This window comes from Dendrobates tinctorius, unplaced genomic scaffold (assembly GCF_039654945.1).
Source record: "Dendrobates tinctorius isolate UK_male_01 unplaced genomic scaffold, ASM3965494v1 ptg000003l, whole genome shotgun sequence".
Lineage (NCBI taxonomy): Eukaryota > Metazoa > Chordata > Amphibia > Anura > Dendrobatidae > Dendrobates > Dendrobates tinctorius.
The window spans coordinates 844,726-916,814 of record NW_027361671.1 but is presented as its reverse complement, the minus strand read 5'-3'; the positions used below and the strand labels follow the sequence as shown (position 1 = coordinate 916,814).

The window sequence follows — 72,089 nt, the reverse complement described above, 5'->3', positions numbered from 1 at the left end:
TCAGACTGGTCTCCAAGAATCCCTCAGAGAAATCACCCGCAAGGCAGAAGGGCGTCGGCTGCCTTAGATCCAGTCAGCAATCCCAGTCACCCAGTCATCATCATTCTGCTCAGGTGCTTTATAATCAGCCTCACTACCTTCCTTCACCAGAAGAGGGAGTTCATCAGACCTCAATGGTGAAGGGGAAAATGAACTCACAACACTGGACCAGAGGTGGCAGCAGCAACCAACCTGACGGCACTAGCTTGAGCAAGACGCCGGGAATGACACCTTTGCTGAGCAGCCTCCTCTGCGGTAGAGACTGAAAGGGAGATGACAGAAGGCAAGGCTGGGGATTCCTCCAGTGCAGAGGTCAGAATCTGATGCCTAACACAGACACTCTAGAAAAGGCTCAACCATAAGATCTACCAATTCTATCACCTAGCCACGCTCCTCCCACTTGTCCTGGTGGGGTGATAGTTGGGGGAGTTGATGCCTCCTTTGTATTGTCAGCTTAGAGGTTAGTAATGGAGTGACATCTATAAGACACCTCCCTTATTAACCCCACAGTGATAATTTAAAAAAACACACACCCAGAATAAAGTACTTTAATTGAAATAATCTAACTCAAATCAAACCAGCTATACTCAAGTAAACGCCCAGGCCACTGAAGCCAATGTCCCCTGTAACATAATTAAAATAATTAACAAACATATTTCTCACCTGTCCGCCGAGAAGATAATAATCCATTTGTCCCACGATGCATCTAGCTCTTTTATAGCTAGATGACATGCTGCATTGTTTCATGATGAGACTCTGCAGCCTGCCATCCAGCAGAGACTCTTAGCTGCATGTGCTTGCTCAACTCAATACCTCGCTGTGAACTATTTTCACCTCACTGACATCACTGCGAGCGTGAGAAGAGAATGTGCCATCAGAAGGGTCCAGCGATGTCATAGCCAATTAACTCAGTTCTTCTCACTGATGTCAGCGCAAGTGCCATGGGAAAGGTTATTATGGCGCTCACGCTGATGACAGTAAGTTGAACTGAGTTCAATATCTATGGCCCCTTATCAGCCTGGGAATACCAGCCCCCAGATATCTGCTTTAGCTTGGCTTGTTGTCAAAAATGAGAGGGACCCCACTACGTTTTTTTTAACTATTTGCTTAAATAGTTAAAAAATAAGGCGTGAAGACCCCTCTATTCTTGATAATTAGTCTTGCTGAAGCCAACAGCTGAGGGTTGAAACCCACAGCTGCCAGTTTTGCCTGTCTGGTTATCAAAAATATAGGGGAACCCCACATTATTCTTTAAAATGTATTTATAGCACTGCTGTCTGCTCTTGCTGTTAACAGTTGAATACAACTCCCAACATTGTCCCCTTCTAGCGCTGAACGCAGAGCGAGAAGGGACAGTGATGTGAGCTGTCTTCACTACAGCACCCGGCGCCGGGGAACAGCGCAAACAGTACCACTAAATCCCAGGCGCCAATACGTGTCACACTTATGACACAGGGATGTCATCCCTGTGTCATTAGTGTGCACGCGTGCGGGACGTTTTGCGGCCCGTGCTACCACTAGAAACACTGATGTCTGAAAGAGCCCTTAGTGAACTTGGCCAATTACCAAACTTTGCCCATTTTTAGGAAAATGCTCGGGAATCCAAACACGAATCCGAAAGAGCTATGTTTGTGCCAAATTTGAGATTGGTGAATGTTTTCCGAACAAGTTTGCTCATCGCTACTTGCCAGTGTGAACAAGCCCTTAGAATGGCAATCGTTTTTTGCTATATACAGTGGGTACGGAAAGTATTTAAGTAGACCCCTTACATTTTTCACTCTTTGTTTCATTGCAGCCATTTGGTAAATTCAAGACAGTTCTTTCTTTTTCTCATTAATCTACACTCTGCACCTCATCTTGACTGAAAAAAAAAGAAATGTCACATGATCATAATAAGTATTCAGACCCTTTGCTCAGTATTGAGTAGAAGCACCCTTTTGAGCTAGTACATCCATGAATCTTCTTGGAAATGATGCAACAAGTTTTTCACACCTGGATTTGGGGATCCACTGCCATTCTTCCATGCAGATCCTCTCCAGTTCTGTCAGGTTGGATGGTGAACGTTGGTGGAGAGCCATAGTTGTCGTCTACCTATGATGTCAATTACAGGTCTCTTTCATCTTTTTAAGTGGGAGAACTTGCACAATTGGTGGCTTATTAAATACTTTTTTCCCCACTCTATATATGGGAAAAACTGGGGTCATCATGCCATATATATATGGGGGGGACTTAAGCCATCATGATATATATATATAAAGGGTGGGCCATTTATATGGATACATCTGGGTGGGCCATTTATAAGGTTTAATCAAAAATGGCCAACTTAAAAATGGCTGCCATGGTCACCACCCATCTGGAAAAATTTTGCCCCTCACATATACTAATGTGCCACAAACAGGAAGTTGATATCACCAACCATTCCCATTTAATGTAGGTGTATCCATTTAAATGGCCCACCATATATATATATATATATATATATCATGATGGCTAAAGTCCCCTCCATATATACAGTATAGGGCATGATGTTGAAGGACACCAGAATCAGAATTGTAGCCCTGCACCATGGAAGACTGAATCTGCAATAGGCAAGCAGCTTGGTGTGATGAAATCAACTGTGGGAACAATAATAAGAAAATGGAAGACATACAAGACCACTGATAATCTCCTTCGATCAGGGGCTCCACGTAAGATCTCACCCTGTGGGATCAAAATGATCACAAGAACAGTGAGTAAAAATCCCTGAACCACACGGTGGGACCTAGTTAATGACCTGCATAGAGCTAGGACCACCGTAACAAAGGCTACCTGTTAGGCGTCGGATTTCTGACACTGCACAGCAGGAATCCAGAGCCATACATCCAGCGGTCTCCCATTCTCCGACCGCTCAGGGACCTGCACAGCAATCCCGGCGATACAGGCGTCCTGCTCAGACCCGCTCTCTAGGTCTGGATGTTGCTGCCACCTCTGGTCCAGCAATGGTAACGCAACCTGCTTTGCAGGGAACCGCTCCAGAGGCTAAGTCCTCTCGCCGTGCTACTGGGCATGCTCACAGGACGATCTCTCAGGGGAGATCAGGGGTCACGTGCCCAGGTCCTGCTTCGGATCTGATTGGTCCTTCCAAGAGGGCTGGAAGGTCCCGGAAGCGAATGGCTATAAAAAGCCCGCATGACGGCTCGGCCATGCGCTAGTGTAGACTAATTATGCTATGTGTGTATGGTGATGAATGCATGTGTCTGGTGACTGATACATTTGAAACCCCTACCCTCTGATATTACGAATGTGGACAGAGTGTGTGTCAGTGCCAGGTAGTGGCAAGCGATGCGCCACTGTGCTTACCGCACCCAGCACTAGCATCCGACGGTGTCCGGTCCCTCGGCCCGTCATTTGGCGGCTGTAGTTACCGCCGCACTACTCTGCAGCACTTTTTGGCATTTACAGCTGCGACGCCCCACTGGTCATCCCTGTGAGGTTAACGAGCCCATCCTTTATATCCTAGTTACTCAAGGGCTTCTCTGTGACTAAACAGAGTCTGCCCTAAGCTCCTCGGGTGACGTTAACCCGAGCACAGTACTTCGCCACCTAGTGAGTCTGCTATTGTCCAGCAGTGGTCTTTACACCTACCGCACAGTGGACCCCGGGTGGCGAATGCACTACCTATTATTTATATTTGGTGCGTTCTGCCGTCCCTAACACTACCATCAGAAACACACTATGCCGCCAGTGACTCAGATCCTGCACTGCCAGACATGTCCCCCTGCTTAAGCTAGTACATGTTCGGGCCCGTCTGAAGTTTGCTAGAGAGCATTTGGATTATCCACAGAGTATTGGGAGAATGTCATATGGTCTGATGAAACCAAAGTAGAACTGTTTGGCAGAAACAAAACTCGTCGTGTTTGGAGGAAACAGAATGCTGAGTTGCATCCAAAGAACAACATACCTACTGTGAAGCATGGGGGGTGGCAGTTCTCCCCATAAATATATAGCATGATGGTCCCATTTCCCCATACATAGTATCATGGCCCCTGTGTTTCCCATATATGTATAGCATGATGATCCCAGTTGTCCTCAATTTTGGTCCACTCCTTTTTGCAGATCATCTCTAAATCATTAAGATTTTGAAGCTGTCGCTTGGCAAATTGAAGCTTCAACTCCTCCCATAAGTTTTCTATGGGATTAAGGTCTGGAGACTGGCTAGGCCACTCCATGACCTTAATGTGCGTCTTTTTGAGCCACTCCTTTGATACCATGGCTGTATGTTTTGGGTCATTGTCTTGCTGGAGACCCAGTCACGACCCATTTTTAATGTCCTGGCGGAGGGACGGAGGTTGTCACTCAGGATTTTATGGTACATGGCTCCATCAATTCGCACATTGATGTGGTGAAGTAGTCCTGTGCCCTTAGCAGAGAAACACCCACAAAACATAATGTTTCCACCTCCATGTTTGACAGTGGGGACGGTGTTCTTTGGTCATAGGCAGCTTTTATCTTCCTCCAAACACGGCGAGTAAACTCCTTAATGACCAGAGGTATTTTTGGTTTGGCATTTTCATTTTTGCTACACTTCTTCCCTGAGCAATAACTTTTTTATTTTTTTGTCAAAATGGCCATGTGTGGGCTTGTTTTTTGCAGGACGAGATGTACTTTTGAACGAAACCATTGGTTATACCATGTCATGTATTAGAAAATGGGAAATAAATTCCAAGTGCTGTGAAATTGCAAAAAAAGTGCAATCTCACATTTGTTTTTTGTTTTGCTTTTTACTAGGTTCATTACATGCTAAAACTGACCTGCCACTATGATTCTCCAGGTCATTACAAGTTCAAAGATTCCAAACATGTCTAGGTTCTTTCTCATCTAAGCGTTGAAAAAAAATCCAAACTTTGTTAAAAAAAAACATTGCGCCATTTTCTGATACCCAAAGTATCTTCATTTTTCGTGATCTCTGGTTAGTTGAGGGCTTATTTTTTGCGCGCTGAGCTGACGTTTTTAATGATACCATTTTGGTGCAGATATGATCTTTTGATTGCCTATTATTCAATTTTAATGCAATGTCACGGCGACCAAAGAAACGTAATTCTGGCGTTTTGACTTTTTTTTCTCACTGCGTCGTTTAACGATCATGTTAATCCTTTCTTTATTAATGAATCGGGTGTTTCTAAATGCAGCAATACCAAATATGTGTAGATTTGATTTTTTTTTATTGCTTTACTTTGAATGGGGAGTGATTTGAACTTTTATGTTTTTTTTAATGTTTTATATTTTTAAAAACATTTTTTTCACTTTTGTCATGCTTCAATAGTCTCCATGGGAGACTAGACACTGCCATAAATTGATCGGCACTGCTACATACAGGCGATGATCAGATCACCTGTATGTAGCAGAATACTTCACTTGCCATGAGCCGGTGGTCAGCGCTCATAGTACTCCGGCAGTGACAACCATAGAGGTCTGCAGGAGACCTCTGGTTGTCATGCCAACCCATCGGTGACCTGCGATCACGTGACGAGGGTCACCGATAAGCAGATTTTCGGCACGATTGCAGGAAGCGCATGTTGCCGCTGTCAGAGTTTGTGGATCGCAATTCCACTCACAGCTGTTCTGGGCACATATCAACTGTTCAAAACAGCTGACATGTGCCGGGAAAGATGTGGGCTCACCTCCTCAGCCCACAACAAAGGAAGGGAGTCCGACATCGGCCTAAATTTACGCCCGTTGTCGGAAAGGGGTTAATGCCAAAGACCTCTATTTTTGTCTCTTCTGACCACAGCACCTTCTCCCAATCACTCACAGAATCATCCTGGTGTTCATTGGCAAACTTCAGATGGGCCTGCACATGTGCCTTCTTGAGCAGGGTTTGAAATCTTGCAGGATTTTAAATCTTTACGGTGTAATGTGTTAGCAATGGTTTTCTTGGTGACTGTGGTCCCAGCTGGCTTGAGATCATTAACAAGTCCCCCCCCCCGTGTAGTTTTAGGCTGATCTCTCACCTTCCTCATGATCAAGGATACCCTACGAGGTGTCCCAGATCAATGTCGATTGAGACAGTTGTCTCCTTCTCACCTGTCTTACTTTATGCTTTTACAGCCCATTCCAGCTTTGTGTAGGTCTATGATCTTGTCCCTTAGAAAGCTCTTTGGTCTTGCCCATGTTGTAGAAGTTAGAGTCTGACTGATTAATTGAGTCTGTGAACAGGAGTCTTTTATAAAGGTGACTATATAAAACAGCTGTCTTTAATACAGGTAATGAGTTGATTAGAAGTGTCTAACTGGTCCGTAGGAGCCAGAACTCTAAGGCTGTGTGCCCACGTTGCTTTTATTAAGCGTTTCCACCGCGTTTTTGCTGCTGCAGAAGCACTTAAAAAACGCATTCCCATGCAATCCTCGGGATTTCGCAGTTGCTGTGCCCATGCTGCGGATTTTTCCGCTGCAGAATCGCATAGCGGTAAAATCCGCAGCATGTCCATTAATTCTGTGGAATCACAGCGATTCCGCCGCCATAGGATTGCATTGAAATGCTCATTTTACGTATGTGGCTATGCCCACCATGCGTAAAGTGAGCGCTTCATGTGCGGATGGTTCCCAGTGTCTGGAGTAGAGGCGACTCTCCTCCATGCCCTGGGTACCTTATACCTGTAAAAAATAGAATTAAAATAAAAAGTAGGGATATACTCACCCTCTGTCGGCCCCCAGAGTCCTCAGCGGTCCTCAGCGACGCTGCCAGCAACTTCAGTTCCCAGGGATGCATTGCACGAATGACCTCTGATGACGTAGCGGTCTTGCTTGATGCTACGTCATCAGAATTCATTGTCGCAAGGCATCCCTGGGAGCGAAAGTTGCCGCCAGCACCGATGAGGACAGGGATCGCCGCTGAGGAGATAGGGGGCTGCCAGGAGGTGAGTATATCAATATTTTTTTTATTATTTTTAACATTCTATCTTTTACTATTGACGCTTGCAAAATGCTTATATTTTTCGGGAAAACGCTTGCAAATTCTGCATGTGTGGCGCCCTGCGTCTTTATCGCCACAAAAGGGTTAAATATGTACTGTTTTGTTTGTGTTTTGTGAGCAATGGGAGTTATGCTTTCTCTGCTAGGGACCACAACACACACATACCATTTGCCTCACTCCCTCACTTGTCTGAAGCTTAGAGCTTTGCAGACATGCCCTAATTGGGAAGGGGAGGGGCCGAGTTGTTGTTTCAGTGAAGAACAAGGAAGGACGCTCTGGGAAGCCATGTTAAGACGTGCTCGATCCAGGAGTACAGCTAAAGAAGCATCAGGGAACCAGCCACTAGAACATCCATGCTTTCAGAGCAGGGTGGTAAGCTGAGAGACTGTGTGGGATTATACAACCAGCAGAAGTGTTTTCCCTCGTTAATACTGCAACAACCTAGGATCAGTGAAGGATAGTGCAAGTGGGAACTTGAGCTGCTCACACACAGGATCCATGCCGCAAGTTGCCAAAGGAGAAATACACAGTAAGCAGAAGCTATATCAGAAGTTTTAGACTCTGGGAAGCCTTGGTCCCAGAAGGGATTAGAATAGCAGGAAGCTTACACTGAGTCACAAGCAGATTGAAGGATAACTCCCATTCTTCAGAACAGAGTGTAACCTGGTGAGAGTTGTAATATCTGCTCTGAACTGCACCTGAACTACAGTAAATGATAAAGTGACTTTACTTGTCTCCTGCCTTATTACTCCGTGCCTTCTACTTCCATCACAATCTCTGGGGGTCGGCCCTGGTTGGAGAGGGTTAAACATCTGCACTGCAATCACCATCTACTCCCCCAGGGATCATCTGCAGTGCTGGCTATACTACAGTCGAACACTCCAACTGGCGTCACGAATCAAAACATAAACTTTATCCCCATTCAATTGAACCCCTTTTACATGACCGCCTGAGGCCACGGACCAGGTCACTGCCATTGTGACATTTCCCATTGAAGTTAACGGGCCCGCTGCCGAGTATCCCACGGCCTCTGGGGCGCATCACATGCGTTTTACCTGCGGCGGGGAGTTGCGGAAATGCTGCGGACAACTCCGCAGCATTTCTGCAACATGGGCACATAGCCTTAATGGTTGAGAGGGGATCAAATCCTTATTAATTTTGTGCTATTCCTAGCACTTGTTTGACCATCCAAGTAGTCCTATTGCAAGAGGATTGTGTTCACCACAGCAGGGTTTTTTAAACTTTCCCTCATTAAATAAGATTTGGCTCAGGTGATCACCTAATCAGAAGCACATTAAGTAGAATGAGGTGTACTCTGGATGGAATGCAACTGACACTGGAATGGAATGGCTGTCAGACATGTAGAGATGGTGATTTTTAGAATGTAATATAGTAATATATTTATTGCATGATTACCCCAGTTCTCCATATATATATATATATATATATATATATATACTGTATATATATATATATATATATATATATATATATATATATAAAATATGAGAGAATTGGGATCCAGCAAAAACATGAAAGTTCACCAAAATTATAAAATCTTCTTCTTTATTTATCCATTGATTCATATAAAAAGTGTATGAGGAACTCCAAACAATTGGTAACATTCCAGCAAGGGACTACATGTTTCAGCACTAAGTGCCTTCTTCACGGCCCTTTTTGAACTGAGCTCCAACACTGACAATATATCCTCCTTTGTGGAACATATTCAAATGATCCTTAATTAAAAGCAGTGAAACAAACCAATTAAAAACACCTGAGTAGATGGTTGAAACTCAGTTCAAAAATATTGCTAGAAAAATACATATATTGAACATGTTTTATACATAGACCAATGAAATAAACATTTGGTAATAAATCAACAGTGATATGGAATAACTGCCACACAAAGAAATAATAATAAAAATTATTGGACATATATGAAAAAAAAATATATATACATCATGTGGTAGGCGCGATCTAAATATCAGAGACGATCACAAATATAACTCTCAAAAGGAAAAATATAATGGAGTAGGTATAAGGTAGAGATATAATCTTTTGAAAACTAATAAAGGTTCTTTAGGAAAAAAAAAAAAAAATTTCCTTTTTTCTCCTTATCCTTTCTTCTTTCCTTTCCCTCTCCTTCCTTCCCCTTATCTCTCTTTCTTACTTAATATTGTGTAATGAGATCCATTCTACTGTTCAATCCGTCAGGAACTCTAGTCTCTAATAAAAAGATCCACCTACTTTCTCTAGAGAGGATTTTACTTTTATGTATAAATCATGTTCAATATATGTATTTTTCTAGCAATATTTTTTAACTGAGTTTCAACCATCTACTCAGGTGTTTTTAATTGGTTTGTTTCACTGCTTTTAATTAAGGATCATTTGAATATGTTCCACAAAGGAGGATATATTGTCAGTGTTGGAGCTCAGTTCAAAAAGGACCGTGAAGAAGGCACTTAGTGCTGAAACATGTAGTCCCTTGCTGGAATGTTACCAATTGTTTGGAGTTCCTCATACACTTTTTATATGAATCAATGGATAAATAAAGAAGAAGATTTTATAATTCTGGTGAACTTTCATGTTTTTGCTGGATCCCAATTCTCTCATATTTTCTATTTGTTGGGGCACACTCCCTGCCTGGATCCATGCAGAATATAAGGTGAACACCGACGAGGAACTCCTTTATGGTGAGCTGGCTATATGTTCTTTACATTGTTTGAATATATATATATATATATACACAGTATATATATATATATACTGTATATATATATAACATGATGGCTCCAGTCCCCAATATATATATATTTGATTCATTCCTCACTTGGACCTGGAGGAAGACTCGTGTATAGTGTTGAGCGATACCATCCGATATCGTGAAATATCGGATCGGATTGGATCGGACCGATACCCAAAAAGTATCGGGTATCGCCGATTCCGATACCGGAAACTCCATTCAAGTCAATGGGACAGAAATATCGGAATTAAAAAAAACACCTTTCTTTCCTTGTAGGTTAATTCTACATGAAGAAAAACAACTAAGAATAATGTAGAATGTATTGGGGGAGGTGGAGGAGACATTAAAGGCATAGAGGTTTAGCCCAATCAAATGGAATAGCAGGAATAATTTTTTTTTTTAAGACGTTCGGAGTTACAAGGATATTGACTATGTTAACCTTTTTTATATTTTGTCAGATATGTATGTTTTACTACTTCCATGCTCTTCACCTTCTTTTTTACTTCTCCCACACTTTCTCCTTAATGATCCACAGCAGCAGCATCTTTTTCATCAACTTCTTCTTCACCTTATTCATCTTCTTCTTCACCTTCTTCCTATTATTCTTTTTTTGTACATTATTCATATTCTTCTTATTCAACTATTATTCTACTTCATATTCTACTTCTTCATCTGCTTCCTATTCTTCTTCATCATATTCTTATTTGTGACAGGCATTCCTGTAGTTGTTATCTATAAAAGTTTGAAGATTACACCTTCCGTTCTGCCTGTCACAAAAGATTTACAACAGGATTTGTCCGTGCTCAGTTTGGCCTGCAGCAGCAGGCATTTTCCAGGGGCACCATGAGGAGGAACGGACTCACCCCTATACACTGCTTAGTTTTCTTCTGCTTATAATTTGGATAATATCTTTTGCTCTGATTTTTAGTCTTATACTTAATGTTCTTCTGCTTTTTGTTCTTCTGCTTCTTGGTCTTCTGTCTCTTGTTGTTCTGTATCTTGGTGGTTGTCTTCATGTTCTTTGCCCTCTTGGTCATCTTCTTCAGGGACAACTTTTTGGTCTTCTTCGGGGTGGTCTTCAGGGTCGTCGTCTTCAGAGTAATCGTTTTCCTGGTCGTCGGCTTCTTTGGTGTGGTCTTCAGGGTCGTCGTCTTCAGGGTCGTCGTCAGGGAGATCCAGAATGATAGCCAAAAACCATTTCCAAAAGCTTGAACTTGGAAAAGTAGCAGAAGTTACAAGAAGGCTGAGGAACTGCCGAGAACCAGCTGACGGTACTGGAACCCGGATGGGTAGCAGAAGGAACAAGAGCCAATGGCACTACCGAGGACCAGCTGATGGTACTGGAACACGGTTACTAAGCAGGAGGTACCTGTGCTAGAAAGCACTGCCAAGGACCAGCAGACTTTGCTGGAACTCGGATACCGAGAAGGAGGCACCTCATCCAAAGGCACAGCCGAGAACCAGCTGATGGTGCTGGAACCCGGATGGGTAGCAGAAGCTGCAAGAGCAAATGGAACTAGCGAGGACCAGCTAATGGTGCTGGAACCCGGAGGGGCAGCAGAAGGAACAAGAGCCAATGGCACAACCGTGGACCAGCTGACGGTGCTGGAACCTGGTTACTAAGCAGGAGGTACCTGTGCTAGAAAGCACTACCAAGGAACAGCAGACATTGCTGGAACTCAGATACCGAGAAGGAGGGACCTCAGCCAAAGGCACTGCCGAGAACCAGCTGATGGTGCTGGAACCCGGATGGGTAGCAGAAGGTACCCATGAAAAACAAAGTTGCAAGGCCACGAGACGGCCGCAGTTACCGAAACCCACAGTCCTACAGGGGTGCTTGACCTATTGGCACTACGGAACCAGCCTTTATTCCCAGAACCCGCAGCCCACATAGGAAGCCCATAAACTGCAGGCACCATAGACTCGGCTAACCAGACCGCAACACGACAGGACAACGTATTGGTGGCAAAGTGACGTTGACACTACCCGGAAACAGCAGGCGTGCTGGAACCAGGCTGGGCAGGAGGGAGTACTCGTGCCAAAGACACTGCCGAGAACCAGCTGACGGTGCTGGAACCCGGATGGGTAGCAGAAGCTACAAGAGTCAATGGAACTACCGAGAACCAGCTGACAGTGCTGGAACCCAGATGGGTAGCAGAAGCTACAAGAGCCAATGGCACTACCGAGGACCAGCTGACGGTGCTGGAACCTGGTTGCTAAGCAGGAGGTACCTGTGCTAGAATTCACTACCAAGGACCAGCAGACGTTGCTGGAAATCGGATACCGAGAAGGAGGCACCTCAGCCAAAGGCACTGCTGAGAACCAGCTGACGGTGCTGGAACCCGGATGGGTAGCAGAGGGTACTCATGAAAAACAAAGTTGCAAGGCCGCGAGCCAGCCGCAGTTACCGAAACCCACAGTCCTTACAGGGGGTGCTTGTCCTATTGGCACTACAGAACCAGCCTTTATTACCAGAACCCGCAGCCCACATAGGAAGCCCATAAACTGCAGGCACCATAGACTCGGCTAACCAGACCGCAACACGACAGGACAACGTATTGGTGGCAAAGTGGGAATGTAGTGGGAATGTGGACAGAGCAGGAGACATTGCCAGACCCACATCAGGGGATCAGCTGACGTTACTGAACCCCAGTAACACAGGAAAAAGTGTTGATTGTGCAGACGGCACTTCTGAGCAGCAACTGGCGGTGTTGGAAGCCAAGGTAAATACTAGAGACAGAGTGGAGCCAGGGGCCTAATTGGAGAACATTTCAAATCAGTAGTAGTGTTAATGTGGAGGCAGCAGTAGACATTGCCGGACACACAGCAGGGGAGCAGCTGGCGTTACTGAACCCCACAAACACTGGAGCATGTGTTTCTCTCTGTGCAGACGGCACTTCTGAGCAACAACTGGCTGTGTTGAAGCCCAGGATCAATCATGGTGTAGGCTGAGGTCTACTTGGAGCAAGTTTAAATCTGATGTAGTGTGATTTTGGAGGGAGCAGGAGATATTGCCGGATGCACAGCAGGGGAGCAGCAGACGTTACTGAACCCCACTAACACAGGAGCTAGTGTTTTTTTCTGTGCAGATGGCACTTCTGAGCAACAACTGGCTGTGTTGAAGCCCAGGATCAATCATGGTGTATGCTGAGGCCTACTTAGAGCAAGTTTAAAATCTGATGCAGTGTGATTTTGGAGGGAGCAGGAGATATTGCCGGATACACAGCAGGGTAGCAGCTGACGTTACTGAACCCCGCTAACACAGAAGCTAGTGTTTTTTTCAGTGCAGACGGCACTTCTGAGCAACAACTGGCTATGTTGAAGCCCAGGATCAATCATGGTGTAGGCTGAGGCCTAATTTCATCAAGTTTAATATCGGTTGTAGACTACTACTGATTTTACCCGTGCTCCAATTAGGCCTCTGGCTCCACTGCCTCTAGTATTTACCCTGGCCTCCAACACCGCCAGTTGCTGCTCAGAAGTGCCCTCGGCACAATCAACACTTGTTCCTGTGTTACTGGGGTTCAGTCATGTCAGTTGATCTCCTGATGTGTGTCCGGCAATGTCTCCTGCTCTGTCCACATTCCCACTACTAGTCTCCACCAGCCTGAATGAGAGCATCTCAAGGGCCAGTAGTTTGGCAATGCCAGCATTCAGAGCCTGTGCTCGGGGAAGGTTTGCCGAGTATGGCCGCCTTTTCTCCCATGCCTGTGCTACCGATGGCTGTAGAGTGGCCTGGGAGTGCAAGGATGAACGGGAACGTGGTGCTGTGGGTGGAATGTCACTGGGTCTCTGGACAACAGTGCCAGAGGTTCTTTCATGGCGATCCCATGAGGAAGCCAAACCAGCTGTGTGTGAGCTGGAGGAAGAGGCTCAACACGAGCTGAAGAGGTGGTAGGTGGTGCTGTAGGTTGGCCTACGACTTCAGTGTGTCTTTGTAACTCCACCACGTGCTTGGTCCGCACATGTTTCCACATAGTTGTGGTATTGAGGTTGCTGACACTTTTCCCTCATTTGACTTTCTGGTGACACAGCTTGCATTTGACAAAGCAAATGTCATCTGCAACTGTGTCAAAAAAGGACCACGCAATGCAAGTCTTGGGAGCGCCCGTTTTGGCCTTTGGAAGAGGAATGCTCCTAACGGGTGCTGAAGTGGAGGCTACAGGCAACCAAGTCTACCCCCTCCCTCTCCCTCCTGTTTTGGCCGTTCGGAGAATCTCTTCCTCAGAGCTGCTCCCACCACCTTCCTGTTCCTCACGCCATGATGGGTCAAGGACCTCATCATCTACACTCCCCTCTTCAAACAACTGCTTCTCCTGGGTAGTCTCGCCAGCACCGTACTCACCAGAAAGTGGCACCTTAGTCTCATCGTCTGATGCGTACTGAGGTGTGCTGACCATAGGCACTGGCCCACCCACCTCTTCAGATTCAGAGGGCCAAAGCAGTTGCGCATCACTGCATACTCCCTCTTCTTCACATTCTTGAATGCTGCTTGGCTGGCCCCCTCTTTCCAAGCCAACAGATTCAGAGAACAGAAGTAGAGACTGAGATGGCTCCTGTACAGGGCTCTCTGACTGCCTGGGCAATTTGGCAGGTGGTGAAGAGACAGATGGTTGATCTTCAGTACTCTGGCCCTGAGAGGATGTGGAAGTCATTGAAGTCGATGCGTTAGCTGCTATCCATCCGACAACGGCTTCAATTTGTTCATCCCGCAGCAGTGGGGTACGGCGAGGTCCTACAAAGCGGCGCATAAAGGACTGTTGCCTGGTAAAACTGGGGGATGCTGACTCACTGGTGCCCGCAGCAGGCACAGAATCCCCACGTCCTCTCCCTGCTGAATCCCCACGTCCTCTCCCTGCTGCAACTCCATGCCCACGACCACGTGCCTTACTCCCTGCCTTCTTCATCTTGGTAGACTGATAAAGATAGGCAGAAAAGTCCAAAGGGGGGCTTAGTGTGCTTATTCCTGAACAGCTGCTAACAGGTATAAGAAACACTAATTTTATAAAGTGTGTGGACTACACTTTAATATGAGCTAATGTAGAGCCTACACAACTGTCAAGTGGAGTGTTTGGTGAACTTTATTTATTTATTTTTTTTTAAAAACCAAAGATGTGAAAGAGATAGTATCACAAACTTTTGGGAGCTATTACAATGCAGGAAGGTAACCTACAATGCAATAGATGAGGCTCCAAAAAATAGAGTAATACTAATCTGGCTGTGGCTGCAGGGCACAAGCCAGAAAAAAAGCTCCTCTATCTACTCCTATATAGTGTTTGCAACCAGCCAATGTATATGGATACGGATGGATGTACACTAATGGGAGAATTAATGAAAAATGAGCTGCAATAAAAGAAAAATATGTGTGAGGCAGTGACGCATGCTGAGTTTCCTACAACCAGACGTGGCTGCAGGACACACTACAGCGTGAGCTGCACTCACACAGAGACCTCTCAGACAGCCGTGAACAGTGCAGATAACTGAGCACTTGCACTGAAAGGCTGCAGAAAGGCTCCGCTGTCTACTCCTATAGTGTTTGCAACCGATGTATATGGATACGGATGGATGCACACTAATAGGAGAATTAATGAAAAATGAACTGCAATAAAAGAAAAATATGTATGAGGCAGTGACGCACGCTGAGCGGCCTACAACCAGACGTGGCTGCAGGACACACTGCAGCGTGAGCTGCACTCACACACAGAGACCTCTCAGACAGCCGTGAACAGTGCAAATAACTGGGCACTAGCACTGAAAGGCTGCAGAAAGGCTCCGCTGTCTACTATAGTGTTTGCAACCAATGAATATGGATATGGATGGATGCACACTAATAGAATTAATGAAAAATGAGCAGCAATAAAAGAAAAATATGTATGAGGCAGTGACGCACACTGAGCAGCCTACAACCAGACGTGGCTGCAGGACACACTACACAGCGTGAGCTGCACTCACACCGACCTTGCAGACAGCTGTGAACAGCGCTGCAAGGCAAAAGAAAGCTACACTGATTGATAATGTAGCCTAAAGCACAATATTATTTTGAAAATCGCTATCTCTAACTGTCCCTCAGTCTTGAACAGCAGCCTGTCCCTAACTGAATTCACAGCAGAGTGAACCCGAAATGGCGACGACTTTTATAGTGCATCATGACATCATTTCAGCAGCCAATCACAACCATGCCATTAGTTAACATGCCTACATGCCTAACAGGATGTGCCCACACTTCTGAGGATTGTCATTGGCTGAATCAAATCAAACTGGCTCATAGCATTATGGGAACTTCCGATTCCGGTATTCGACATGCAAAAAGTATCGGAGCTCAGTATCGGAATTCCGATACCGCGAATATCGGCCGATACCCTATATTTGCGGTATCGGAATGCTCAACACTACTCGTGTAGTGTCGAAACATGTCGTCCAAAAGGGATTGACTATATGCAAAATTATTGAAGAAACATGGAACCCTTTAATGGAAAAATAAAAGCTATATTTTACCCTACCATTGGACTGATCGCTGGAGAAACAACACTATTTCATATATATATAAATATATATATATATATATATATATATATATACATATATATACACATTATATATATATATATATATATATATATATATATAAACTGTGTTCCAAATTATTATGCAAAAAGAGTTTAGGAGTGATAAGGTTAGAATTTTTTTGTTTGTCATTTAAACTCACTGATTGTGATGTGTGTCTGTTGCAGATACCTGTACAAATTAGTTTGGCAGGTGTGTCCAAATAAAGGCAAGACTACTTAAGAAGGCTGTTCCACATTATTAAGCAGCCTACATTTTTTGCCAAAATGGGAAAGAAAAAGCATGTGTCGGCTGCTGAGAAGCAACAAATTGTGGCGTATTTAGGTCAAGGCATGACTACAATCAACATTGCCAAGACACTTCATCGTGATCATCGCACAATCAAGAAGTATGTAGCTGATTCCCAGCACACACGGATGCGTGCTGATAAGGAAGAATTGAGGACACTTTCCAACAGGCAATTGCGTCAGGTTAAAAGAGCAGCTGCAAAAATGCCTTGTCATAGCAGCAGACAAGTTTTTGAAGCTGCTGATGCCTCCAACATCCCCCGAACAACAAGATGCAGGGTCCTTCAGAGGTTTGCAGCTGTGAGTAAGCCATCCTGTCGACCACCTCTATCCACTGCACACAAGCAGAAACAGCTCCAGTGGGCCAAACGATACATGAAGACTGACTTCCAAACTGTTTTGTTCACTGATGAGTGCCGTGCAACGCTCGATGGTCCTGATGGATGGAGTGGAGGATGGCTGGTTGATGGACACCCCATGAAAACACGGCTAAGGCGCCAACAAGGAGGAGGTGGAGTAATGTTTTGGGCTGGAATCATGGGGAGAGAGATTGTCGGCCCTTTAGGATCCCTGAAGGGGTAAAGATGAACTCCATAATCTATGTGGAGTTTCTAAAACAGCACTTCCTGCCATGGTTCAAGAGGAAGAACCGTGCTTTTCGCTGCAAGATCATTTTCATGCATGATAATGCACCGTCTCATGCTGCAAATAACACATCTGTATCTCTGGCTGCTATGGGCATAAAAGAGGACAAACTTATGGTGTGGCCACCATCTTCCCCTGACCTCAACCCCATTGAGAACCTCTGGAGCATCATCAAAAGGAGTGTCTATGATGGCGGGAGGCAGTTCACATCTAAGCAACAGCTCTGGGAGGGTATTCTGTCCACATGCAAAACAATTGAAGCACAAACCATCCAAAAACTGACAAATTCAATGGACGAGAGAGTTCAGAAGCTTCTTTCGAACAAGGGGTCCTATGTACAAATGTAACATCACCTAGAATAAAGTTTTGACTTGAAAACTGTTTGATTTCATTTTGTAATAAGCTGATAATGCTTATAATTTCACAATTGACCATTTTTTTGTTCAAAATAAAAATAAAATGGTTGAAAACTCTGCTGTGCATAATAATTTGGAACATGCAGTTTGAGTGTTTATTATTTTTCAAAACATTCTGTTTTCATAGGCAGTTTGTTCAAAAACATTGCAATTATACTAGAATAGTAGATGACTGGAAAATAACAATGACTGCAATTCATATAGGTAATTTAGAGAAAATATGAGGAAATATTTTTTGCATAATAATTTGGCACTCAGTGTATATATATAGCATGATGGCCCTAGTTCCCCCATATATACAATATGATGGCCCCAGATCTCCCCATATACAGTATATAGTAAGATTTCTCCAGTTCCTCCCATATATATAGTAAGTTGGCCCCAGTTTCTCCCATATATATAGTATGATGATCCCAGTTTAAATAATATACCATCTTATATAGTCATCATACTATATACCCAGTTACCTACTTCATAAATTAATCAGGATGTGTCTGACCATGTCACACAACATATGCCCAAATTAGGTAGTAAAATAAAAAAAAATAATTTACTGGTGACTACTGATGGGTGTAGTTTTATTTCTCCCTCTACTATGTAAAGGCAGAAATAAATCCATCTACTGTATCACAGGAGACTGAGAGACCCGGTGAGAGATGGCCTGGCTATTAAGGGGTGGAGGAGGCATTTTTTTTCTATCTTTTTACTTTTGGCTTATACACATGTCATTATATAGGAAATAATCTTTCTAAACATTTTGTCCTGGAAAATCCATTTTATCTTCAATTTTGCATGTTTTATTCTCAGTCTGTAAAAGTTGCAACATTGATTCCAGCAGCGACCAGGAAGTCAGAGATGCATCCACGTATCTTATCCATGCTGTTCCCATTCCATTTGAAAGCTGCTTCCATTCTTTCCAGCCATTTTCCTGTCCCCTCTACCCTAGTCCTCCGGGCAGGTTCTTAAAAAAAAATGTGAGTTACCAATTGACTTCCATTATACTCGTTACTCGAATTGACCCGACAGAGCGTCCATCCTGCTTGACTCAAATACTGAGCACATGAGCATTTTAGCGCTCGATCATCACTAAAGACTATGTGTACTGCATTAAGAAAACTTGTAAAAATCTGGGAATGTTGGTTGTACACTCCAGGATTTGCTTCTGTGGCCTTACTCAGGATTACTATAGCAGATCGACTACTTCTATCGGTAACACTCAGAAACTTATGAAGAACTTGCAGTCCTCATTGGCCCCTATCTCCTCCCTCTCATGTCCTGATTCTGCATTGAAGCATTACAATGAAACACTTCAAAGTGCCCTGGATGAATTTGCACCCCCTATAAATAGAACACCACAACACAGACGGCGACAACCCTGGCACACGGTGCAAACACGTTTCCTGCAGCAGTGCTCCAGGTGCGCTGAACGTCTGTGGAGAAAATCCAATCTACACGAAGATTTCATCCATTTTAAGTTTATGTTTAGAACATACAACACTGCCCTTCACCTCTTCTAACAAGCCTATTTCAACACCCTCATCACCTCACTGTCCAATAACCCGAAACGTCTCTTTGACACTTTTCATTCTCTACTCAATCCAAGAGTACAGGCCCCAAACACGGAGCTCCGAGCTGACAATCTGGCCAATTACTTCAAAGAAAAAATTGACCACATATGACAGGAAATTATCTGCCAATCACCTCATACCATGCACTGTCCTCCCTCCCCCACTGCATCTAGCTCACTCTCTGATTTTGAACCAGTCACAGAAGAAGTAAGCAGGCTCCTTGCATCTTCTCACCCAACCACTTGCACCAGTGACACATTTCCGTCACGTCTCCTCCAGTCCCTTTCCCCTGCTGTCACCCCTCACCTAACTAAAATATTTAACCTCTCTCTCTCTTATGGTATCTTTCCCTCCTCATTTAAGCATGCCATCATACATCCACTACTTAAAAAAACAATTCTTGACCAAAACTGTGCCGCTAACTATAGACCTGTCTCTAATCTTCCCTTCATCTCTAAACTCCTGGAACGCCTGGTCCACTCCCGTCTTATCTGCTCTCTCTTTGATAACTCTCTTCTCGACCCTCTCCAATCCGGTTTCCGCTCTTTACACTCTACTGAAACTGCCCTCACTAAAGTCTCTAATGATCTACTAACAGCTAAATCAAATGGTCATTACTCCATGCTAATTCTCTTGGATCTCTCTGCAGCATTCAACACTGTGGATCATCAGCTCCTCCTCACTATGCTCCATTCCATTGGCCTCAAGAACACCATTCTCTCATGGTTCTCCTCCTATCTCTCTGACCGCTCCTTTACTGTATCTTTTGCCGGTTCCTCCTCCTCTCACCTTCCCCTTACTGTTGGGGTTCCTCAAGGATCGGTTCTAGGCCCCCTCCTCTTCTCCTTGTACACTGCCCCTATTGGTCAAACAATCAGTAGATTTGGTTTCCAGTACCATCTCTATGCTGATGACACCCAATTATACACTTCTTCTCCTGACATCACGCCAGCCTTTCTAGAAAACACCGGCGATTGTCTAAACGCTGTGTCTAACATCATGTCCTCACTATATCTGAAACTGAACCTGTCAAAGACTGAACTCCAGGTGTTTCCTCCCTCTACTAATGTACCTATACCAGACATTGCCATTTCTGTGTGTGGTTCCACTATTACTCCCCAGCAACAGGCCCACTGTCTTGGGGTCATACTTGATTCCAAGCTTTCCTTTGCCCCCCACATTCGATCACTGGCTCGCTCTTGTCATCTGCACCTCAAAAACATTTCTAGAATTCGACCTTTTCTTACTTTTGACTCTGCAAAAACTCTTACTGTTTCTCTTATTCATTCTCGTCTCAACTATTGTAACTCTCTTCTAATCGGTCTCCCTCTTACCAAACTCTCCCCTCTCCAATCTGTCTTGAATGCTGCAGCCAGGATCATATTCCTCACCAATCGTTACACCGATGCCTCTACCTTGTGCCAGTCATTACACTGGCTACCCATCCACTCCAGAATTCAGTATGAACTTATTACCCTCACCCACAAAGCCTCCATGGCTCAGCACCACCCTACATCTCCTCCCTTGTTTCAGTATACCACCCTACCCGCGCCCTCTGTTCTGCTGATGACCTGAGGTTAGCATCCTCAATAGTCAGAACCTCTCCAAGACTTTACACGTGCTGCGCCAATTCTTTGGAATGCACTTCTCAGGTCAATACGATTAGTCCCCAATCCCCACAATTTTAAGCGTGCCCTGAAAACGCATTTATTCACACTGGCCTATCGCCTCAACACATTAACCTAATCTATCCCTGTGTGGCACAGCCAAAAGTTTTACCATAACCAGATTCCCCGCATCATGTTCCCACATGCTTTATGCATCCATTAGCCCTCTGTGTTTGTACTGTTACACACTTAACATTATGGCTGGTCCAAACAATCAGGGCAATTGTTACCACCCACCTTTCGTGTCTACCTCTTTCCTCATAGACTGTAAGCTTGCGAGCAGGGCCCTCTTTCCTCTTGGTATTTGTTATAATCTATGTGATTATTGTTATGCTGTAATGTCTATTGTCTGTACAAATCCCCTCTGAAATGTAAAGTGCTGCGGAATATGTCGGCGCTATAGAAATAAAAAGTATTCTTATTATTATAACACAATCTCATGACAGAGATGATGGTTTTCTCATGGACAATATGTACATATGTGTTGGGAAATATATAATCATTTTAAAACCTTGCCTCCATGTAAAATAACATTTGTTCGAACACCCGACCTTTCCATGACATTCTTTTATTTATTTTGCCATTGGACATTCTATACATGTACCTTATGACATGTTGGTTTATGGAAATCATTTATGTACAATTTGGGGTTTGTTTCTTATTGTAATGTACTTTACTATTGTTTTGTTTCAAAATGTAAACAATCTGAGATTGGTAATATGCTTTTCACAATAAAAAAAAACATCTGATTTAAAGAATATTAGTTTTATTGAAAAATTTCTAATTATTATACAAACAGATATTCTATTTCTAATAAATGTACAAAGAGATATTAAGATCAAGCGAAAGACAAAGGAATTATATTCCACAGTATCCCACCCTTTTGATAATTTCATTATTACACATTATGCAAGCTAGCTATGCTCCTGCCTATTGTGAAGTGACCCCTGTTAACAGCCCATACTTCATGAAGTATACAGCTAGTCTGCATAGATCATGGGATGTCAGACATCCATTCCTGGCTGCCTTATAGTTGCCACTTCATCTAAGCATTCCCTACAATTTATTAAACTATACACACAAATACATTCAATTTTACCTATCTAAAAGGATGACGACAGCTGTCCAGACCTGCATCCCACCACAAGGACCACTCCGGAGTAATCCCTGAAGAATGAAATCATCCTCAGTCACAAAGTGAGGGAAAATCATCCTCAGTGACAAAGTGGTCTCAGGGCATTGACTCTTTCTTAGAGTGCTGCTCAAACTGTTGGGGTGCAGATGTGGGACCCTAATTTCAGAGATGATGTCCTCCACCCAACTCTCAAAAAGCTGAAAGGGTCTTCAGGAGAGATGGATAGTCGAGCTAGGCTATCAGACGGTCACCTCTGTAGCTGTAATGTCATCCTTCCTATGGTTCTATTCAGGGGCGGACATATCATTGGTGCACCTTCTGTGGTAGCACAGGGGCCCAAGAGGTAAGGGGGCCAATTTGCATCTCGAGTGCAGTTGGAATTGTGTATTTTGATGTGCCATCGTGCTGCAAAGGGCGCATATATTGTCCTTGCACAGGGGGTTCTTTATTTTGATAATTTCATTACTACACATTATGTCAGCTAGCTATACTCCTGGCTACCGTGAACTGACCCCTGTTAACAGCCCATACTTCATGAAGTATACAGTTAGTCTGCATAGATCATGGGATGTCAGACATCCATTCCTGGCTGCCTTATAGTTGCCACTTCATCTAAGCATTCCCTACAATTTATTAAAGTATACACACAAATACATTCAATTTTACCTGTCTAAAAGGATGACGACAGCTGTCCAGACCTGCATCCCACCACAAGGACCACTCCGGAGTAATCCCTGAAGAATGAAATCATCCTCAGTCACAAAGTGAGGGAAAATCATCCTCAGTGACAAAGTGGTCTCAGGGCATTGACTCTTTCTTAGAGTGCTGCTCAAACTGTTGGGGTGCAGCTGTGGGACCCTAATTTCAGAGATGATGTCCTCCACCCAACTCTCAAAAAGCTGAAAGGGTCTTCAGGAGAGATGGATAGTCGAGCTAGGCTATCAGACGGTCACCTCTGTAGCTGTAATGTCATCCTTCCTATGGTTCTATTCAGGGGCGGACATATCATTGGTGCAACTTCTGTGGTAGCACAGGGGCCCAAGAGGTAATGGGGCCCATTTGCATCTCCAGTGCAGTTGGAATTGTGTATTTTGATGTGCCATCGTGCTGCAAAGGGCGCATATATTGTTCTTGCACAGGGGCCTCTTTATTTTGAAAGTTTCATTATCACACATTATGTAAGCTAGCTATACTTTTGGCTACCGTGAAGTGACCCCTGTTAACAGCCCATACTTCATGAAGTATACAGCTAGTCTGCATAGATCATGGGATGTCAGACATCCATTCCTGGCTGCCTTATAGTTGCCACTTCATCTAAGCATTCCCTACAATTTATTAAAGTATACAAACAAATACATTCAATTATACCTATCTAATAGGATGACTACAGCTGTCCAGACCTGCATCCCACCACAAGGACCACTCCGGAGTAATCCCTGAAGAATGAAATCATCCTCAGTCACAAAGTGAGGGAAAATCATCCTCAGTGACAAAGTGGTCTCAGGGCATTGACTCTTTCTTAGAGTGCTGCTCAAACTGTTGGGGTGCAGCTGTGGGACCCTAATTTCAGAGATAATGTCCTCCACCCAACTCTCAAAAAGCTGAAAGGGTCTTCAGGAGAGATGGATAGTCGAGCTAGGCTATCAGACGGTCACCTCTGTAGCTGTAATGTCATCCTTCCTATGGTTCTATTCAGGGGCGGACATATCATTGGTGCACCTTCTGTGGTAGCACAGGGGCCCAAGAGGTAAGGGGGCCAATTTGCATCTCGAGTGCAGTTGGAATTGTGTATTTTGATGTGCCATCGTGCTGCAAAGGGCGCATATATTGTCCTTGCACAGGGGGTTCTTTATTTTGATAATTTCATTACTACACATTATGTCAGCTAGCTATACTCCTGGCTACCGTGAAGTGACCCCTGTTAACAGCCCATACTTCATGAAGTATACAGCTAGTCTGCATAGATCATGGGATGTCAGACATCCATTCCTGGCTGCCTTATAGTTGCCACTTCATCTAAGCATTCCCTACAATTTATTAAAGTATACAAACAAATACATTCAATTTTACCTATCTAATAGGATGACTACAGCTGTCCAGACCTGCATCCCACCACAAGGACCACTCCGGAGTAATCCCTGAAGAATGAAATCATCCTCAGTCACAAAGTGAGGTAAAATCATCCTCAGTGACAAAGTGGTCTCAGGGCATTGACTCTTTCTTAGAGTGCTGCTCAAACTGTTGGGGTGCAGATGTGGGACCCTAATTTCAGAGATGATGTCCTCCACCCAACTCTCAAAAAGCTGAAAGGGTCTTCAGGAGAGATGGATAGTCGAGCTAGGCTATCAGACGGTCACCTCTGTAGCTGTAATGTCATCCTTCCTATGGTTCTATTCAGGGGCGGACATATCATTGATGCAACTTCTGTGGTAGCACAGGGGCCCAAGAGGTAATGGGGCCCATTTGCATCTCCAGTGCAGTTGGAATTGTGCATTTTGATGTGCCATCATGCTGCAAAGGGCGCATATATTGTTCTTGCACAGGGGCCTCTTTATTTTGAAAATTTTATTATTACACATTATGTAAGCTAGCTTTACTCCTGGCTACCGTGAAGTGACCCGTGTTAACAGCCCATACTTCATGAAGTATACAGCTAGTCTGCATAGATCATGGGATGTCAGACATCCATTCCTGGCTGCCTTATAGTTGCCACTTCATCTAAGCATTCCCTACAATTTATTAAAGTATACACACAAATACATTCAATTTTACCTATCTTAAAGGATGACGACAGCTGTCCAGAACCGCATCCCACCACAAGGACCACTCCGGAGTAATCCCTGAAGAATGAAATCATCCTCAGTCACAAAGTGAGGGAAAATCATCCTCAGTGACAAAGTGGTCTCAGGGCATTGACTCTTTCTTAGAGTGCTGCTCAAACTGTTGGGGTGCAGCTGTGGGACCCTAATTTCAGAGATGATGTCCTCCACCCAACTCTCAAAAAGCTGAAAGGGTCTTCAGGAGAGATGGATAGTCGAGCTAGGCTATCAGACGGTCACCTCTGTAGCTGTAATATCACCCTTCCTATGGTTCAATTCAGGGGCGGACATATCATTGGTGCAACTTCTGTGGTAGCACAGGGGCCCAAGAGGTAATGGGGCCCATTTGTATCTCCAGTGAAGTTGGAATTGTGTATTTTGATGTGCCATCGTGCTGCAAAGGGCGCGTATATTGTTCTTGCACAGGGGCCTCTTTATTTTGAAAATTTTACTATTACACATTATGTAAGCTAGCTATACTCCTGGCTACCGTGAAGTGACCCCTGTTAACAGCCCATACTTCATGAAGTATACAGCTAGTCTGCATAGATCATGGGATGTCAGACATCCATTCCTGGCTGCCTTATAGTTGCCACTTCATCTAAGCATTCCCTACAATTTATTAAAGTATACACACAAATACATTCAATTTTACCTATCTAAAAGGATGACGACAGCTGTCCAGACCTGCATCCCACCACAAGGACCACTCCGGAGTAATCACTGAAGAATGAAATCATCCTCAGTCACAAAGTGAGGGAAAATCATCCTCAGTGACAAAGTGGTCTCATGGCATTGACTCTTTCTTAGAGTGCTGCTCAAACTGTTGGGGTGCAGATGTGGGACCCTAATTTCAGAGATGATGTCCTCCACCCAACTCTCAAAAAGCTGAAAGGGTCTTCAGGAGAGATGGATAGTCGAGCTAGGCTATCAGACGGTCACCTCTGTAGCTGTAATGTCATCCTTCCTATGGTTCTATTCAGGGGCGGACATATCATTGGTGCAACTTCTGTGGTAGCACAGGGGCCCAAGAGGTAATGGGGCCCATTTGCATCTCCAGTGCAGTTGGAATTGTGTATTTTGATGTGCCATCGTGCTGCAAAGGGCGCATATATTGTTCTTGCACAGGGGCCTCTTTATTTTGAAAGTTTCATTATCACACATTATGTAAGCTAGCTATACTTTTGGCTACCGTGAAGTGACCCCTGTTAACAGCCCATACTTCATGAAGTATACAGCTAGTCTGCATAGATCATGGGATGTCAGACATCCATTCCTGGCTGCCTTATAGTTGCCACTTCATCTAAGCATTCCCTACAATTTATTAAACTATACACACAAATACATTCAATTTTACCTGTCTAAAAGGATGACGACAGCTGTCCAGACCTGCATCCCACCACAAGGACCACTCCGGAGTAATCCCTGAAGAATGAAATCATCCTCAGTCACAAAGTGAGGGAAAATCATCCTCAGTGACAAAGTGGTCTCAGGGCATTGACTCTTTCTTAGAGTGCTGCTCAAACTGTTGGGGTGCAGATGTGGGACCCTAATTTCAGAGATGATGTCCTCCACCCAACTCTCCAAAAGCTGAAAGGGTCTTCAGGAGAGATGGATAGTCGAGCTAGGCTATCAGACGGTCACCTCTGTAGCTGTAATGTCATCCTTCCTATGGTTCTATTCAGGGGCGGACATATCATTGGTGCAACTTCTGCGGTAGCAGAGGAGCTCAAGAGTTAAGGGGGCACATTTGCACCTCCAATGCAGTTGAAATTTGTATTTTGACGTGCCATCATGCCGCAAGGGGCCCATATATTGTTTTTGCACAGAGGCCATCTTCTATCTGTGTCCGCCAGTGGTTCCATTGTATAATTAATTTCCTGCAATAGGAAACACATCACATTAATAATTTCCAGGCAATCAAGGTCAATACAATCAATGCTATCACTACTGCTATGGGTTTTAGCAAAGTCGAGAGTATTTTGATTAACCAAACTCAAATGGACCCCATCCAGTAGAAGGGATTCCTTCGCTCTTTGGATGGATCTTTGGCTTTTTGTTGCAGCTCTTTTAGTTTATCCATGTTTGTTGCAATTGAATTATGTGCATCTTCAATCTCGTAGGAGCATCCCTCACCTATAACAGCACATTTTCCACCTTTAATTGCTAACAGTAGTCAAGAGCCATTCTGTTCTGAAGGGCTACCTTCCACATTCGATGGCATCACAAGAAGTAGCTGATGGGGGCAAAACCAACAATCAAAATATTCCGTGACATGACAAATAAGAGCTAATGTGGCCAAAGCAAAACACCATAATAATTCCCAATTTTACCATAAACACTCAGCACTTTATTAGATAAAAATAAAATATAGCTTTTAATAGTTACCGCATATACTCGTGTATAAGCCGAGATTTCCCCCCTCTCGTCTTATACGCGAGTCATATACCGGGGGGGTCGGCGGGGGAGGGGGAGCGCGGGTGTCAGAGATCCTTCTCAGCCCCCTCCTAGCACGGTCTCTGCACCCTCTGCTTCCCCCATGGTCTTGGCGCCCCAGCTGTTCCTGCATTCAGCGGTCACGTTGGACCGCTCATTAATGTAATGAATATGCGCATATTCATGAATTTAATTAGCTGTACCACATGACCACTGAAACCTGGAAGCACTGCAGCGCCGAGACCATGGGAGAAGGCTCGAAGCAGGGGCTGCAGAGACCGTGCGACAGGAGGGGGTGAGTACGACGTGGGAGGACGGGGAGCAGTGCAATATTCACCTGTCCCCGTTCCACCGCCGCCCGCCACTCTGTCTTCTGTGACCTCTGTCTGTGATGTTCAGGTCAGAGAGCGCGATGACGTAGTCAATGCGCGCCCTCTGCTGAACGTCATTTCAGAGGACCTGGAAGACAGACTGGCGAGCAGCGATGGAACGGGGACAGGTGAATATCGCCAGTGCCGGGGACCTGAGCCAGCGGTGCCACCGGCACCTGGCCCACATAGCGCGCCGGTATCCCTGCCTGCTCAGGACACCGGCACCTGGCCCCCCAGCCCCCCGCGACGAGAGGTGAATATGTCATTTTTTTTTAATTGCAGTAGCAGAGGCAAAAGCAATATATGGGGGGGTATTCACCTATGGAGCATCTTCTTGGGCCACCATTAACCCTTGTGCAGCATTTTATGGGGGGTATTTATCTATGGAGCATCTTTTTGGACCACCACTAACCCTTGTGCAGCACCACCCTCGGCTTATACATGAGTCAATAAGTTTTCCCAGTTTTTTGTAGCAGAATTAGGGTCTCGGCTTATACTCGGGTCGGCTTATACACGAATATATACGTAATATTAAAATCGTGACATTAGGAAGAAAGCAGAATTTTGTACGTAAAAAGTAGAATCACCAAAATCATATACTTTTGTGTGACCAGAAAAAGGTCAGGAGGGATGGTGCCTCTCCCTGTTCAATCACTACCTTATCCCTGCCTTGCAGTGAAGGTTAGCACCCTATAGTTGGACAAGTTGCGCCCCTGATCACCGATGGCTGACCCTTCTGGGCTCGTTAGGCCCCGATTGCTAAGAGAGGCCTAAATTATCAGGTGACACATTAGTATCACAGTAATGTCTCCAAAAGCATCAAAGTGCCAAGTGCAGAACACACAGCATTTTATCCCTCAGATAAATGCATAGTCTTGCAAACAGCATATGTACGAAACAACAATGCTCTCATTCAGTATATGTCAGTCTGATCAAGAAAAGGCAGATTGGCAATGAAAACTAAAATGTGTCTGTCTATAGCTCCTTATGAGACACCATGTTGTGCTCAATGATCATACAGCTTGTGAAGCCGATCTGTAACACCAAGCGTTAACCTATTTCAGTATCTCCACATCACTTGATTGCCATTAAGAAGAAGCAGGGGCCGGAGCCTCACCCTAGGCTGCTACTATTGTGACCCTACCTTGCTTTGGAGGTTGGGGGTAAATAAACTAGACGCTATAAGTCGTGTCCCTCTATAACCATTACACTTGTCATGTTTCCCCTTTTAAAGGTTCATCAGAAGTGATAGAAAATAGTAATTCAGTGTAAAAAGAATTATATATTACTTAGCGGACAATTATCCACATTGCTCACACAGTCGCATGGTTTGTGTGGATAGCCTGTAGTGAGGACTTAAAGTGAACCTGTCACCAGGTTTGACCATTATGAGATACGGCCACAGGACTGTCCCACAAGAGAACAGGAGAACCCTCCGGTGGGCCCCTGGGCAAGACTGGGCCACCACCATCTAATATGATCAGTACTTGGCACTATATACTTGAGTCACTATGTACAGACAAAGGCAGCATCTCCTTCATTTAACAATCTCCCCAGTTCATTGTTCTAGTCTATATTCTGTAATGCTGTATATCTGTCCCCAACCCGACGTGAAAGACAAGAAAAACAGCTTTTATTATACTCACCTGATGCCATACCTCTCTATCCACTAGCTATAACTCTCAAATGGAATGTTGTCTCTGGAGATCCTTATAGAATGTGTGATGTCATAATGCCAGAAAAAACAACATTCCGTGACATCAGGAGCAACAGACCAGACCAGGCCATGCAATCAATTCATTACCATATAGATGAAATTGACTCTAATTATGCACCTTCACCTCTGAAACCTTTTACAAAGTGCCACAATGTCATTATTACAATGTAATTCCAGAGTAGTTTCTACTGATTTGAACAGCGATAAATGCACAATAATTACCAATATATCCCAGTAATACAGAAGATTAGATTATATGGGTGGTTGGATGGGAAGGTGGATATACCACTGTGAGAAAAATGGCCAGTAAATAGTAGAGGACACTATAGACAATATTGCTATATACGAGGGGGGGGCAATTAATTATCCCAAGGGGCCACATGAGAGACTATGACTGTTCTGGAGGGAGGGCCAAACCAATAGGCTGAAATTAATTCTGCTCAATATGAATATTAAAATATTAGTTACGATTATTATAATATAATAAAATAATATTAATAGTATCACTTAATAGTGAGCAGAGTTATGTATACTGACACCCCTATATGCCGTATGAGCCCATATATAGCCCCACTATATACCGTAAGACCAACGAAGTTATGCCATATAAAAATAGCCTTTATTAATGCATTATGCCAAAAAACTTATAAAACCATTTAAAAAGAGATACATGTCCATTAAACCTTACAAGGAAATGCATGTATAACCAGCTGGTAGTCTCTCTCATACATAGTCTTTTCTATCATAGACTTTATTTTGGATCTTTTGCCTGCGCACTACTGCACTTTGCAATATATTTATATATATATATATGTGTATACTTTCCTATGCGCTGGTTTCCTGATGTGTGGCACTGTGTGATATTGACAAATATGCATGCTATACTATTTAGCACTACAAGCCACCTCTGACTATTGTTTGACAGATTATACATCACAACCTAACTGGTCATTGCTAAACACATGGGATATTACCTTAGGCTAGTTTCAGACTAGCGTTTCTGGGCGCAGCGCAGGGCCACCGCTAAGACCCGCCCCCGGCTGCACCCCCTCCTGTCATCTCCTCCGATCGCATGACTGTGCATGCGATCAGCGTACCCTATACTTAGCGTTGTGTGCGCTGATCATGCGCTGGTCTGATTTTGCTGGCGATGCGCCCAGCGCACAAAAACGCGCTGTGTTGCATTTTTGTGCGCTGGACGCAGCGTCAAAGGGGCGCAGCCTTACTTAGAATAATCTTTACAGACGTATTTTGTTTTCACCTTGATACCTGCAGAGTGTTTTCTGGACAAACACAATTTGGAGCAATTTACATATACTTTTTTCAGTCATTGTACTGCTATATGAGCTTATATTTTATACTGTATGCTCTTTCTTGGTGTTTCTCTGCCCTGTGGCAGGTTATACAAGCATTTCCTTGTAAGGTTTAATGGACATGTATCTCTTTTTAAATGGTTTTATATGTTTTTTGGCATAATGCATTAATAAAGGCTATTTTTATATGGCATAACTCCGTTGGTCTCGTTGGATATGTAGTTGTACTGAAGTGCCATTGGTTTAGGCCCACTCCCTTTGGATATATATACCGTAAGAGCTCACACACAGCTTGATACATATAGTATGAGCCCTCACATAGCCCATCTATATACAGTGTAAACACCCACATACAAATCCCCATAAAGCCCCCTGTTCAGTATGAGACCACACATAAGCCCACTACATACAGTATGAACCCTCACATAGCCTCCAATATACAATATGATCCTGCACATAGCCCACGTAAATATAGTATGAGCCCCCACACAGCCACCTATATGGTAGAAGCCCCATATTTTACATACAGTGAGCCCCCACCTAGCCCCTTTATACAGTGTAAGCCTCACATAGTCCCCCTATATATAGTATGAGCCCCCACATAGCCCCCTGCATACAGTGGAAGAACATATCCTCTCTATATAGAGTTTGCGACCTGACATAGCCTCGCTATATACAAAGAGACCAGATATACCCTCCTATATACAACATGAGCCCTCACATAGCCCCTATATACAGAATGAGTTTCCATGTATCCTCCTATATACAGTATGAGCCCCCACATAGCCTCCTATATAAAGTAGGAGCCCCCACACAGCTTCATATATACAGTATGAGCCCCACATAGCCCCTTTATATCGTGTAATATATTTTTTAAATGACCAATAATATCACATGGGACAAATATCATCACACCATGGCCAGACCACATATTACCACCACATAGTGACTGAATAATACAACATACAAGGGACAAATACCGTGACATGTGACTCCATGTGTCTCCATTCTCCCCATATGTTCTCCCATCTTGCTCCCCAATGTGTCGCCAACCTGCTCCATGTAACTTGCCCATTATGATCTCCCATGCTGCCCCATCGGCCTCCATCTTGCCCAATGTGATGTCTCCATCCTGCTCCATGTGACGTGTCCATCCTTCCCCATCTGACTTCTCCATGCTGTCCCATCTGTCTTCATCCTGCCCCATGTGTCCAATGATCCTGCCCCATGTGTCCAATGATCCTGCCCCTTGTGTCCCATGATCCCGCCCCATCTGTCCCATGATCCTGCCCAACCTGTCTCCATCCTGCCTCATCTGTCTCTATCCTGCCTCATCCGTCCCATGACCCTGCCTCATTTGTCTCTTTCTGTATAAAAAAAAGGTTTCTCCTTACCTTGCCATGGTCAAACATTGTCGTCTCCCCCATCCATTTGAGGTGCGGACTCTCCGACACATGACAGTGACGTCATACACCGGCGACGTGTGTGCCAAAGTCAGCTGCCATCCTGTGATTGGCTGGCAGCTTTTAACTGTTGCCATGTGGGCCCACGCGGCAATAGATTTTAACTGAAAGTGCATCATAAGACTGAATCGGCAAGATCCTGCCCTTGGGGCCAGATGAGTAGAGGGGGCGATCTGAGCCCCCCTCTGCTCACCGCGCTCCATACGACAGTAAGGACTGTAATGCCCTGATGCTGGTCCTGTCCCATTGTATACAGTATGACAATCCACATATCCTACTATATACAGTATGAGCCCCCACATAGTCTCTCTATATACAATACGAGTCACCACAGAGTCTCTCTAAATACAATATAAGCCCTCACATAGCACACTGTATACAGTATGACCTCCAACATATCCTCCTATATACAGTATGACCTCCCACATAGCTTTTTATATACAGTATGATCCCCACATAGCCTCCTATATACAAAATAAGCCCCCACACAGCATCATATTTACAGTATGAGCCCCCACATTGCATCCTATATACAGTATGAGCTTTCACAAAGCACTCTCTATGTAGTGTGAACCCCCCACAAAGCCCCCTGTATAATGTAAGCAGAGGCGTAACTAACGAGGGGCCCGCCAAAGTCAGCAGAAGCTTCAACTGGATTTGCCCCCTGTTGAACCCACATAGCGTGTATGTGATTGAGGGCACATGGCAGTGATGTCAAGCGCTGCCATCGCTTGCACGCTGAAGTCAGCTGCCAGCTTCACAAGAGGTCGCCGCAAGTCAGGGGATGGGATGGACAGTAAGAATTTATCTATTTATTTTAAATAAGTGTCTATACTACAACATGGATCACTATGAGCTGTGAATTATACTTTATGGATGACTATGGGCTGTGCATTATCCTTTATAGATGACTATGTGGGGTGTATTATACTTTATGGATGACTATGGGGTGTACTATACTTTATAGATGACTATGTGGGGTGTACTATACTTTATAGATGACTATGTGGGGTGAATGATACTTTATAGATGACTATGTGGGGTGTATTATACTTTATGGATGACTATGGGGTGTACTATACTTTATGGATGACTATGGGGTGTACTATACTTTATAGATGACTATGTGGGGTGAATGATACTTTATAGATGACTATGTGGGGTGTATTATACTTTATGGATGACTATGTGGGGTGTACTATACTTTATGGATGACTATGGGGTGTGCATTATCCTTTATAGATGACTATGTGGGGGGTATTATACTTTATAGATGACTATGTGGGGTGTATTATACTTTATGGATGACTATGGGGTGTGCATTATACTTTATAGATGACTATGTGGGGTGCATTATAGTTTATACATGACTATGTGGGGTGCATTACACTTTATAGATGACTATGTGGGGTGAATTATAGTTTATACATGACTATGTGGGGTGCATTATACTTTATAGATGACTATGTGGGGTGCATTATACTTTATAGATGACTATGTGGGGTGGATTATACTTTATGGATGACTATGGGGTGTGCATTATACTTTATAGATGACTATGTGGGGTGCATTATAGTTTATACATGACTACGTGGGGTGCATTACACTTTATCGATGACTATGTGGGGTGAATTATAGTTTATACATGACTATGTGGGGTGCATTATACTTTATAAATGACTATGTGGGGTGCATTATACTTTATAGATGACTATGTGGGGTGCATTATACTTTATAGATGACTATGTGGGGTGGATTATACTTTATGGATGACTTTGGACCGTGCATTATCATATATGGAGGACTATGGGCAGCGCATTATACTTTATGGATGACTATGTCAGGTAATCCTCACATGTTTTGAGGCTGTCTAATATCCATGAATATGAAGCCGTGGGGACGCAAACATGTCTCTCGAGCACCCGCTCTACTCAGTGAGTACCCGAGCACCCTAGGCAAATTCAAGTAACAAGCACTTGCGCTCATTGCAAGTCATAGGTGACTAAGGGCTGTCTCAGGAGCAGAGCCTTCTTCATATGTGGCAGATGATAGCTATGTTACATAAGTGACACCTGCCGGTAACTGCAGAGACTGAACCTTCTGCTGATCTCTGCAGTTTAACTATATAAATGCTGTTGTAAATCTCTCACAGTGGCCTTCAGATGACACTATTGCCAGTGTGCGCGCACACTGGCTCCCACTGCACCCCACCACACCCCCAACACAGAAAATGCCACCTTATTCTCCCGCTGAAGCTACTGCAAGCATTAGGCCAGGGTTACACTTGAGAGAAACTCGCGCTAGTCGTTCATCTCAATACCCGGCACTCGGGACCGGAGTGTGCGGCTCCATGTATTTCTATGCAGCTGAGTGCGCAGGTCCGAGTGCTGGCGGCAGTGCCGGGTATTGAGAAGTGAGACTCGTGCGAGTTTCTCGCAACTGTGACCCTGGTTTTAGGCTGGCCTTCATAAGAGAACTGCAAAACCATGTAAAAATGATTTAATAAAAATAAATAAAATAATAAAAAAAACATATTTGTTATCTCTGTGTAAGAAAATGTTCCAATTAATCAACATATCAATTTGTTTAAATAGTACCTTAAATGCAAAAAAAAAAAAAAAAGTTTAACTGGCAGAACTGCCATTTCTTGGTTGCCGCAATTTCCTCAAAAAATATAACAACAAGCAATAAAAATATCATATCTACCCAAAATTGTATAAATAAAAACGTCAGTTCATTGCAGAAAAAATAATCTCTCACACAACTCCACAGAGATAAAGATAAAAAGTCAGCATTAGTGATGGGCGAGTAGCATCGTTGCTCGGGTCTCCCCGATCATGCTCGGCTGATCTCCGAGGATTTTGGCGTGCTCGGAGATTTAGTTTTCGTGGTCTCAGCTGCATGATTTGTGGCTGCTAGACATGCTGAATACATGTGGGAATTCCCTAACAAACAGGCATTCCACACATGTAATAGAACAAACTGACGGCACATCTAGAACTAGTCTGAATAGGTGCATACCAAAAGGCAACTTACATATTAAATTAGAAAATGGTAGCACACCAAATATGAAATATGTGAAATACGAATAGCAAAATGGCTTTAGTAATACATTTCATAATGGCTTTTGTAAGGCATATCAAATATGAAATAAGTGAAATATGAATAGCATAATCGCTTTTGTAATCTTGAAAAACATATGAGATACTTAGCACAAAATTTGGCCAAAAGATGTGAGCCCATTCACCAGCGACAAGGTGATCTCAGATTGAATGGGTCCCTATACTGACTGCCTGGTGTGAACTGACCTCTGGCTAGTAACATGATAAAGCCTGTATATATAGGACGATAGGAACCAAACGTGATTGAATGCGATTACAAAAGCCATTATGCTATTCATATTTCACTTATTTCATATTTGATATGCCTTACAAAAGCCATTATGAAATGTATTACTAAAGCCATTTTGCTATTCGTATTTCACATATTTCATATTTGGTGTGCTACCATTTTCTAATTTAATATGTAAGTTGCCTTTTGGTATGCACCTATTCAGACTAGTTCTAGATGTGCCATCAGTTTGTTCTATTACTTGTATACTAGTTTTCTGACTGAGCACTCCGCCCTTCATCAAGTGGTGATTTTAATCGCATTCAATCACATGTTTGGTTCCTATCGTCCTATATATACAGGCTTTATCATGTTACTAGCCAGAGGTCAGTTCACACCAGGCAGTCAGTATAGGGACCCATTCAATCTGAGATCACCTTGTCGCTGGTGAATGGGCTCACATCTTTTGGCCAAATTTTGTGCTAAGTATCTCATATGTTTTTCAAGATTGCAAAAGCCATTACGCTATTCATATTTCACTTATTTCATATTTGATATGCCTTACAAAAGCCATTATGAAATGTATTACTAAAGCCATTTTGCTATTCGTATTTCACATATTTCATATTTGGTGTGCTACCATTTTCTAATTCCACACATGTAATCAGCATCAGATACCATCTTGTACGAGCATGCTCGGGTGTTATCCGATCATCTGGGTAAGCTCTTATATTATGGTCAAGTCTCTGTGGCGGCATGATTTGTGGCTTTAGACAACCTGACCACATGTGGGGATTGGCTGTTTCATAGGTAATGCCCACATGTGTTGAGGCTGTCTAACAGCAGCAAATCATGCAGCCACATAGTCCCGAACGTAATATACGAGCACTCTCAGATATTCGGATAACGCCCAAGCATGCTCAGATAAGAAGATATCCCAACACATTCACACTTCAATACACAGCAGAGCTGCATGATGTGGGTGTACCTAAAGTGAGAGGAGACCAAGAGGATGGATAGTGTGATCTAGAAGAGAGACAAGAGAAAGCGACAAAAAGGAGTGAGTGATTCTCTGGAGACGAGGTCTGGGGCAGGAAACCCTGAAGAGTAAAATAGAAAGTGCAAGCCCAGGAGGTACGGGGATGGATGAGAGCAGGGAGCATGAGATGAAGAGAATGCCCTGGGCGATAGTTCCAAGGCGTTGGCGAGCAGAGGCTTAGTAATGGCCATAGTGCCAAACAGGGTCGGACTGAGGTGTCTGGGCCCACAGGGGGAATTGACTCTAGGGGCACACCATACAGCCATATGCAAATACCTGTTAGCCATTATCCTCGTTATAGTGAGGCATCGTCTGTAAAACACATCAACTGTGAGCACATCATAACTGGGATGTACAATTATGGTAGTCTGCATTAAAGGTTTTCTTTAGTTACAAGAAGGTATAATAATACCACATACAATGGAAAAATACCGCCACTCCATGAACAGAACAAATATTAACCCCTTTCTGACATATGATGTACTATCCCGTCCATGTGCCCTGGGACCTAATTCCCAAGGACGGGATAATACGTCATAGCGATCAGGGAGGAGGAGGGGGAGCGCCACTGATTGCTGCTGAGTGTCAGCTGATTATCACAGCTGACACCCAGCACTATGTGTCAGGGGCGGTCACAGACCGCCCCCGGCACACTAACCCCTGGCACACTGTAATCAAACATGATCGCAGTGTACCGGAGGATCAGGGAAGCATCGGCAGGGAGGAGGCTCCCTCCGTGCTTCCCTGCAACCCACAGCGCAGCGCGGTGTGCTGCGCTGCGCTCGGGGCCTCCTTCCCTGCAGGTCCCCGGATCCAATATGGCCAGGGTGGCCTTCGGGGACCTGCAGGGAGGCGGCTTCCTCACTGCCTGCAGAGCGCAGGCATGAGGAAGCCTTGTGCAGCGCCTGTCACATCACTGATCTGACACAGCGCTGTGTGATGTGTCAGATCAGCGATCTGACATATGACAGTGATGTCCCCCCTGGGACAATGTAATAAAGTAAAAAAAAAAAAGTGTAAAAATAATTTATAAAAAATCGCTACATAAATAAATAAAAAAAAGAATATTCCCTAATAAATTAATTTTTTGGAAATAAAAAAACAAACAATAAAAGTACACATATTTGGTATCGCCGTGTCCGTAACGACCTGCCCTATAAAAGTGTCCCACTAGTTAACCCATTTTTTGGACCCCTTAAAAAATAATAAGAAACAAAGCAAAAAATAATGCTTTATCATCATACCGCTGAACAAAAAGTGCAATAACGCGCGATCAAAAAGACAAATATAAATAACCATGGTACCACTGAAAACGTCATCTTGTCCCGCAAAAAACGGGCTGCCACACAGCATCATCAGCGAAAAAATATAAAAGTTATAGCTCGCAGAATAAAGCGATGCAAAAATAATTACTTTTTATAAAAAATTGTTTTCATTGCATAAAAGTGCCAAAATATAAAAAAAGACATAAATGAGGTATCGCTGTAACCGTACTGACCCGAAGAACAAAACCGCTCTATTAATTTTACCACACGCGGAACGGTGTAAACGCACCCCCCAAAAGAAATTCATGAAATGCTGGTTTTAGTTCATTCTAAGTTCCAAAAATCGGAGTAAAAAGTGATGTCACGTTCCCAAAAGTTGTACCAATAAAAACGTCAACTCGTCCCGCAAAAAATAAGACCTCACATGACTCGGTGGGTCAGAATATGGAAACATGATAGCTCTCAAAATGTGGTGATGCAAAAACAATTATTACAATAAAAAGCGTCTTTTAGCGTGCGAAAGCTGCCAAACATAAAAACCCGACATAAATAGTAAATCAAACCCCCCTTTATCACCCCCTTAGTTAGGGAAAAATAATTTAAAAAAATGTATTTATTTCCTTTTTCCCATTAGGGTTAGGGCTAGGGTTGAGGCTGAGATTAGGGTTAGGGGTGTGTTGGGGTTAGGGTTGGCGTTAGAATTGGGGGGTTTCCACTGTTTAGGCACATCAGGGGCTCTCCAAATGCAACATGGCATCTGATCTCAATTCCAGCCAATTCTGTGCTGAAAAAGTCAAACGGTGCTCCTTCCCTTCCAAGCTCTGCCATGCGCCCAAACAGTGGTTTAGCCCCACATATGGGGTATCAGCCTACTGTTGACAATTTGTAAAACTTTTGGGGTCCAATTTCTCCTGTTACCCTTGGGAAAATAAAAAATTGGGGGCAAAAATATAATTTTTGTGGAAAAAAAATATGATTTTTTTATTTTTCTAGCTCTACGTTATAAACTTCTGTGAAGCACTTGGGGGTTCAAAATGCTCACCACACATCTAAATAAGTTCCTTGGGGGGTCTAGTTTCCAAAATGGGGGTCACTTGTGGGGGTTTTAACAGATTAGGCACATCAGAGGCTCTCCAAACGCGACATGACACCCGCAGACCATTCCATCAAAGTCTGCATTCCAAAATGTCACTACTTCCCTTCCGAGCCCCGACGTGTGCCCATACAGTAGTTTTCTCCCACATATGGGATATCACCGTACTCAGGACAAATTGGACAACAACTTTTTGCTGTCCAATTTCTCCTGTTACCCTTGGGAAAATAAAAAAATTGGGGACTAAATGATCATGTTTGTGGAAAAAATATGATTTTTTTATTTTCACGCCCGGGTGTTATAAACTTCTGTAAAGCATTTGGGGAAATAAAAATTGGAGGTGAAAAGATCATTTTTTTGTGGAAAAATATGATTTTTTAATTTTACGGCTGTACGTTATAAACTTCTGTGAAGCCCTTGGGGGTTCAAAGTGCTCACCACACATCTAGATAAGTTCCTTGGGGGGGTCTAGTTTCCAAAATGGTGTCATTTGTGGGGGGTTTCCAATGTTTTGGCACATCAGGGGCTTTCCAAACGCGACATGGCGTCCGATCTCAATTCCAGCCAAAAAAGTCAAATGTCGCTTCTTCCCTTCCAAGCTCTGTCATGCGCCCAAATAGTGGTTTACCCCCACATGTAGGGTATCAGCGTACTCAGGATAAATTGCACAATAACTTTTGGTGTCCTGTTACCCTTGGGAAAATAAAAATTGGGGATGAAAAGATCATTTTTGTGGAAAAAATATGATTTTTTAATTGTACGGTTGTAAGTTATAAACTTCTATTAAGCCCTTGGGGGTTCAAAGTGCTCACCACATATCTAGATAAGTTCTTTGGGGAGTCTAGTTTCCCAAATGGGGTCACTTGTAGGGGGTTTCCACTGTTTAGGCACATCAGGAGCTCTCCAAATGTGACATGGCGTACTATCTGAATTCCAGCCAATTTTGCAGTGAAAAAGTCAAACGGCGCTCCTTCCCTTCCGAGCTCTGCTATGTGCCGAAACAGTGGTTCCCCCCCACATATCAGGTATCAACGTACTCAGGACAAATTGCACAATAACTTTTGCAGTCAAATTTCTCCTGTTACTCTTGGTAAAATAAAAAAAATTGAACCTGAAATAATTTTTTTTGTGAAAAAAAGTTAAATGTTCATTTTTTTTTAAATATTAAAAAAATTCCTGTGAAACACCTGAAGGGTTAATAAACATCTTAAATGTGGTTTTGAGTACTTTGAGAGGTGCAGTTTTTAGAATGTTGTCACATTTGGATATTTTCTATCATATAGACCCCTCAAAGTGACTTCAAATGTGATGTGGTCCCTAAAAATAAAATGGTGTTGTAAAAATGAGAAATCGCTGGTCAACTTTTAACCCTTAACGGTCATTAACGTGCAAACCACCATTGAGGGTTAAGGGGTTACCCCATACAAGAAATAAATACAGCCGTGACTAGACCACATATTACCACATAAAAGGAACAAATAACGCCACACCATGAACAAACAAGAGAGAAATACAGCCACACAGTGACCAGACAACATATTACCACCACATAGTGACTGAACACTGATCATGAATTAAAATTACAAAACTAACAACACTGTTATTACCACCAGTGACATAATACACTGGAGCTCTGTATAAATGTCAGTGTACAGGTAATACAAGGATCACCAGTGACATTATACAGAAGAGCCCTGTATATAGGGTATAGTGTACAAGTAATACAGTGATCACCAGTGACATTATACACAGGAGCTCTATATATAGTGTACAGGTAATACAGTGATCTCCAGTGACATTAAACACAGGAGCCCTGTATATAGGGTATAGTGTACAGTGATCACCAGTGATATATTACACAGGAGCTCTGTATATAATGTCAGTGTACAAGTAATACAGTGATCACCAGTGACATTATACACAGGAGCTCTGTATATAGTGTACAGGTAATACAGTGATCTCCAGTGACATATTACACAGTAGCTCTGTATATAGTGTCAGTGTACAGGTAATACAGTGATCCCCAGTGACATTACACACAGGAGCTCTGTATATAGTGTATAATGTACAGGTAAGAGATACAAAGCAGCAATGGAGTAGCCATAAACCACAAGAATGGAATAAAACAAAATAAAATTTATTGAATACAATACATAAAACATTGAATAACAATATAGAAAAATATAGGTCTTATAGCACTTATAGCAAAGTAGGAACATAAGCACAAGGGGGATGTTCCCATCCATCAAAAAATAATAACCACGGGACCAAAATTTCCCAGTTACTATGGTGATATGTATGGGTAATGGGTAATGAATATAGATTGGCACAAAAATAAATATAGCTTAAAAAGATATATTAAGTGAATATAGAAATGAAGGTTAAAAGACAAAAGAAGTGAATGTTCTATCCTTAGATGTGTCAGTATGATATGTCTAAATTATGTAAGTTGCGGGTCACAGTATTGATTTGTGACCATCTGTGACTTGGGTTACAGGTGGGAACTTATGCATTATATTTGGTTTCATTATCTTTGATGATACTCTCTAAATCTGCAAAACCTGCAATCGGTATCATACTGACACATATAAACATAGCACATTCACTTCTTTTGTCATGGAACAGTGGTGAACCTTCCCAAGAGGTCACAAAAGACCCCACAACAACATCAAAAGAAGTGTAGGCCTCACTTGCCTCAGTTAAGGTCAGTGTTCATGACTCCACCATAACAAAGAGACTGGGCAAAAGTGGTCTGCATTGCAGAGTTATAAGACGAAAACCACTGCTAAGCTATAAAAACATGAAAGCTCATCTCAGTTTTGCCAGAAAACAGCTTGATGATCCCCAAGACTGAATACTCTGTGAACTCACGAGGCAAAAGTTTAACTTTTTGGAAGATGTCTATCCCATTACATCTGGTGTTGAAGTAACACAGGCTTTCAATCAAAAAACATCATACCAACAGTAAAATATGGTGGCCGTAGTGTGATTGTCAGTGGCTGTATTGCATTTTCCCTGCACTGAGACGTTCATGAATCTATGCACCCGCTATCATAATATACATTAAGCTATTGTTCAGTAAAAGACCTTTTGTTTTTCAGTGGTGGTCTCCATCATTGAACTTTAGAAGACCTGGTCCTGGCAAGCCGAAGCCAACGGCATCAAGCGGCCTGCATGGACCCCCACCTTCATGTAATGTGTCGGGGTGTACTTGCTCACAGCTACTGCCCTGTGTAACCAAAACTAATCCCTATAAATGATTTATTTTTACCATTTCACTTCACTTGGAATATTTGCCCTGTTTTCAGTCCATTAAATGGTAAAATGTATGGTGTCATTAAAATCTACAACTTGGCGCACAACAAAACACGTCAGAATTGCTTTTTTACTTCCATATGTCCTTCAAAAAAAGATAACAGTTGATGAATAACCAGTATGTGTCCCAAGATGGTTGTATTCAATATATCATTCATCCTGTACAATACAAGCCCTGCAGATACTGCAGATGACCGCAATGTTACCGAGGAGAACTCTCTATACAAAGACCTACTGTACACTGATATTACCGCCATATGGTGACCATACAGTGGTGGATACCAGTCCTGCAGAACATGCAAATGATCTCAGTACAGTTATAGATAGTAACTTACAGCTGACGTTCTTTCATTCACTTTTCTTGTCTTTTCCATCTGGTCCAGACCGACATCACCACTTCTCCAGCCAGGACTCATCTGCAGAGATTACAATAAATCACATCAGACTTCTCACACTTCCAGCACTGTCCCCATCTATTCCCAACCTGCACAAACTCCTTATCCTGCTGATATCCCAATACTGAGCCGCTGCTGCCGTATGTGCCCCTATTACTGTTCCTGATTCCCCAATACTGAGCCGCTGCTGCCGTATGTGTCCCTATTACTGTACCTGATACCCCAATACTGAGCCGCTGCTGCCGTATGTGCCCCTATTACTGCACCTGCTACCTCAATACTGAGCCGGTGCTGCCGTATGTGTCCCTATTACTGCACCCGATACCCCAATACTGAGCCGCTGCTGCCGTATGTGCCCCAATTATGGCATCTGCTACCCCAATACTGAGCCACTGCTGCCATATGTGTCCCTAATACTGCACCCGATTCCCCAATACTGAGCCGCTGCTGCCGTATGTGGCCCTATTACTGTAACTGATAACCCAATACTGAGCCGCTGCTGCCATATGTGCCCCTATTACGGCATCTGATACCCCAATACTGAGCCGCTGCTGCCATATATGTCCCTAATACTGCACCCGATTCCCCAATACTGAGCCGCTGCTGCCGTATGTGGCCCTATTACTGCATCTGATACTCCAATACTGAGCCGTTGCTGCCGTATGTTCCCCTATCACAGCACCTGATACCCCAATACTGAGCCACTGCTGCCGTATGTGCCCCTATTACTGCACCAGCTACCCCAATACTGAGCCGCTGCTGCCGTATGTGGCCCTATTACTGCATCTGATACCCCAATACTGAGTCGCTGCTGCCGTATGTGCCCCTATTACTGCACCTGATACCTCAATACTGAGCCGCTGCTGCCATATGTGCCCCTATTACTGCACCTGCTACCCCAATACTGAGCCGCTGCTGCCGTATGTGTCCCTATTACTGTATCTGAAACCCCAATACTGAGCCGCTGCTGCCATATGTACCCCTATTACTGCACCTGCTACCCCAATACTGAGCCACTGCTGCCGTATGTTTCCCTATTACTGCACCTGATACCCCAATACTGAGCCACTGCTGCCATATGTGCCCCTATTACTACACCTGCTACCCCAATACTGAGCCGCTGCTGCCGTATGTGTCCCTATTACTGTACCTGATACCCCAATACTGAGCCACTGATGCCGTATGTGCCCCTATTACTGCACCTACTGTGTGGTTCAAAACACTGGTCCTTTTACTAACCCGCCTAATGTCACCCACTGTGCGCCTTACAAAGTAAAGTGTGTCCTTTGTGCCATCTAGATGGTAAAATTGAACAATAGAAAATATTAATGTCATGTACAAGTGCCTAGAAAACAGTGTCCACATTTTGCCCCTAGAAAGTGATAATGCTCCTTTGACAGTAACAATACTCTGAGTGTCCCAACTATGTTCCGAGTCCCCCCATGTACAGCTCTCCTATACACAGTATGGTGGGCCCACGCTGATATAGGTAAGAGTAGCGTAGCTGTAGGTGGGCCCCTCTGAGTGTGGGGCCCGGAGCGGCTGCACTGTGTCACTGGTATGGCAGGGGTTATGGGAGGCGATAATCTGTACCAGTGTCACCAGTCTCACTATGGCACGGATTAATCTGTGCTAGTGTTACCAGTCTGGCAGGGGATTAATCTGTACCAGTGTTACCAGTATGGCAGGGGTTAATCTGTACCAGTATTACCAGTATGGCAGGGGATGATATGTACCAGTATTACCAGTATGGCAGGGGAAAATCTGTACCAGTGTCACCAGTATAGAAAGGGGTTAATCTGTACCAGTAATACCAGTATGGCAGGGGTTAATCTGTACCAGTGTCACCAGAAAGGAAGGGGTTAATCTGTACCAGTGTCACCAGTGTGGAAGGGGTTATTCTGTACCAGTGTCACCAGTGTGGAAGAGGTTAATCTGTACCAGTGTCACCAGCATGGCAGGGGTTAATCTGTACCAGTGTTACCAGTATGGCAGGGGTTAATCTGTACCAGTGTCACCAGTATGGCAGGGGTTAATCTGTACCAGTGTCACCAGTACGGAAGTGGTTAATCTGTACAAATGTCACCAGTATGATCAGGTCTGCGATCTTCTCTACGGGACTCAGTGACGGTTCTGCACACAGAGGTTTTTCCCAGTGCTGCCTTCTCATTGGTCCGCTCACCGGTGACGATTCTCAACACTCGTCTCCTATTGGTTCGGAAACTGCACTTGGATGACAGCGGCGCCAGTGAGGGCGCTGCCCGAGGTGCTGACTGTAACAGGCGCCGTGTCCGGTGTGTGCCCGCTCGGTGTGCAGTGCCCAGTGTGCAGTGTCCGGTGTGTGCCGTGTCCGGTGTGTTTCCGCCCGGGGAGTCCCGCCATGGCCGCGCTGGAGTGGTTCGCGCACAAGGCCCTGGGGGACGGCGTGTTCTGGATCCAGGAGCGCTTTTATGAGTCGGGGAACCGGGCGAATATTTGGCTGGTGCACGGCTCCCACCAGGACCTGGTGATAGACACCGGCCTCGGGCTGCGCAGCCTCCCGGACTACCTGAGCGCTGCTGGGCTGCTCCCTCACGGCATGGACGGGGGATCCGTGCGCCGCCCGCTCATGGCTGTGGCCACTAACGTTCACTTCGATCACGCCAGCGGCCTGCACCAGTTCGAGCAGGTGGCGGTGCACCGGGACGAGGCGGAGGCGCTTATTCGGGGAGACAACTTCGAGACTGTGATGTGGCTGTCCGCCTGTGAAGTGGTGAAGCCCCCGATGCCCGGCTGGAGTGCCAGTCAGTACACGGTGCAGGCGGTGACCCCAGCCACATCCTGGAGGACGGTAACCCCCCCATAGAGATGATAGATGGCTGCTCCTCATTCTCGCCAGTAGGTGGCAGCAGGTAGACGATGAGGGCTGTGAGAGTCTGATCTGTCAGGGTCCGACCCCCAGCACCCTTGCCTATCAGCAGATATCGGTGTTGGCAGCCGGAAGTACTCGATTGCAGAGCTGGCCATCTTCTGATAGTGGCCGCCGCTGGGTACAACACATCTGCCTTCTATTCAGATCAATAAGAGGCGGATGTGTAGTCCCCTGCGGAGGCCGCTATCAGAAGACGGCCAGCTCCGCAATCGAGGATTTCTGGCTGCCGACACCGATATCTGCTGATAGGCGAGGGTGCTGGGTGTCGGACCCCGACCGATCAGACATGGATGACTTATCCTAGCATCAATGCTCTTTAAAGGGAACCTGTCACCATCAGTGAATATAATGCTGAAGTTTGTGCCCAGTATATTCTGCTTTCAATGGAAGCGTGACAGCCCACATACAACACATGTCCCTGTGTGCCCAATGGTAAAGCTAGGTACGTGGGAAATGCAGGACGCATATAGAAGAAGGCGGAGCTTCAGGGAGGAAGTAGGCCGCCATCCGCAGCCCTCCTGAACGCAAGTGTGAAACCAGCCTTAAAGAGGACTATCGCTTGAGTTAAATACAATGTAACAATTCCTAAGCTCCCCTAATTCCTGTGTTTGTTTCCCTGTTGCTCGAAGTCGCTCCATTGTAGAGATGTTCACGTTTGTTTCTTCTGGAGAGCACTTTATGAAATCTCTGCTTGAAGTCCAGTGGTTATTTCTTCAGGGTTTTTCTCTGGGGGCATGTGTTTTCACCCCCTCCTCCCAAGATGCTGCCACTCAAACTGCACACCCCCAGAGTAGACTGTGAAGACATGCCCAGTTGAACTGGAAGTAGAAATTTCACATATTGCACTCCAAAAGTAACAAGTGTGTGTATCTCTGCAATGCCTGCACAAAACTAAATAGAGTGGCAGAATCTGGGGGAACTCAAGGATTTTTAAATAATACAATTTCTGCGATCACGTGACAGGTCTTGTTTTGAGAGCAGTGAAAATCTCACAAGTTTCATCAACACCTTCTCCTATTGAAAAATTGACTGATCACACTAGTGCTACCTCACAGAAAATGTCCACAGCAGCTGAAATCAAGACAGGTAGATGCCAACACTGTCACTGATTATAGAAACTTGATGGCTGCAATAACTGAAACCGCGCTTGAGGGTATGACAGAGAACAAAAATACAAAATGTTAAAATGCAATGAAAAATACACCTGCTGTTAGGATGTATTTCACAGCGGTAGGGTCCTCCTAGGAACAATTGAGCCACTTAATACGGTCCCTGTGTAAAGTGGAGCCCTGGATTAGACGGTGTTTTGGAGTGTTGGTACCACTTAGGTGTACCACATCGTGATAGAGCCCCTTCGAATTAAAATGATCTTACCACTCTGAAAAGTTAGTTGAAATACACAGTGCCCCCCCCAAAAAAAATATATATACTGCAGAGCAGACTATACAGGTCCAACCGGTTAAACACTTACCCAGTGATTGGTGAACAGCTGCCTAGAAGAGTAGCATGTAGTTACCGGGTCAGAGGCAAGTTATGTGGTAGATGTTGCATGGATGTGGCAGAATAGTGCCGGTTTCGCCAGGTTGGAGGCTGTTTACAGCTTGGCTGTTGCCTGGATGTAGTCAAAGAGGTATGCTCCTGTCATTGGCAGTGAAGTGAGGGTGCAGGGGAGCTGTGTAGAGCCAGGGAAGCCCTGGCCGTTGGCGTCCCTGGATATCAGCAAGGAAAGATGGCCGACAGTGATTCCTAGCGTGTAAATAGGGGGGGAAGCCAGCACTGCTTGAGGTTAGAACGCATAAATTGGAGTGCATATGCACATAATATCTAGCTGTATTCAAAAATGAGATATTTAGCAAAAAAATTGATCAATTCAATTGAGCCACCCCACCGCGCCAAGGCAATCTCATGTGGGGGGTCCTACTCTACATTTTTAATAAATGCTGTGCCATTACGGCATCCTAAATACATTTAGAGCATGACCACATCAAGTGCAATCTGTACCTGGACATTACTGGATCGCTCCCATGAAGCCAGATGAAGCAAGTGCAGATGAAGGCCAACCAGGTCTGAACATTGACATATCAGGATTGGCCTCCACACATTTCCCGACCAGCAAACATAGATGAAGGGCGAAGTTGGCCCAGATACAGGTGCACAATTAAATAAAGCTTGGGGCAGGGCGGGGCTGCTTCATCTGGCTTCATGGGAGCGATCCAGTAATGTTCAGGTACAGATTGCACTTGATGTGGTCATGCTCTTAGGAGGCCGTAATGGCACAGTATTTATTATAAATGTAGAGTAGGACCCTCCACATGAGATTGCCTTGGTGCGGCGGGGTGGCTCAATTGAATTGATCAATTTTTTTGCCAAATATCTCATTTTTGAATACAGCTGGATATTATGTGCATATGCACTTTAATTTATGCGTTCTAACCTTAAGCAGTGCTGGCTTCCCCCCCTATTTTCTTGTTGTTGGTTTGTGGCTCACCACCACTATTGCCGTGCACGCTTGGCTATGTCCGCTATAATTTTTCTGTGTTCATTATGATGGATCTAGGCTGCTGTGCACACACACGGCAGCCCCGCCCTGCCCCAAGCTTTATTAAATTGTGCACCTGTGTCTGGGCCAACATCGCCCTTCATCTATGTTTGCTGGTCGGGCAATGTGTGGAGGTCAATCCTGATATGTCTGTGTTCAGACCTGGTTGGCCTTCATCTTCACTTGCTTCATCTGGCTTCATGGGCGCGATCTAGTAATGTTCAGGTACAGATTGCACTTGATGTGGTCATGCTCTTAGGAGGCCGTAATGGCACAGTATTTATTATAAATGTAGAGTAGGACCCCCCACATGAGATTGCCTTGGCGCGGCGGGGTGGCTCAATTGAATTGATCAATTTTTTTGCCAAATATCTCATTTTTGAATACAGCTGGATATTATGTGCATATGCACTTTAATTTATGCGTTCTAACCTTAAGCAGTGCTGGCTTCCCCCCCTAATTCCTAGCGTGTGCCTCGCGCTGTCGCACTCATTGCAACAGTTGCTGCTTATCTGCCATTTTTAGCCAGACCCTGGCGCTAGTATTATGTTACGGTGGCGGAACACGCTTAAAAAAATATAAATAAAGCGTGTTCGCCGCCCGGGGTCCACCGTGCGGCAGGTGTAATAACCGCTGCTAAATAGGCAGAGCACAAGGAAGGTAATGTGCACAGGGAAGAACTGCACCTGATGCACAAAAGCAAGCTCTGTTAAAAGACTCACAGAGCTGCACACATGAACACAAATACAAAAAACGCTGGGTCTGTATTAAGTTCACAGACACTCAGCGGCACACGTGCGGTAGCCAAAGATCGGAGTAGTTATAGACGTCACTACAACTGAGACGACTTACCGTGACTGGACGCTTGCACGGCGTCGCAACTGCAGACGCCAAAACGACTGCAGGCGCAAGTTAGTTAGCAGGCGCAATGCAGGACGCAGGCGGCTGCAACAGAGGATGCTTGAGCGCGCTGGCGCTAGCGTGCACACTGGCTGTATCCCAATCACTCACACACATGTATTATCAGAGGGAAGGGGTTTCTTAATATGTCATTCACCAGTCCAAGCATTCATCACCAAACACACAGCAGCAAGTATGGAAAATACTAGCGCATGGCATAGCGGCTATGCGCACTTTTTATAGCGTACGGGACCTGCCGGAAATCTCCAGAGCCCCGAACATAACCAATCAAATCAGGAGCAGGACCTGAGCACCAGACTCCTGAACTCCAATGAGAGCTAGTCCCGTGAACATGCTCAGAAGCAGGGAAAAAGGACTTAGCCTATGGACACAAATGTGAGAATCTGGGTTGCTGCATATGCATAGAATGACCCAGATTCCTAACATTACTCCCCCTCCTAGTGCCCCCTCCTCCCTGAACCCTCCGATCCACCACCCTGTGTCCGACAGCAGCACAGGTCTCAGACTTGTCAAAAGGCGAGCCTGATCTCCCAGTAGGTGAAACCGAAAACCGGGAGATGCGGACGGTATCTGGGGGGAGACCAGGTCTCAGGAGGGACACCCGGGAAATAATGGGAGTTTTAGGAGAAGGCCGCCGTGTATCAGCAGGCGTGGCCGCTCTCCGTTCGGGAAGGCTATCCCGAGCACATAGGGTGCATGCCCAAATGAATTTCTTTACATCCCGAGCTCTGTGTGGCCACCAATACGAACCGGCCAGTGACTTCGTGGTCTGCATATAGGCATGATGGCCGTCCGCATTGGGCGCGTGTGCCCACGCGAGAACTTTAGGCCGCTGGCGAGGAGGGACAAAAGTCTCGCCAACCGATTCGCAATCAGACCATTGCGGGGCGCTGTCTTCCTGAGAAGCAGCAGGCGGATGGTGACAACCGCACATGGTCTCTTGCGCCGGACATGTCTCTGAAATGGTGCGAGACACCTCCATGGGCTCGGGTGGTAGAACCTCTGGCTCGGGCAGATCCAAAGGCTCAAAAAATTTGGGAGCCGGAGTACCTCTACGTTTGGTGTGAGCACGCTCCAAACCACACTCCGAAAAATGGAGGTCAATACAGGAGGAGATGGAGATTAGCTACTCCAGAGTGGTAGGGTTCTCTCTAGTGGAGAGAGCATCCTTCACGTGCTCGGCTAGTCCTCTCCAAAAAACTGGGATGAGTGCCTTGTCAGACCACTCTAACTCAGACGCCAGTGTCCGAAAACGGACTGCGTATTGGCTTACTGAGAGTGATCCTTGAGACAAGGCCAGCAATTGGAGAGAGGTATCGTGGGTAACCCGTGGACCAAGAAACACCTGCTTGATAGCGGTAAGCAGATTAGCCACGGTCCGAACATCCGGGTCACCATGCTCCCAAAGTGGCGTTGCCTATTCCAGCGCCTTGCTCGACAGTAGGGATATAATAAAGGCCACCTTGGCCCGTTCTGTAGGGAATTGCGCAGCCAGCAGCTCCAGATGGATCGAGCACTGGCTGATAAAAACGCTGCAGGAGGCGCCATCCCCAGAATATTTCTCCGGTAACGGGAGGCGGGTAACTGTCGGCGCAAGGGCGGACATGGACATACGTCCCACTGCGTCAATAAGTGCCTGGACAGCAGCATCCGTGGCCTGCGAAGCTGCGAGGGCCCTCTCAAAGGTGGTCAAGCGAGCCTCGAGCTGTCGCAAGCATTGCAACAGTTGCTGCTCTTATCTGCTATTTTTAGCCAGACCCTGGCGCTAGTATTATGTTACGGCGGCGGAACACGCTTAAAAATATAAATAAAGCGTGTTCGCCGCCCGGGGTCCACCGTGCGGCAGGTGTAATAACCGCTGCTAAATAAGCAGAGCACAAGGACGGTAATGTGCACAGGGAAGAACTGCACCTGATGCACAAAAGCAAGCTCTGTTAAAAGACTCACAGAGCTGCACACATGAACACAAATACAAAAAACGCTGGGTCTGTATTAAGTTCACAGACACTCAGCGGCACACGTGCGGTAGCCAAAGATCGGAGAAGTTATAGACGTCACTACAGCCGAGACGACTTACCGTGACTGGACATGTGCACGGCGTCGCAACTGCAGATGCCAAAACGACTGCAGGCGCAAGTTAGCAGGAGCAATGCAGGACGCAGGCTGCTGCAACAGAGGATGCTTGAGCGCGCTGGCGCTAGCGAGCACACTGGCTGTATCCCAATCACTCACACATACGTATTATCAGAGGGAAGGGGTTTCTTAATAAGTCATTCACCAGTCCAAGCATCCATCACCAAACACACAGCAGCAAGTATGGAAAAATACTAGCGCATGGCATAGCGGCCATGCGCACTTTTTATAGCGTACGGGACCTGCCGGAAATCTCCAGAGCCCCGAGCATAACCAATCAAATCAGGAGCAGGACCTGAGCACCTGATTCCTGAACTCCAATGAGAGCTAGTCCCGTGAGCATGCTCAGAAGCAGGGAAAAAGGACAGCCTCTGGAGACAAATGTGAGAATCTGGGTTGCTGCATATGCATAGAATGACCCAGATTCCTAGCAGACGTCACAGAGGCTACAGAGCGGCGCTGGGACCAAAAGAGTGACCAACGCGTTTCGGAGGACTGCGTCCTTCGTCAGGGTTCTCACCCGCTTATTGACCCCCGCTAATTTATACTCCTTATGTGTCCATCTAGCCCCCGCATCTCCTCTGCTTGCCCCAATGATTTATGTGTATACTGTATGTGCACCTCGGTTTTACCAATTTTATGAGCCTGTGCAATGACTAATATTGCTCAATGTGTGTAATGCTTGATTGGAGGTATATTTATACACACATGCGTATATTAGATGAGGACTGGTATAAAATTAAATAAATATGAACAAGTACATAAAAGTGAAATTAAAAATAAGTTTGATTACATTAGAATATATTTAATGCACTACGGCTTCAGGCAAAATTATAAAAGTGATGAGAGGAATTTACTTATATATAAAAACAACTTTTTAAAATCAATTTTATTAATAATATTTAAAAGTGGTAGTATAAAGGCAAAATAAATTAGAATTAGTACAAAATTATATCTTATGGATTAGTATAAAATAACAATAAAATTATATATATATATACATACACACTACCATTCAAAAGTTTAGGGTCACTTAGAAATTTCCTTATTTTTGAGAGAAAAGTTTTTACATTGAAGCTAGCATTAAATGATTCAGAAATACACTCTATACATTGTTAATGTGGTAAATGACTATTTAGCTGCAAACGTCTGGTTTGTATTGCAATATCTTCATAGGTGTATAGAGGCCCATTTCCAACAACCATCACTCCAGTGCTCTTATGGTACTTTGTGTTTGCTAACTGTGTAAGAAGGCTAATGGATGGTTAGAATATCTTTGAAAACCCTTGTGCAAGTACGTTAGCACAGCTGGAAACAGTTTGGCTGATTAGAAAAGCTATAAACCTGACGTTCCTTTGAGCTAGTTGAGAATCTGGAGCATTACATTTGTTGGTTCCATTAAACTCTCAAAATGGCCAGAAAAAAGAACTTTCACATGAAACTCGACAGTCTATTCTTGTTCTTAGAAATGAAGGCTATTCTATGCGAGAAATTGCCAAGAAACTGAAGATTTCCTACAACGGTGTGTACTACTCCCTTCAAAGGAGAGCACAATCAGGCTCTAACCAGAGAAAAAAAAGAGAAGTGGGAGGCCCCGCTGCACAACTGAGCAACAAGACAAGTACATTAGAGTCTGTAGTTTGAGAAATCGAAGCCTCATAGATCCTCAACTGGCAACTTCATTAAATAGTACATGCAGAATGCCAGTGTCAACGTCTACAGTGAAGAGGCGACTCCGGGATGCTGGCCTTCAGGGCAGAGTGGCAAAGAAAAGGCCATATCTGAGACTGGCTAAAAAAAAGGAAAAGATTAATATGTGCAAAAGAACACAAACATTGGACAGAGGGAGATTGGGAAAAAGTGTTATGGTCAGAAGAATCCAAGTTTGAGGTGTTTTTTATCACACAGAAGAACATTTGTGAGATGCAGAACAACTGAAAAGATGCTGGAAGAGTGCCTGATGCCATCTGTCAAGCATGGTGGAGGTAATGTGATGGTCTGGGGTTGCTTTGGTGTTGGTAAAGTGGGAGATTTGTACAAGGTAAAAAGGATTTTGAATAAGGAAGGCTATCACTCCATTTTGCAATGCCATGTCATACCCTGTGGACAGCGCTTGATTGGAGCCAATTTCATCCTACAACAGGACAATGACCCACAGCACACCTCCAAATTATGCAAGAACTAGTTAAGGAAGAAGCAGGTAGCTGGTATTCTATCTGTAATTGAGTGGCCAGAGCAGTCACCAGATCTCAACCCTATTGAGCTGTTGTGGGAGCAGCTTGACCGTATGGTACACAAAAAGTGCCCATCAAGCCAAACCAACTTGTCGAAGGGGCTTCTGGAAGCATGGGGTGATATTTCTCCAGATTACCTCAGAAAATTAACTGCTAGAATGCCAAACGTCTGGAATTGCTGCAAAGGGAGCATTCTTTGATGAAAGCAAAGTTTGAAGGAGAAAATTATTTCAAATAAAAATCTTTTTTTTGAACCTTGTCAATGTCTGGACTAGATTTTAAATTCATTTGGCAACTCATTTGATTAACAAAAGTTTGAGTTTTCATTTAAAACACAAAATTGTCTGGGTGACCCCAAACTTTTGAACAGTAGTGTATATGCCTATATCCGGCCGTGTCCTTTGAGTCAGTATGTACTATTAGAAGTCCCTAAAACCGATCCCAATTGACAGTATAAAATAAGACATATCTATTAAATATATACAGTAGAATCTCTCCATCACTCGCTTGACACCTGAATAGAATAATACGACATGTGGAATTGGGAGGGAAAAGTGAAACTAGTCCAATTATTAGTATCACTATGTTAGTTCAAGCCCATTTAAAATGCATATAATTCTAGCACATAAATCAAGCCTTTTGGAGTCAGGCAGTCTAGGGTGACTATCCATTGTGATTCCGTTCTGGACATCAGTTTTATAAAATTGCCCCCCCCACCCCTTTGGGTTTTGTCGAATTTTCTGGATACCAAGAAAGTGTACGCCTTTTGTCGATGTATTATGTTTTTCTTTAAAATGGCGTGAAAGTGAGTGCCTCGTGTAGCCTTTCTTAATATTAGGTGCTCCTTTATCCGTACCATTAGTCGCCTTTTGGTGCAGCCTATGTATAATTTGTTACATGGGCATTCAATTAAATAGATAACTCCTCTAGAAAAACACTAAATACTTTCCCTAAGGGTATGTTTCCACGGTCAGGAAACGCTGCACTTTGGATGCTGCATACAGCCACAGCGTCCACCCCGCTGCTGCCAGATGTTACAGCATAGTGGATGGGATTTTATGATATCCCATCTCCCTATGCGTTCAAAGACACGTGAGACAGACCTGTGTATACGCACAAGCGGCGCGTCTTTCTAGACCGCAGCATGTCTATTTATCTTGTAGAGACGCTCAGTCTCCACAAGATAAATAATAAGACGATCAACACTGGGACTTGGCATTGCAGGAAGCATCTCTCACTCGCTTTCCACCTCAACTAAGACCTGTTCGCTATAATAATTACAACCTGCACACCCTCCAATCCCTGTGCGCTTTGGGACAAATACAAAGAATATCTTAGTAAAGATATTCTTAGAGTGCAAAGGAGGGTTAATCCAGACTTAGACTTAAATGTCATTGCTGACATAGTCAACAAAGCCCTCTTGATGTTAGAAGAAAGGTGCATATCTATCAAAAGTAAAACTAATAGCATTAGGTTTACCAGCACCAAATCGACCAGACTGATATTATGAACAGAGAAATTCTGCAAGAAAAAAAGGTATGATTTGAAAAAAAGTAAAGAATTTGTCAGATTAAATACCGTATATACTCGAGTATAAACCGACCCGAGTATAAGCCGACCCCCCCTAATTTTGCCACAAAAAAACTGGGAAAACTTATTGACTCGAGTATAAGCCTAGGGTGGGAAATGCTCCATAGATTATTCCCCCATATGGTGTCCCCAGAAGAAGCTCCATAGATTGTTCCCCCATATACTGCCCCCATAAGAAGCTCCATAGATTATTCCCCCATATGCTGCCCCCATTAGAAGCTCCATAGATTATTCCCCCATATGCTGCCCCCATTAGAAGCTCAATATTGTTCCACCATATACTGCCCCCATAAGCAGCTCCATAGATTATTCCCCCATATACTGCCCCCATAAGAAGCTCCATAGATTGTTCCCCCATATACTGCCCCCATTAGAAGCTCCATAGATTATTCCCCTATATGCTGCCCCCATAAGAAGCTCCATATTGTTCCCCCATATACTGCCCCCATAAGCAGCTCCATAGATTGTTCCCCCATATACTGCCTCCATTAGAAGCTCCATAGATTATTCCCCCATATATTGCCCCCATAAGAAGCTCCATAGATTGTTCCCCCATATACTGCCCCCATACGAAGCTCCATAGATTATTCCCCCATATACTGCCCCCATTAGAAGCTCCATAGATTATTCCCCCATATGCTGCCCCCATAAGAAGCTCCTTAGATTATTCCCCCATCTGCTGCCGCTGCTGCAGCATGTAAAAATAAAAAAAATGACATACTCACCTCTCCGTCGCTGGGTGTCAGATACTCACCTGTCCTGCGTCCATGGCTGCTCACCGCTATCTGCCACGTCATCAGTCAGTGACGTTCAGACTGCAGGGGGCGCGGCGCGCACTAATCACGTCACCGCGCCCTCTGCTGTCTCAAGTCACTGACCGATGACAGACAGCAGCAAGCAGCCATGGACGCAGGACAGGTGAGTATATCGCTATACTTACCCGTCCTGACGCTGTCGCTTGAGCCCCAAGCTTCTCCGCGCTCTCTCTTCCTGCGTTCAGCGGTCATGTGATACCGCTCATTAAAACTCATGAATATGCGCATATTCATGAGTTTTAATGAGCGGTACCACGTGAACGCTGAAGGCAGGAGCAGAGAGCGCAGAGAAGCTGGGGGCTCAAGAGACAGCGTCAGGACTGGTAAGTTTGACCTGACACCCCCGCCCCCTCTCCCCCTCCGACCTCCCGGTGTATATGACTCGAATATAAGCCGAGAGGGGGACTTTCAGCCCAAAAGAACGGGCTGAAAATCTCGGCTTATATTCGAGTATATACGGTAATCCTCTTTTGGTTGATGACCAAATATCAGCTATATGACAATTATGGCTCAGATTTCCAGTGGAAATGGGGGACTATGTCTCCTAGATGCATCAGGAGGTACTGGTAAAACATTTTAATTAATTTGCTGCTTCCAGAAATTCGCTCAAACAATGACATTGCCTTGGCTGTTGCATCATGTGGGATTGCGGCCACTCTTTTAGATGGAGGGCGCACGGCTCATTCAGCACTAGGATTGCCCTTTAATCTAGCGCTGTCAGAAAACCCTGTCTGTAATATCACTAAGGGCTTTGGGAAAGCTAAGGTATTACAAACGTGCAAAGTAATTGGGATGAATGTACCATGGTGCACAAGAAAGCGGTTGAGCCCTTGATCGGACCTTGAAAGATCTGCGGGGAACTGATCGTTTAATGGGGGTATTATAATTTTTGCAGTTGACTTCTGCCAGACATTACCTGTTCTTAAGGGAGCAACACATCTCTGACAAAGGAAGACTACTCTTCTGAAAAGCATCGGAAGAAAGCAAGCACACATGTACTGTCGGCTCTTCGCAGGATCGCACAGTAGCTAGCGGAGGATATTTATGTGCCTGTTCTATCATCCACATACCTAGTGCCCTTCACTTTAACAAGAGTGCCACCAAGTATATTGCTAGACATTGGACATGTATAGTCACATTTTGGATTTGAACTGGTTACTTTAAAACAAGCTGTAGATACCAATACTCATGCAGTAGTGTAGCTATTGGGGGGCAGAGGGGGCCATCGCCCCAGGCCCCTGTCACATGAAGGGGCCCACCGGAGTCAGTGCCACTTTTTTATGAGGCAGAACACCACACAGGAGGAGAGCAGGAAAACGCCTGCTCCCCTGCCTGACGGTCATTCTGCATGCTCCTGGCTCAGTGGAGTCTCCCTCCTGCAGTGTAAAGTGCTGGCTTAAGGGTATGTGCACAGGTTGAAGATTTTATTGCGGATCCACAGCGTTTTTTGCCGCATGGATTTGCATCAAATCCACAGTGTAGTGCCCAGCCAAAGTAAACCTATGGAAAATGGAGATTTCCTGTGCACACGCTGCGGAAAGAAATGTGCGGATTCACAGCGTTTTTTTGTCTCACAGCATGTCAATTCTTTGTGCGGATCTGCAGTGTTTCTGCACCCACTGACTTGCAATGAGTCAGGCACATCTGCAGCAAAACCGCAGATGTAAAAAATCTGCGGTTTTGCTGCGGATGTGGGTGTGAAAATCGCAGACCGGGAAGAGTGTGGGCGGAGCTATGTGCGTGTCTGTGTGCGGGCAGGGTCTGCGTGAATCTGTGTGCAGTGTCGGTGGGGCTGTTTGCGGAGTCTGCAGGGCTGTGTCAGTGTGTGTGAGTGTGTATGCAGGAATCGTCCAATGGGACTACTAGTCCCATCTGGCTATGCCTGCTACAGTGACAACATTAGCCAATGATGGGACAGTAGTAGTCCCATCATCCGGCTAATGTGTTGAATGTAAACAAAACCCACACACACATATAGTCCATACTCACCATATACTGCTAATCCCCGAAGTCCTCGCTCACCTGAAAAAAATTGAAATAATAAACAAACAATATACTCCCTGTGTCCGACGTAGTCCATATAATAAAGATTGTCCCACGGCGATCTCCCGTGGAGAGCGGTCACATCAGTAGGTATGACTGCTCTCCAGGGGCTCTGGTGATACAATGCAGAGGATTATCTCAGTCATTGTATCACTCTGCCACAGACAGGTCATCTGAGTTCACCTGTTACTTTGCGGCACTACAGCGTGAGAATTTTCTCACGCTGTAGTGCCGTAAAGCGAGAGGCTTAACTCCGATGACACACTGCGGGAGGTTATCTCCGGTCAGTGTGTCATCGGAGGCCTATAGAGTGGTCACATCTGCCGATGTGGCTGCACTATAGGGGAGATCGTTGTGGGACAATTGTTATTAATGCCTTAACTCCCGGAGCTTTTTTCGATTTTTCGTTTTCGTGTTTCGCTCCCCTTTCCAGACTCATAACTTTTTTATTTTTCCGTCAATATGGCCATGTGAGGGTTTGTTTTTTGAGGAACGAGTCGTACTTTTGAACAACACCATTGGTTTTACCATGTAGTGTACTCGAAAATGGGAAAAAAATTCCAAGTGCAGTGAATTGCCAAAAAATGCAATCCCACACTTGTTTTTTGTTTCGCTTTTTTGCTAGGTTCACTAAATGCTAAAACTTACCTGCCATTATGATTCTCCTGGTCATTATGAGTTCATAGACATCAAACATGTCTAGGTTCTCTTTTATGTAAGTGGTGAAAAAAAATCTAAAGTTTGCAAAAAAAAAAAAAAATGCGCCATTTTCCGAGACCTGTAGCATCTCCATTTTTTGTGATCTCGGGTCAGGTGAGGGCTTATGATTTGTGTGCCAAGCTGACGTTTTTAATGATACCACATTTTTGCAGATACGTTCTTTTGGTTGCTCGTTATTACATTTTAATGCAATGTCGCGGCGACCAAAAAAACGTAATTCTGGCGTTTTTGATTTTTTTCTTGCTACGCCGTTTAGCGATCAGGTTAATCCTTTTTTTATTGATCTGGTAATTCTGAACGCGATGATACCAAATATGTGTAGGTTTGATTTTTTTTTTTGTTTTATTTTGATTGTTGCGAAATTGGGGTGATTTACACTATTTTTGTCTTATTTTTAAACACTTTTTTTTTTTTAATTTACATTTGGCATGCTTCAGTAGCCTCCATAGGAGGCTAGAAGCATGCCATACTTGATCGGCTCTGATACATATAGGTGATGCTCTGATCGCCTATATGTAGCAGATTTACTGCATTGCTATGAGCGACGACCAGCTGGTGGCACTCATAGCAATCTGCCGGCAACAACCATAGAGGTTTCTATGAGACCTCTGGTTGTCAAGGCAATGCATCGCTGACCCCCGATCACGTAACGGGTCGGCAATGAGCTCATTACCGGCCGCGTGCCGGTAGTACTAATTGAATGCCTGCTCCGGCGGTGAGCCCACCTCAAAGCAGGGGATACTTACTGCTGACATACTATTGCGTCAGCGGTAAGTAAGAGGTTAAAGAGGGACTGTGTCGGATCAGGGTGTATACTGAACTAAAAACTATGTAAAACTGTTGTTTTATTTCATTAAAATACTTTATTCTTAACGTATGTTTTTTGACTCTTTATTACTATAAGGCTGGAGTCACACACAACCATTAAAAAATCGGTCCCATTTTAACGGTACGAAATCGCACAAATTAACCAGTGATGCGTTTTTGATGCGATTTTTCTTCATTGATGCGATTTTAATCGCATGTAAGCATCCGTTTTACATCCGTCTGCCGATTTTTTCTCTGACCATTCCAAAACTGACAAATAACCGTTCTTAGGCCTGAAACTCATTTAAAAAATCATCCCTCCCTATATTTATGGCCTCTCCAACAGGTGTGGGGCTGCTACCTTTGACATACAGTCAGTGCTTGGATTTGGTTAGCTCTGCTTTGTGCTAAACATGACAGACAGGCTCACTTTTAACACCACTGAGCGTGTTCTTTTCTATTGGGTTTTATCCCGACGTTTTGGGGAGCAACACCCTGTGATTGTGGATCCGCGGAGGCGTAGGCGAATGTGGGTCCATCCACTTTTGCTCAGAAGGATATCTAAAGGCCATTTCCACCATCTCTATACATCACTGCGGAGCCATCCGGAGAAGTTCTATCAATATTGTCGGATGAGCCTTGCGACCTTTGATATTTTGCTTGAGATTGTGCGCCCTGGGATCACGTTTCAGGACACGAGGATGCGCAAAGCTATTTCTGCTGAGGAGCGTCTACTCCTCACCTTACGGTATGTCTCAAACCAATATGTTGATGATGTGTGAAGCTGCATATTTATTTTACACACCTTTAATCATATTTCGTATTGCCCTATTATCTTAATTTATTTCCCAAACATTTAACAACAACAAATTTATGCTTGTGGCTTTCATAACCAAGCCATGGCATGTAATGTAATCTTCATCATGCCTACTTTAGACTTCCTCGACTTTAAATGTGTTTGAAAATTTTTTTTTTTTTTTTTGGCAATGTCCTAATGTTTTTTTTTCCTTTTTTTTTTAGCTTCCTTTCAACTGGCCTTTCATATGCTGGTCTGCATTTAGAATTTTTAATAGGCAAATCAACAATCTCTGGCATAGTACCGTCTACATGCTCCGAAATCTGGACCAGACTCCATCATATGGTAATGCCGGAGCCCAAAATGCCTGACTGGTTGCCTCTTGGTTGGAGCCCTAGATGGGAAGCACATCCGTGTGCGTAAGCCGCCGAACTCAGGGTCCCAATTCTATAATTATAAACAATATTTTTCTGTAGTATTGTTGGCTTTGGTTGACACTCACTACAGGTTTATAATTGTAGATATTGGGGCCTATGGAAGAACTGGAGACTCCAGAGTCTTCAATTCTTCCATTATGGGTCGGCGGCGGCGTAATAATGAGCTTGACCTACCACCACCATGTCAGCTTCCCAACTCAAATCTGGAACCGGTGCCTTATGTTATTGTAGCAGATGAGGCATTCCCATTGAGCAGACATGTCATGAGGCCATATCCACGACGAACCCTTGACCACCGGCGTAGAATATTTAACTATCGACTATCACGTGCTCGGCGACTGGTGGAATGTGCCTTTCGCATTCTTACCGCCAAATGGAGGGTCCTACAGTCGGCAATTCAGCTGAGTGAAGCTAATGTCAATGAAGTTATTAAAGCCTGTGTTGTCCTACATAACTTCACAAGGATACATGACTGCCCCTCATATGATGATGCTGAAGTGGACTCTGCTAATGTGTCTAGGCCTAGGACACATGTAAACCCACCCCGTCGTCCAATTTCCGGACTCAAAGTCCGTGATGTGTTAACAAATTATTTTGTGACACCTCAGGGTGCAACTGCATGGCAAGATGATGCCTTATCTATGTAGTGGTTTTTTAGTGTTGTGTTATCATAAATATTTTGGCCTTTACCTTTGTGTTACATTTTTGTTTCAATAGTACTTGTTACTATATCTATGTAACACATTACAGAACATGTATGTACATGAACAGACACACATAGTGAATGAAAACAAGTTTATTACTTGTTTTTTTGGGTTATTGCGGTAACATATAACCATAGTAGTTGGCTTTGGCCTAATGTTATCAGCACATTAGGATTCAACATTTCAAGGCAAACAAGAAAAAACATCATGGACAATAGACCAAACCTAACAACAAGGTAAAAATGAAAACCTACAAGTCATGGTAGGTTGGGGGTGGTGAATGTGGGGGGCCTGTTTGGAGATTTGGCCTTGGTTGCTGGCCCACATCTCTGTCCCCCTGTGCACTGGCAGGTGGCTGTGCCATCTGTTGCATCCTGGCAGGATCCATTTGTGGGTTTTGGTAGGGGTAATTTTGTAATTGTTGTGGGTAGTCCTGGTAGGGCTGCCCAAATTGCCCATATCCCCCAATATGTCCATGTCTAACATACCCATGTTGGGGCCAACCACCAACATTGGGTATGTTAAAGTGGCCATATTGGGCATGTGCGCCCTGGCCCATATATTGGACCTGTGGAGCCACATTGGGGATGTGTGCAGGCTGAGGCGGAGGTGTTGCCACCCGTGGAGGAGGAGGAGAAGGAGGAGGAACAGGTTCCAAGGATGGTTGACTACTCACATCAAGTCCAACCAGCCTATCAATCTGATTCTCCTCTGACAGTTTCCACCTTTCAAGGAACTGAAAGACACTGCGGGGATTATTGGGTGGTGTGCTGGCATCCAAGACGATTTGGAGAGCCCCTCTCGTTCGCAGCCTGTACCCACAGGGGAATTGCCCTCAAATACTGTGCCAGACTGCGGCCATATGCCTCCTCCCCATCATCATGAGCAGCTGTCGACAAGTAGTCCAATACACCACGGTCAACCTGCATCCTTGTTCCCGAAGCTGCTCCTTCTCTCCTGCGCCTGCCTCGTCGTGGTAGGGCAGAAGGCTGTGGCGAGGTCTCCAGTGGCATGGTGGGGCTGCTACTGTTGCCCTGGTCATCAGGCTGTGCTGGCTGGCTACCTGATTCTGGTGGTGGTGGTGATCTTGGTGGTGGTGCTGGTGTTGTTCTGGGAAGTCCAGAAGATGGGCCTGAGCCTGCAGCCACATCCGACTCAGGATCATTTTGGACCTCAGAGTCGGAACCTGTTACCCCTCTCTGTGAGGTTTGACTCGGTGCTACAATGGGAAAAATAACATCAAGTAAATTTGGCTTCCAGAATATACAGAGTACTACATTAAACCATGTACTTACGGTCTCAGCTCCATCACAGGAGCAAGGAAATGTAGGCGGTCGTAATAGAGGTATTTCCTCTTTGTGGTTCCGGCCGCTCCACTACGGGACCTCAGCTGTCTCTCCCTCCTATATGTGTCCCTACAGCTGTGCCAACGCCTTGTCACATCAGTCACTACAATGTTAACAAAAACACAGGATTTAGTTACAACACACATATGGCTTTGGAATCAAGGGTTACCCAATGCTTAGGCCCACATTTTACAAATGATATGATTTATCTTCCTGTTGACTCCACACCAATCAACCCAACAAAAAAAAAAAAGGTTGAGGCCTACTACAAAGGGCCTTCAAAACAACATATTTGCTAACCAAATTTAAAAAATACTGTGGTATTAATGCGAGCATCTATGCTGTTTTTATTACAAAAACAATAGTTATATAGTGGCTAAGATACGGGCCCAAAAAATAGAAGATCACTGCATTTGGTGGCAGAACAATTAGATACATAACTCAATATTTTAGCACGCAAAAGATTCATGCTGCCACCAGTCAGGGATTTGGAATGTAGATATTGTAAATATCTTACAAAAAAAAAAACCAAAGTAAGTCATTACTGATATCTGAGCAATCACTTACTGGGCCTTACATTGAGCAGATTAGATTAGGGGATTTGATTATGTGAACACATTCTTTCACTTACTAATTTGGTCACGCTCCTCACGAGGTCTTGCCGCATATCCAGGGAACATCTGGCCACAGATTCTTGTCCACGCTGCCTCCCTGCGTCTGCGGTCAGCATAGTGGGGATCTCTCTGGTCCCATAGTTCTGGCCTCTCCTGGACCAGAACTATCAGCATTTCCACATTCACTGGTGTGGACATGATGGAGGATTCCGTGGAGGCGTTCTTCCTGGTTTTTTTTTATGCTGCTTGAGTAATTTGCATACCCAAGCTTCCTGGCCATGCCTCCTGCTCTTTCCTGTTTCCCAGGAGAAGTCTTGCGATTTAATCGCAAGTCACACGTGTGGTGCGTTTTCCATGCGTTTTTTTATCGCATCCATAGACTTGCATTGGGGAATCCGATCCGAAAATCGGTGACAATCGCAGCATGCTGCGATTGTCTCGGTCCGACGATCGGATGCGCTAAAAAATCGCATGATGTGAGCTGCCCCATAGAATAACATGGGTTCGAATGCAATGCGATTTTTTTATCGCATTGCATTCGACCGTTTTAATCGCTAGTGTGACCCTGGCCTAAGATTAATAATGGATAGTCGGCTTATTGACGCCTCTCCATTCTTAACCGAGCTTAATGTCACCTGACAATAGCAAGGTGACATTAACCCCTTATTACCCCATATGCCATCGCTACACAGCAGTGAGAAGAGAAGGGCTAAGTGCCAGAGTTGGCGCATCGTACAGATGCAACATTTCTGGGGAGGCTGCGGGCTGATGTTTGTAGCCAGGGTGGGCCCAATATCCATGTCTCCTTCCTAGGCTATGAATAACAGCCCACAGCTGTCTGCGTAGCCTTTCTGGTTATTAATTATATGGGGACCCCACATCATTTTTTGGGGGGGTCGCCCTATTAGACTAGCCAGTAAAGGCTAAATATACAGCAGCGGGCAGATATTCATAGCCTGGAAGATCCATGGGTATTAACCCCTTCCCAAGCTACAAATATCAGCCCCGGCCAACGGCTTTCCCTCTCTGGCGAAGAAAATTGTGCGGGAGCCCACACAATTTTTTCGCTTGTAGGCTGGAACTTGTGCAGTCAAGAAATAGACTTCCACATTATTTATTCATGATTTTCTGGGCCGGAATCCATTATATGTCCATTTTGCAAGCCGGCGAGAAAATCTCGCTATACGGATGTTTCGCATTGCACACGGATGACATACGGATCACTGTTCTGGGAACATTTCTGCGATTCTCTTTAAACCCTTTCGCTACATGTAGCTGCCCACTGATATATGTGGGACTCACTTCAAGGGAATTGAGATTTAGGGTAAGGGAGCACGTGTGGAGCATTGGTGCAGCCAGGGTGGTGGTTGACACATCTGAACTAAAATCTATCCCAAGACATTTTTAGATTGGTCCATACCTGCGACCCAAAAGGGTTTAAAGTGAAAGGGATAGATTTGGTTCACACTGGCATAAGAGGGGGAGAGGGGACATCAGACGACTCCTGGCCAGGTATGAACTTTAATGGATAGTGACATTGGGAACGGTTAAACCAGACGGCTTGGATGAATCCTTGAATTTTTCCACATCCTCTAAAACTACAAACAATGGATATTCCCCTCCATGTAGTGTTTTCAGTTTTTAACTTCACTTTTATATTTCAGAGCTACTTGCGTCTTATTGGGCTCTAACAGATATACCTCTTGAACTCTTCTCCTTCATGGTGGCAGTTGATGACTATGTTGCACGATTGGAAATATGAAGATTCATTACCATAACTGAAATTCTGTGCTCACATAGATGAACATATACTTTATGGATGATTTATATATGCTGCCATTTACATGCTCAGCTTATTTCTATATATTTTGACATTTCTCTGGATGTTCATGCATTACCATGAGTTAATGCTGTTGATAATCTGATATGTTGGTTTGACTGTTGTGCACATGCGCCCGCTTGCCTCCCGCTTCCACCCCTCGTGGCCCGGCCGCCTGGTATCGTCAGCATGTGACTGAGCTATGGTAACCCTGTGCTCCTGCTCGTATCACTGTAGGATCTGGCTGGGTCACATGGCTGTGGGGTGGTGGGCCGCGGGATCTTGCGCTGCTTCAACACAGCCAATCATCGCCCGGTCACAAGACGGACACGTGCCAGGGAATTCTTGTGATAAAAGGTCCTGTTGGGAAGTCCGTTATACAATTCCCCTTAAGAAAGCATGGTTCCGAAATAAGCGGCAACACGCATGTCGGGGTTATGCACTACATCGGTGGTGGGCTACAGTACTGGGCAAGAGGACCCTGGGTCATCCATTAGGTATATTTTGAGCACAATTGTATATGCATTATGCAGTAGGTGTAGCTGAATATCTTGACCTGATAACCTTTCTTTGGCAAAAAGAGAGACATTAGATAAAATTGATACTTGCATTTTGTAATTACATGATAATAACTGTGAACTTTTGATAAAAAATGGTGTTTTGATGGTTCGACGGTCCGAATTCCAAGTATAAAGTGTCCTTTTCCATGTCATTTAGATATACTAGCACGTGATTTTTTGTGATTGATATAGTACTAGATGCCACCTATTGGTGTCATTATCCTGCACTTTAAATGTATGTCTTTTTTTAGTCTCTAATAAAGATTGCTTATGTAGATTTAAAACACTCCTTTTATCCTCCTTTTTGAACATGTCATTTTTGGAGTTTATGAGTTGCCAAGTGTATGTCTCTTGACCAATCTATTTATATAATTGTCTTGTAATGTTTTCATTGCCTATTCTGTCCAGATGTCACCGTATCCCAGAATGCCAAGCGAGTGGAGGATTTTCACCCACTGCCATATTGGGACATCCAAGTGATGGGTGTCTTAATATGGAAACTGCTGCTGGTACCAACCTATTGCACGATACCACCAGCGTAACACTGTACACATCACACACATTCTATATGCCGTACACACACTCTCACACACACTCAGAGCCTCTTGCGCAGTACCACCAGCGGAACACCGTCGCACTGCGCCTGCACGAATTACGCGCAGGTGCAGTGAATCATTCGGCTGATCGCGGCAGCAGATGCGTGACATGTCTACAGGCAGAGGAAGCCGGTCTGTTATGATTGAGTCACCGTAGGAGGCAAAAACAAAAATGCTAACTAAGTCCAGAAAACCAGAGAGGTTGGCAGCTATCGGATTGCAGACCCCTGATCCTATCACAACAACTAACAGTAGCCGTGGGGGGTTCCTACGATGCCCTAGACCCCTCGATCACAGCCGGAGAATTAAATAGGCCTAAAGAAAGAAAGGGGAAATCTAACCTGCCCCAGAGCAGACCCCAAAGCAATAGGCAGCCCCCAACATATAATGACGGTGAAGCAAGATGAAAACACTAACACAGACAGAAAGATAGACTGAGCAAAGACGGGGCCCAAACTACCTAGATAGGAAAGGACAGGAAGGCTGCTGTCTGCAATCCGTGAAAAACCCTATGAAAATAAAAGCCAACAGACTGACAGTGAAAAAGGCCCTGAAGACGTTAGGCTTCAAAAAAGCTATGTCAGTACTCAGGAATATTCTGAAGACAGAGCAACTGGCAAAAGGAGATTCAGCTCATCCCAGCAGGGAATGGCAGAATCCAGAAAAGCAAGGAAAACAAACACAAAACATAAATGCAAACAGGCAAAGCAGAAACTTAGCTTTAGGGAAGCAGGAATCAGACTGGTGTCCTAGAAGTCCACAGAGAAATCACCCGCAGGGCAGAAGGGCTTCGGCAGCCTTATATCCAGTCAGTGACTCCACTCAGCCAGTCATCCTCATTAGACTCAGGTGCCTGATAATCAGGCTCATTACCTTCCTTTACCAGAATAGGGAGTTCACCAGACCTCAGTGACGAATGGGAAAATGAACTCACAACAGTACCTCCCCCTTGAGGAGGGGTCACGAACCCTCAACCACGCCACCAGGGCGATCAGGGTGAGCCCGATGAAAGGCACGCACCAATCTTTAGGCATGAATATCAGAGGCAGAGACCCAGGAATTATCCTCCTGACCATAACCCTTCCACTTAACCAAATACTGGAGTCTCCGTCTAGCCAGACGGGAATCCAGTATTTTCTCTACCTCATATTCCATGTTACCTTCAACCAATACAGGGTCTGGAGGTGCCACCCCAGGAACAACTGGTTCAACAAACCTCTTCAACAAGGACTTATGGAACACATTATGGATTTTAAATGTGACAGGAAGAGCCAAACGAAAAGAGACCGGATTAATAATCTCCAAAATCTTGTAAGGTCCAATAAATCTAGGCTTAAACTTAGGAGAAGCCACCTTCATTGCAATATTTTTTGAAGATAACCACACCATATCACCAATCTTAAACTGGGGACCATTGGTCCTATGTTGATTGGAAAACCGCTGGGCCTTTTCCTGGGAGAGAGATAACTTATCCACCACTTGGACCCAGATCTGGTGCATTCTCTCCACCACAGTGTCAACACCTGGGCAGGCAGAAGGCTCCACCTGCCCTGAAGAAAATCAAGGATGAAACCCAAAGTTACAAAAAAAAGGTGACATCAAAGTGGCAGAACTAGCTCTATTATTTAAAGCAAATTCGGCCAAGGGCAAAAATGAAACCCAATCATCCTGATCAGCGGAAATAAAACATCTCAAATACGACTCCAAGGTCTGGTTTGTTCTCTCTGTCTGCCCATTGGTCTGAGGGTGGAAAGCAGAGGAGAAGGACAACTGAATTCGCAGCTTGGAACAGAAAGTCCTCCAAAATCTAGACACAAACTGAACTCCTCTGTCAGATACAATGTTCTCAGGAATCCCGTGCAAGCGAACCACCTGTTGCAAAAACAGGGGCACCAACTCAGAGGAAGATGGCAACTTAGGGAGTGGTACAAGATGAACCATCTTAGAGAACCTATCACAAATCACCCAAATAACAGTCATTCTTTGAGAGACCGGCATATCAGAGATGAAATCCATTGAAATATGGGTCCATGGCCTCCTGGGGATAGGCAAAGGCATCAACAACCCACTGGAGCGAGAACAAGATTTAGACCGGGAGCAAGTCCCACAGGACTGCACAAAATTCCTGACATCATGAGACAAGGTGGGCCACCAAAAAGAGCGACTCACCAGATCTCTAGTACCAAAAATACCTGGATGACCAGCCAATGCAGAGCAATGAACTTCAGACATCACTCTCTTCTTCCACTGGTCAGGAACATACAACTTTCCTCTGGGACAATGCTCAAGTTTGTCCTCCTGGAACTCTTGCAGAGCAAGTCTCAAATCGGGCGAGATCGCAGAAAGAACTACCCCTTCGCCTAATATGGTAGCAGGCTTGGTCACCACAGAAGAATCAGCAAAGAAACTCCTAGAGAGGGCGTCTGCCTTGACATTCTTAGTTCCAGGAAGAAAAGAGACCACAAAATCAAAACGTGTAAAAAACAAGGCCCACCTAGCCTGTCTAGGGTTCTAGCGTTTAGCCGACTCTAGGTAAATCAAATTCTTGTGGTCAGTGAGGACCACAACTTGATGTTTAGCTCCCTCCAACCAATGTCTCCACTCCTCAAATGCCCATTTCATGGCCAACAGTTCCCGATTCCCCACATCATAGTTACGTTCAGATGGAGAGAACTTTCGGGAAAAGAAAGCACAGGGATTCATTTTAGATGTTACAGGATCCTTTTGGGACAAAACAGCTCCTGCACCAATCTCAGAAGCATCCACCTCTACCTGGAACGGGAGTGCGACATCCGGTTGCCGCAAAACCGGGGTGGAGGTAAATCTTCACTTCAGCTCCTGAAAGGTAGCAACAGCCTCCGGAGACCAATTCAACACATCAGCACCCTTCTTAGTCAGATCAGTCAATGGCTTGGCAATACTAGAAAATTTTGCTAGAAATTTCCGATAAAAATTAGCAAACCCCAAAAACTTCTGGTGGGCCTTCAAAGAAGTGGGCTGAACCCAATTATAAATGGCCTGTACCTTGGCCGGGTCCATTTCAATAGTTGACGGAGACAAAATAAATCCCAAAAATGAAATCCTTTGTACTCCAAAAAGGCATTTCGATCCTTTGACATATAGGGAATTCTCCCTCAAGATCCGGAACACAGTCCGAATATGTTCCACATGAGAATCCCAATCCTTGGAGAAGATCAAAATATCATCCAGAAAGATAATCAAAAATTTATCGACAAAGTCTCGGAAAATATCGTTCATGAAGCACTGGAAGACAGAAGGTGCATTAGTGAGCCCAAAAGGCATCACCAGGTACTCAAAATGTCCCTCCGGAGTATTAAACGCCGTCTTCCATTCATCCCCCTGCTTAATGCGGATAAGATTATACGCCCCCTGATGTCAAGCTTGGTAAACCAGCAAGCACCTCTAACTCTAGAGAATAGATCCGAAGTCAGGGGTAACGGATACTGATATTTAATAGTAATTTTATTGAGGGCACGATAATCAATACAAGGCCTTAAAGAACCATCCTTTTTGGCCACAAAAAAAAACCGGCACCTAAGGGTGAAGAGGATGGTCTAACATGACCCTTCTCCAACGCCTCCTTAATATAGGACCGCATAGCCTCGTGCTCGGGTACAGATAAATTGAAGAGCCGACCCTTGGGAAATTTACACCCCGGGCTTAGTTCAATTGCACAGTCATAACTCCTATGAGGAGGCAAGGACGCAGACTCATTCTCACTAAATACATCATAAAAGTCCGCCAAATAGTCAGGAACATCATGCGACTGAGGAGAGGTGGAAAAAACCGGAGCCTCACTAAAGGCACACCGACAACCCCAACTCACCACAGACACAGACTTCCAATCCAAAACTGGATTATGAATTTGCAACCAGGGAAACCCCAGAACAACGGCATCATGCAGACCATGCAACACCAAAAATCTGCAATTTTCTTGATGGTCTGGGGCGACCCGCATGACCACCTGGGTCCAAAACTGAGGTTTATTTTTAGCCAAAGGAGTAGCATCAATCCCCCTCAAAGGGATAGGCGTCTGCAGAGGTGTCATCGGAAATCCACAACGTTTAGCAAAATCCAAGTCCATTAGGTTTAGCGCTGCTCCCGAATCCACAAAAGCCTTGGCGAAAAATGTGGACAGGGAGCAGATCAGAGTAATTGCCAGAAGAAAATTAGGTTGAACACCACCAACATAAAACGTGTGTGCAAAGCGTTTCTCTCGTTTAGGACAAACAGAAATAATATGCGAGGCATCTCCACAGAAAAAACACAGCTTATTACGCCTTCTGAACTCCTGACGTTGCGCCTTAGACAAAACTCTATCACATTGCATAGGTTCAGACATTTGTTCAACAGGTGGCAACATCTCTCGTGTAGTTTTGCGTTCACGTAAACACCGATCCACCTGAATGGCTAATGACATAGAATCGTCAAGACCAGAGGGAACAGGAAATCCCACCATAGTATCTTTTACAGTTTCTGACAAACCCTTCCGAAAGAGGGCTGCCAAGGCACCATCATTCCATGTAGTAAGGACCGCCCACTTTCGGAATTTTTGACAGTACAACTCTGCCGAATCCCGACCCTGGCTTAATGCCAACAGGGTCTTTTCCGCCTGATCAATAGCATTAGGTTTGTCATACAACAACCCCAAAGCTTGAAAGAATGCGTTCACATTAGTCAGAATAGGATCATCTGGTTTCAAAGAAAACGCCCAATCCTGGGGATCGCCACGCAGCAAAGAGATGACAATTTTAACCTGCTGCGCGGAGCTCCCTGACGAGTTAGGCTTCAAGGCAAAAAATAATTTACAATTATTTTTGAAGCTCAAAAATTTAGATCGATCCCCAAAAAATATATCAGGTGTAGGGATCTTTGGTTCAACAGCATGCGAGCAAGGTAGGCGGAAATTCCCAGCACTTCCGCAGCGAGCTGCTCCACACGATCAGACAATTGCTTTATCTCCATTGAGAGAAAAAAAAATTCCCCCTACGGCCTCAGAGATATAGAGGAAAGAATATACACACACCTTTTTTTTTTTTTAACACAATTCTTTCCTGCTATTGAGTACCCTAGGATCTGCGGTATGGCGGGTGATTCTGTTATGATTGAGTCACCATAGGAGGCAAAAACAAAAATGCTAGCTAAGTCCAGAAAACCAGAGAGGTTGGCAGCTATCGGATTGCAGACCCCTGATCCTATCACAACAACTAACAGTAGCCGTGGGGGGTTCCTACGATGCCCTAGACCCCTCGATCACAGCCGGAGAATTAAATAGGCCTAAAGAAAGAAAGGGGAAATCTAACCTGCCCCAGAGCAGACCCCAAAGCAATAGGCAGCCCCCAACATATAATGACGGTGAAGCAAGATGAAAACACTAACACAGACAGAAAGATAGACTGAGCAAAGACGGGGCCCAAACTACCTAGATAGGAAAGGACAGGAAGGCTGCTGTCTGCAATCCGTGAAAAACCCTATGAAAATAAGAGCCAACAGACTGACAGTGAAAAAGGCCCTGAAGACGCTAGGCTTCAAAAAAGCTATGTCAGTACTCAGTAATATTCTGAAGACAGAGCAACCGGCAAAAGGAGATTCAGCTCATCCCAGCAGGGAATGGCAGAATCCAGAAAAGCAAGGAAAACAAACACAAAACATAAATGCAAACAGGCAAAGCAGAAACTTAGCTTTAGGGAAGCAGGAATCAGACTGGTGTCCTAGAAGTCCACAGAGAAATCACCCGTAGGGCAGAAGGGCGTCGGCAGCCTTATATCCAGTCAGTGACTCCACTCAGCCAGTCATCCTCATTAGACTCAGGTGCCTGATAATCAGGCTCATTACCTTCCTTTACCAGAATAGGGAGTTCACCAGACCTCAGTGACGAAGGGGAAAATGAACTCACAACACCGGTCACATTA

General features: G+C 44.6%; 1 pseudogene; it reads left to right on the top strand.

Annotated features, from left to right (window-relative positions):
• The first annotated feature begins 44,951 nt into the window (after positions 1 to 44,951).
• On the top strand, positions 44,952 to 64,943 carry LOC141093924 (acyl-coenzyme A thioesterase MBLAC2-like; annotated as a pseudogene).
• Positions 64,944 to 72,089: the final 7,146 nt, after the last annotated feature.